The following is a 72,089-nucleotide window of genomic DNA, read 5'->3' as shown; positions in this document are numbered from 1 at the left end:
CATCACCACCCTTGATGCAGTGAACCTGAGAGGAAAGCAGATTCTGGTCACTGAGGAGGCCATAAAGGACATTCTCCGGCTCCCAGCCAAGTCCGATCAGCCTGATGGTTATCAAAAGGCTGAGGAGGACATGCGCCTGATCCAGTTTGATTGGGATGCTGTGAAGGCACGGATAGCTCTCGACCCGACTGTTCCTTGGGAGATGGGTCAGGACACCACCATGCCTAGAGGGATCAAGAGGGCATACTTAAATGATAAGGCTCGGTTATGGCACCAGATCTTGAGCAACTATGTGATGCCGAGTACTCATGAGACGGAGATCCCAGCTGCTATGATCACCCTCCTATGGTGTGTGATGGAAGGTAAGGACCTTTATCTGCCACGCTTTATCCGGCATTATATGGCCAGGGTCCACGTCCGAGGCACCCTCCCTTTTTCGTATCTGGTTATACAGTTAGGCCGTCAAGCTGACGTGCCATGGGAGGATGCCGATGAGAGACCACCAGCGGCGGACTGCAGGAAGATCATTCCTCACAGTAGGAACTTCCTAGCTTTGGGCTCCAGACCACCACCCTTCACTGCTACTGATGAGACAGCCCCACCGTCTGCTGGACCCTCTTCATCCACGGCTGCCCCTGCTGCCCCTGCTGCCACCACTGCACCTCCACCTGCCTCTGAGCCCGTATACCGCCTCGTGCACCGCCTATTCCGACAGCTTGATCAGATAGAGCGCCGTAACCGGCGCCGGTATGAGAGATTGGAGCGTCGCAACCAGCGACGCTATTCACATCTGAAGCTGATGATCCGACAGGGTGGTGACATCCCCTCTGAGCCCGACACACCATCAGAGCCATCAGAGGAGGAGGAGGAGGATGAGCCCCAGGGGGAGACCTATCCACAGGCAGGCACAGAGCAGGCTGCACCACATCAGGAGGTTACGCATCAGATCGAGGCTGCAGATCCGGAGATCCCGATCCAGTCAGCACCGCCTCTACAGCAGCCAGACGCTCAGCCTACCACCACCACAGATCCTCCAACTACCATCCCTACCAGTGATGACACCCCTTCATACCCGGCTTGACTGAGCATCAGGGACGATGCTTCATTTTAAGTGTGGGGAGGTCGCCATCTCTAGCGTTTTATTTTGGTGAACCACTACATCTCTTTTTTCTTTTATTTTGGATATTTTTCTGTATTTTTTTTTTACTGTTATTTTCTGAGTACTTATACATTGCTACTTTTATGTATTTTTACTCTATTTCTGCATTTTGCATTTTTAGTTCATATTTTCAGTTATTTAGTTTAGTTTGCAATTCTGACTTATTAGTGGATTAATTAGTATAGTTTACCCTTTTTAGCATAAGATAGCATAGTTAAATTGAAAAATATAAAAGGAAAGTAAGCTAGGAAATTGAACATAACAGATTTAAATCCATAAACCTTGTATATATAGTATTACATCATATAGTTAAGTTGACAACATTTCATCAAGGAGGAACATTAAAACTTTAAAGGCCACCCTGAATAATTTTTTTTTATGAGAATAATGGGAATTTTTAACTAAACCTGCATAACATATATGAATGATATGTGATGCTTGAGTTAGAGAACACACAGCCTGTGAGTCTTGAGCTTAATTGTATGGTTGCATTCAAACCATAATTTCATTCCTGTGTGTTTAGCTTCTTTTTATTCTGATGTTCTTTACTTTGCTTTAATCTATATGTCCAATTATAGAATATAGAATATAGAATATAGATACATACCAAAAGAATGATTGAGGCCATCATTTGATTTTAGCTCACTTACCCCAAAATAACCTACCTTTCACATCACCCTTGTTAGCCCCCTTGAGCCTTTAAAATCCCTTTTATTCTATTTAACCACACTACTAGCCTTAAGCAGAAAAACAAAATAAAATCCCAAGTTGAATCCTTGGTTAGCTTAAGATAAAAAATTATGAATAGATTAAAATGTGGGAAACCTATTGGGAACATGGATGATAGAAACAAAAATAGAATAAAATTTGGGAAGCATGCTCATGAGAAATCAAAGTGATTCAATTACCATGTGCATTAAAAAAAAGTTATTTTTCAGCATTTAATAAAAGGGGATACAAAAGAATTTCCCAATAAAAGCAATGCACATGGGATAAAAATAAAATTGAAACATGAGCATGTAACAACAAGTGGGATAATATGGGAAAATTGGTAAAGAAGCATGTTCTACTAAATATGTATGTTAGGTGAGATCTTAGTCTAATCAAGGATTCACTTATTAGCTCACTTAGCCTTATACATATATCCTTACCTTTACCTTGGCCCCATTACAACCTTAATTAAAGACCTCATGATTTTTGGTATGACTGTACTCTATAATTGTTGATTGGTTAGATGAAGAACAAAGTTATAGAAAGTAAGAATAAAAAGAAAAGTAGAGTGAATAAAATCAATAAACACTGAGTGACTAGAGGGTAAACACAAAATCCAGTGAGGGTTCAATAACTCATCAACATATATCTGTGCTTAATTTACTAATTGTTTTGCAAGTTTGTACAATATTTTTTATTTCCTATCTCATTTGCAAAAATGCTTTATCATTTAAGGGTTGGCTATATATATATATGACTCCTTGAGAATGTGAATTAAATTGACTATGTGTAAGCTTTATATATGAGTGAATAAATTGAAATTGCATGACTCATTTAGGTAGATGCATTTAGAATAGGTTGCATTGCATAACATTCCACCACTTTAACCTTACCTTATTCTTTACCTTGGATTTAGCATGAGGACATGCTATTGTTTAAGTGTGGGGAGGTTGATAAACCCATATTTCATGAGTTATTTTGTGCTTAGTTTGAGTGATTTATTCACTCCTTCACCCACTTATTCATATTAATTGCATGGTTTTACTTTCCCTTCCTTATTATGTGATGTATGTGAAAAACATGTTTCCTAAGCTTTAAAATTAATTATTTTAATTACCTTTACTTCCATTCGATGCCGTGATTAGTGTGTTGAGTAGTTTAAGATTTTCTAAGGCAGAATGACTTAAAGGATGGAAAAGGAAACGTACAAAAATGGAAGGAAAGTGCGAACCGGAGTTTTGAAGAAACTGGCATCCACGCGATCGCATGGACGACGCGATCGCGTGCTAGGAGCGAAAAAGCAGCGACGCGACCGCATGACTGACGCGGCCGTGCAACTTGAGCATAGAGCATTCGATGCGGACGCGTGACCAACGCGACCGCACTACAAGGAAAACTCCAGATGACGCGACCGCGTGACCCACGCGGACGCATGACAGAGGCCACGTATCAGAATTTACAGAATACGCCCCCAGCAATTTCTGAAGCCCTTTTGGCCCAGATCCAGGTGCAGAACACACAGACTAGAGGCTATAAAGTGGGGGAATGCATCCATTCAAAGGGGAGCTCGCATTTTTACTACTTTCCATGATTTAGATTTAGTTTGAGAGAGGTTCTCTCCTCTCTCTCTTAGGATTAGGATTTAGGACTTCTCTTAGTTTGTAAGAGTGACTCTCGATCCAGGTTTTATGTTTCTTTGTTTTAAGCTTCCCTTTTCACTTTTATTTATTTATTCCAGCACTTGAGTTGATTATTTACTCTTATAATTTAATTTATGAATTATTCCATGTTACAGATTGTTATTTGAATTAATGATATTTGATGTATTTCAGTTCATTATTGTTCTCTTTAAATTAAGTTATCATTGTTTCCGATCTGAAGATATTTTATTCCAGCAATTTACTTTTTCCCCCTTTTGGTCTTGGTTAAGAAATCAGTAACTCAACAGTTATCAACCTCAGCACAATTGATAATTGTTATCTTGCTAATTAAACTGAACTTCAATAATCCCAACTTTTTCTTAGGAAATAAATAGAATTCGAAGGTCAAACTAATTAGTCCCTTGACTTTCCTTTGCTTTAGTAAGGGTTAACTAAGTGGAGTTTAGATTCAACTTTCATTATTGTTGAGAGAGATAACTAAGTTGGACTTCTAATTTCTCTTACCTTGCCAAAAGTTGCTTTACAGTATTTATTTATTTTAATTGCCATTTACTTTACTTGTCATTCAAATCACTTGCTTCTCACCTTCTAAACCCCGATTACAACCTTCATAGCCAATAATAAGAACATACTTCCTTGCAGTTCCTTGAGAAGACGACCCGAGGTTTAAATACTCGGTTATCAATTTTAAAAGGGGTTTGTTACTTGTGACAACTAAAACGTTTGTATGAAAGGACTTTTGAAGGTTTAGAAACTATACTTGCAAAGAGGATTTATCCGCAAATTTCTAGACCACGCAAAAGTCCTCTCATCAGTATACTCATGAACTTCATGCTAAACATATCAATCAGATATCCTAAAGAGCACAGGAACCATTTAGAGTATGCATTAAAGCATAAATAGTCGATCCCTCAGGCTTACAAAGACAAACTGCTCAGATACCATAATACAATACCCTAATATTCAAATCCTTATACTCGAGTCCTAAGTCAATAATAATAAGGTGGTACGACTCTCAAGGTGGATTTTATAATACATACATACATACATACATACATACATACATACATACATACATACATATATATATATATATATATATATATATATATATATATATAGTTGAAAGAAAGTATTAGACGAGAAGCCTAAAAAGGAGTAAAATAAAATCGCGAATCGAAAATACTCATGCATCGATAAAAGAAAGATAAGGCGCATTTGAAAATGATATAAAGTAAAGCATTAAGGAATAACAAAATAAGAACAGGATATATACACATAAGCATAAGTAAATAGGCCACTAGTCGCAACCTACGAAGTTTAGGCCGGCTAGGGTTACAGAATTAAAAATCAGTTTGACAACAGTGTTTTTCTATCTCTCCAAAAATAACATAAGGCCTCTATAGGCAAGTTCTCAAAATGAATAAATATATACATATATGTTTTTCAAAATATGTGCAAAGAGAATCTAAACAAAATATAAACAGAGTCCAATGATCTTCGCCATCTGTCAGGTATATCATAGCTCATTACTGAGCACCTGGACCTGTATCTGAAAAACAAGAGATATATGAAGAATGAGAACTCCCAACCCATGGTTTCCTAGTACGGTAAAAGTGCCAATAGATACTATATAAAACAACACGAACTCACTAAGCAATCTTAATTCTACACATCATTTTATACATCTTAAATTCTCTCTAATGCATAACTTGACAACTATCATAAGGGATTCTAAGTCTAAGTCAAAAATTCTCACATTTCCTTAACTCTCCAATCAAAATAGAAACATAACCAGAACCAGCACCAGCCGTCAGAGTTCTCGCAAATACTCACCGCAAAAGTGGTGCAGAATTGAAGAGAACAACGAGGTAGTCATGTAACCATAAACGGATCCTCGACCGGAGCTACGGTTTGTGAGATATGTGGATTTGAAGGAAGGGATGAATAATGTTAGGGCAAAGGGTTTCTCTCTTCCCTTCTCTTTCTCATGGCTTTCTCTTTCTCTAAGGGTGGAATGAATTAAAATTGTGAATAGGTCATGATGACAAGTCATCTTAGCCTAGTTTTACTAGCCTTTTTCTTTATTTTTATTTGGTTTTATGCACTTTCTTACATTCTAAGTAAGTAATTTGCAATGGAAATGCATGACTTCTTTAAATCAAACAACCACCATTTAATTGATGCTAAATCATGAGGTTTAAGCTAAATTTCATTGATTTTTTATGATTTATAAACCTTGTGAATTTGGTGATACTTTGATTGGTTGTTTTGATTAATTGTAGGTGAAGAAAAGAAGAAAAGAAGAAAGCGTGGCCTAAGAAGCGTGGCCCAAGGAAGAAAAAGTGTGGCCAAGGAAGGAAGAAGTGTGGCGCAACAATGAAGGAAAACCATGAAGCTCACTCCAAGAGCACCATGCTCACCAAGGGAGCGCTACATTTTCTCTCAAGGAACCAAGGCACAATGCTCTGCTCACTTTGTGAGCTGAACACAATATGAGGCCAAGAAACAAGGAAAGGAAAGACCAAGCCCAGCTCACCAAGTGAGCATTATCGGGCATGCATCCAAATAAATTCAAGGAAATTGTTTGACAAGTACATTCTCCAAGATTTGAACCCATGACCAAAGGGGGTTGGGGGAGCGCTAATCACAAGAGGAAATAAGTCAAAAATGGCCAAATGCATCATCCAGGATTTGAACTCAGCACCTAGAGGAAGCAAGGAGCAAGGCACCACAAGAAAACCAAGGAAAAGCTCCAGCGCATGCACTCATCAAGTTTCAAACCAAGGACCCCTCCTTGTGAGCACCAAGGCTCAGCAAACTTGGAGAGCTGAGCGCTACCCTTGGTGCATCTCACAAGCACTTTGACACGGGCCAGGGGGAGTGGAGCGCGCATCTTGACACGGTCCAGGGAGGGCAGCGCGCAACAATTTTTCACCAAGGCACCAAGGCAACAATTTTTCAACAATTTGTGAGCTGAGCATTCCCCTGATGCTTCCCCCAACAATTGCACGCTACAAAGGGTCCTCACACTAAGCATCAATGCTCAGCTCCCCACTTGAGCTGAGCATCCCCCTGGAAGCAAATTCTTCATGGGCTGAAAAATCAATCAAAAATCCAATTAAATTCAAATCTTCACCAAATTAAAAGCCCATCCAAATTCCAAAATCCAAGAATAGAAAGTGTATAAATAGGAGCTAGTTTGATGTAATTAGGACATTTTTACCTTTTTTTTTTACCTTTTCACCTCTAGACTTTACTTTGAATTTTCCTTTTAATTTTCATTTTCATTTGGAGCTTTTACTTTTTGAATTTAGATCTTAGAGAATTGGGAAGGAGAATTGATCTCTCTTCTTCCTTGTTCTTGCTTGAGCACTCTTTACTTTTCTTGCTTTGGATCTTGGGTGAAGAATTGAAGAACTTCTGTTTCAATCTCACCTTGAGATCTCTTGTTTACTTTCTCTGCATAATTGAATTTCCATTTCTGTTTACTTTACTGCTTCATCTTCTCTTTAATTCTGCAATTTACTTTTCTTTACTTCTTTTGCAATTGTTCTTGTTGGATCAAGGAAGGATTTGAGATCTAGACTTGTTATCTAGTCTCTTCCACTCCTGAGATCTTCAACCTCTTTTACATTGCTACAAATTAAGCACAAGTCATTTTCTGTTTACTTTTCAAAGCATTTTACCCTTCTGTTTGAGATCAACTTTAATCCAAATCATCTTCTACTCTTTTGTTTAATGCAATTTATTTGTTCTTGTTTAAATTCTACAATCCCAATTCCCAATTCCTTTTATGATTCAAGCAAATTTACATTTCTTGCACTTTAAATTTCAGCCATTTACATTTCTTGCAATCTAAGTTTCTGCAATTTACTTTACTTGTTCTTTAAGATTCAGCACTTTTACTTTCCTGTTCTTTAAAATTCTGCAATTCTCCCCTCTCCCTTTATATTTAAGCAATTTAGTTTCTGCAAATTACAACCAACTCAACCAATACTTGATTCGCTTGACTAAATCAACCACTAAACTAAAATTACTCAATCCTTCAATCCCTGTAGGATCGACCTCACTCATGTGAGTTATTATTACTTGATGCGACCCGGTACACTTGCCGGTGAGTTTTGTGTTGGATCGTTTTCCACACATCAAGTTTTTGGCACCGTTGCCAGGGAATTGAATTAGATTGACAATGATTAAGTGTAGTGAAGATCTAGATCAAGCATTTCTTTCCTTACTGTTTCTTTATTTTTCGTTCTTAACCCGCTAACTGTTTGAATTTTTGCTTAAGCTAACTAAAACCTCATTCTATAAATAGATTGAAGTGTCACTGGTTTTGTGTGTTTCTTGTGTTTTGTTTGTATGTCAGGTACAAGAAGAGCCATACCCACCTTTCAGGAACAAGACGAACGAACTCTCAGGAGATTAAGAAGAGCTGAAAGAGGGAAAGGCATTGTTGGAGAAGAAGAGTTTCAAGACATAAAGGAATATTCAACCAATCCACCAAATCCACCAGAAGGAGCAGCCAATAACAACAACAATCCACTACAGAGGAGAGTTTTGGCTTCCTATACTTTTGCAAATCCTAGGCATTGTGGAAGCAGCATCTTAACCCCAAATGTTAATGCAAATAATTTTGAACTAAAGCCACAACTCATCACTTTAGTTCAAAATAATTGCTCTTATGGAGGAGGACCACTTGAAGACCCCAACCAACACTTATCCACTTTCTTGAGGATCTGTGACACGGCCAAAACCAATGGAGTGCATCCTGACATCTACAAACTGCTATTATTTCCATTTTCTCTCAGAGACAAAGCTACTCAATGGTTAGAATCTTTCCCAAGGGACAGCATAGACAACTGGGATGATCTGGTAACCAAGTTCCTTGCCAAATTCTACCCACCTCAGAGGGTTATTAGATTGAAGACTGAAGTACAAACATTCACACAAATGGATGCTGAGCCTTTGTATGAAGCATGGAAACGATACAAGGCTTTATTCAGGAAATGTCCTCCTGGAATATTCACTGAGTGGGATAGATTGCAAAATTTTTATGAAGGCTTGACACTGAAATCTCAAGAGGCCTTAGATCATTCAGCTGGAGGTTCTTTGCAACTCATGAAAACTACAGAGGAAGCCCAAAATCTCATTGACATGGTGGCCAACAATCAGTACTTCTTTGCTCACCAAAGACAACGCCAACCATCACAGAGGAAAGGAGTGATAGAGTTGGAAGGAGTGGACTCAATCTTGGCTCAAAACAAAATGATGCAGCAGCAAATTCAACAACAATTTGAGCAAATGGCCAAGAGGATTGATAATCTCCAAGTTGCAGCAGTTAACACAAGCCAACCATCAACCATATGGGGCAAAATGAAGAAACTCAAGAGGAGCAACAGCAAGAACAAGTCCAGTACATGCACAACCAAAATTCTGGGCCAAATGAAGTCTATGGTGATACTTACAACCCTTCATGGAAGAACCATCCCAACCTCAGATGGGGAGACAACCACAATCAAACTCAGTAGCCATGGCAGAGAAACTCAAACCAAAACAGTTGGAAAAATACAAACCAAAACAACCAATAGAATAATAGCCAAGCCACATACAGAAAACCACAAAACACCTACCCCAATTCTAACCATCATCCATCCAATAACCAAGCCTCAAATCAAAACACTTATCCTCAACCCTCAACACCCCACAATCAACCAATCTCACAAGACTCTCAGAGGATTAATAACTTGGAGCTCTTAATGGAAAAGATGATGAAGCACCAAGAGATAACATTGAGGAACCAGGAAGCCTCCATGAAAAATATAGAAAGGCAAATTGGACAACTCTCCAAACAGATCACCATTGAAAGGCCATCAAGCTCACTACCAAGTGACACTATTACTAATCCAAAAGAGGAGTGCAAGGCAATACAACTAAGGAGTGAAAAGATCCTGGTGAAAACCGAAGAAGCAACTAAGAAGCCAAAAGAAAGTGACAAGAAACAAGCTGAAGAAGAGGCAACCAATGACAAGGAGGAGACAGCAAGCAAGCAAACCTCAGAGGAGCTCAAAGAAAAGGATAAGCAACCACAAAATTTGAGAAAAGGGAAGCAGAACATGGGAGAGCTGGCTCCAGGACAGCAGCAAGTGGAGAAGAGCTTTACACCTCCATTACCATACCCCCAAAGGTTCAACAAGGAGACTAAAGACCAACAATTCCCTAAGTTTCTTGAAATCTTCAAGAAATTAGAGATAAACATTCCACTGGCTGAAGCTTTGGAACAAATGCCCTTGTATGCAAAGTTTTTGAAGGAGCTTATCAACAAGAAGAGGAGTTGGCAAGAGAAGGAAACTATACTTCTCACTGAAGAATGTAGTGCTGTGATTCAAGGATGTATCCTACCAAAGCTCAAAGATCCTGGGAGCTTTGTAGTTTCATGTACCATAGGCAAAATGACCTTAGACAAAGCTCTCTGTGACCTTGGTGCTAGCATTAATCTGATGCCGCTATCAATGATGAGGAAGCTTGCCATAGAAGAACTCAAACCTACCCAGATGTCTTTGGTGATGGCTGATAGATCAATCAAGACACCCAATGGCATTGTGGAAAACCTGTTAGTGAAGGTTGGAGAGTTTATCTTCCCTGCAGACTTTGTAATTTTAGATACCGAGGAAGAAGGAAACAACTCAATCATCTTGGAAAGACCATTTTTAGCCACAGCCAGAGCCATTATTGATGTAGAAAAGGGAGAGATGATCTTTAGGGTGCATAATGAGCAAATGGTCATTAATGTCTTCAAATCAATGCAACACCCCCCTGAACAAGAGAACTACATGAAGGTGGATATGATAGAAAGTCTGGTGGAGGAAATATTAGAAGCCACTTGTCATGAGCAACAAGAAGAAGAAGTGGTAGAAATCTCTAGTAAAGATAATGAGAAAGAGAAGCCAAAACAGGAATTGAAACCTCTTCCCCCTCACCTCAAATATGTGTTCCTGGGAGAAGAAGAGACCCTACCAGTGATCATTAACTCTTCATTGAATATGGAAGAAGAAACAAGACTGATTGAAGTGTTGAAAGCTCACAAAGCAGCCTTGGGTTGGACAATTGACGATATCAAAGGCATTAGCCCAGCCATTTGTATGCATAAAATTTTGCTGGAAGAAGAATCAAAGCCTGTGGTTCAACCCCAAAGAAGGCTTAACCCAGCCATGAAGGAGGTAGTTCAAAAAGAAGTCATGAAGCTATGGAATGTTGGAATAATTTTTCCAATTTCTAACAGCTCATGGGTGAGTCTGGTTCAGGTTATACCAAAGAAAGGAGGAATGACGGTTATCACCAATGAGAAGAATGAGCTGATCCCCACTAGAACAGTGACTGGGTGGAGGATGTGCATAGATTATAGAAGGTTGAATGATGCCACAAGGAAAGATCATTTTCCTCTCCCATTCATTGATCAGTTGCTGGAAAGATTGGCCGGCCATGCCTATTATTGCTTCTTGGATGGGTATTCTGGCTACAATCAAATCATGGTAGACCCCAAGGACCAGGAGAAGACTGCCTTCACATGTCCGTTTGGAGTTTTTGCATACAGGAGGATGCCCTTTGGGCTATGCAACGCCCCAGCCACATTTTAGAGGTGTATGCTTTCCATTTTCTCTGATATGGTTGAAAAATTTTTAGAAGTCTTCATGGATGATTTTTCTGTCTTTGGATATTCATTCAATACTTGTTTGCATCATTTAACTCTTGTTTTGAAAAGATGCCAAGAAACTAACTTGGTCTTGAACTGGGAAAAATGCCATTTCATGGTTCCTGAAGGGATAGTTCTTGGGCATAAAGTGTCATGCAAAGGTATAGAAGTTGACAAAGCTAAAATAGAAATTATTGAAAAAATTTCTATACCCGTTAATGTGAAAGCAGTAAGGAGTTTTCTTGGGCATGCTGGTTTCTACAGAAGGTTCATCAAAAATTTTTCAAAAATAGCAAAGCCATTGAGCAATTTGCTAGTGGTTGACAACCCTTTCATCTTTGATGGCGATTGTAAGCATGCCTTTGAAACCTTAAAGAAAAAACTCATCACAGAACCAATCATCACACCCTCTGATTGGAACCTACCTTTTGAACTTATGTGTGATGCAAGTGACCTTGCTATTGGCGCTGTGCTAGGACAAAAGAAAGATAAGTTGCACCATGTCATATATTATGCCAGCAAAGTGTTAAATGAAACACAGAAAAATTATACAACCACTGAGAAAGAACTTTTGGCAATTGTTTATGCATTTGATAAGTTTAGACAATACTTGATTAGCTTAAAAGTTATAGTGTACACTGACCATGCTGCTCTCAAGTATTTAATGTCTAAACAGGATTCAAAGCCAAGGCTTATTAGGTGGGTGTTGCTACCACAAGAGTTTGACATTGAAGTAAAAGATAGGAAGGGAAGTGAAAATCAAGTGGCAGATCATTTATCAAGAGTACCACAAGAAGCCTATCAAGATAGACGACAGCAAGTAAATGAGAATTTCCCTGATGAGCACTTGTTCCAAGTTCAACAAGCACCTTGGTTTGCTGACATAGCAAATTACAAAGTAGGAAGGAAGATACCTCAAGAATTCTCCAAGCAACAAGTGAAAAAGCTACTCAATGAAGCAAGGAAGTTCTTGTGGGACGAACCCTTCTTATTCAAGAGGTGCTCTGATGGAATGATTAGGAGGTGTGTCCCTGAAAATGAAGTAAAGGATATATTGTGGTATTGTCATGGATCAGCATACGGTGGGCACTTTGGACCAGAGAGAATAGCTGCAAAGGTACTACAAAGTGGCTTCTATTGGCCAACTATCTTCAAGGATGCCAGAGAGTTTGTTCACCAATGCAATGAATGCCAAAGAGCTGGAGGATTGACAAAAAAGAATGAGATGCCTCAAAATTTCATCTTGGAAGTAGAGCTATTTGACCTATGGGGCATTGATTTCATGGGACCTTTTCCCCCTTCTTACTCTTTCAGATACATCTTGGTGGCAGTGGAATATGTCTCCAAGTGGGTGAAGCCATAGCCACAACCACTTGTGATGCACAGATTGTTCTTCAGTTCCTCAAAAAACAGATTTTCACTAGATATGGAGTGCCCAAGGGTCTTGTCAGCGATGGTGGTGGTCACTTCTGCAACAAGAAAATGGAGAAACTCTTCCACAAATATGGAGTAATCCATAAAATAGCCACACCATACCATCCTCAGACCAATGGCCAGGCTGAATTAGCAAATAGAGAATTGAAGAAAATCTTAGAGAAAACAGTGGGAAGCACAATGAAAGATTGGGCCAGGAAGCTAGAAGATACACTCTGGGCATACAGGACAGCTTTTAAAACTCCCATTGGAAAATCCCCATTTCAGCTATTATATGGAAAATCTTGTCACCTCCCGGTAGAGCTTGAACATAAAGCTTTTTGGGCCACTAAACTCCTCAACCTTGACTCTCAAGCAGCAGGAGAAAAGAGGCTGCTACAACTAAATGAGTTGGATGAGTTTAGACTAAAAGCTTATGAGAGTGCCAAGATATACAAGGAAAGAGCTAAGAGGTGGCATGACAAGAAGATCTCAAAGAAAGAGTTCAAGCAAGGTCAGCAAGTGCTCCTGTATAACTCAAGGCTCAAGATCTTCCCTGGCAAGCTCAAGTCCAAGTGGACGGGTCCGTATCTAGTAACAAAAGTCTTTCCCTATGGAAGTCTTGAGTTGCTAGATGAAGCTACACAGAACCACTTCACAGCAAATGGGCACAGAGCAAAGCCTTACTTAGGAGGACAATGGGACAAGGAAAAAGAAGTTCAGAATCTTACTTGAACAAGCATAGAGGATGTCAAGCTAGTGACAATAAAAGAGCGCTTGTTGGGAGGCAACCTAAGTTTGGTTGCATGAGAAAGGAAAAAAGATTTTACATATAAATTGTTGCATGAGAAACAGTGGCAAGGAACTAAGTTTGGTGTTCACACACCAAAGTAAGTTCAAGAGCCCACACATAAGCTTTGCAGATTTACCAATACCTAAAAGGGTTGAACAGCAAGCAACATTTGAGAAGCAGGCAGGAAAATAGCCAACAAATTAAAGAACACTTGCATTACAACTCAAAAGAAACAAACAGAAGGAAGAATGAAAAGCTGCAACCCAACAGGTTGTATTTATACTTGATCCTTGTTGTTGTGTAATGATTGAATTCAGAGAGCCCTTTATGTCTGGCTAAAATGATTATTTAGTTGCAAGTGGAAGTACATGATGAAAAAGAAAGCTATCTGCATAATTTTTGCTTGAAAGTTATCTGCATAATAATTGTCATCATTCATCAACTTGAATGCTTTGTTTTGTTTTCCCTTGCTGTTTGAATAAAAGAGAGATGTTTGGTTTAAAAAAGTAATTGTTCAATGTTGCAAAAGTTAGAATAAAAGTTAGTGGTGGTATATGTGTTTGATTTAATTGATAGCTCATAGAATAACTGCTGCAAAATGACTTGTTACTTGAAGCCTAAGCTAGTTTGCTGCTATTATTTCTCAATTATTGAAGGTCCCTTGAAAATAAACCAAAACAGAAAGAAAAAGAAGAAGAAAAGCCAAAAGTTGGCAAAGAAACAAACAATAAGGCTAGACACCAAGAGCTTGGACTCTAGGACATATGCCTGTGGTGTTTATGTACTAGGATATGCTTGGACAAGTAAGTTCTAAGGAGTATCTCAAAACTTGGCAACTTAGATCAACTGATTTGGGATTGCCAACTGAAAGTCCACAATAAAGAGCAACCTAGCTACAAAACATTTAGTGATCCAAAGAGATGCTGGGCATCAATGATCCTAGGAAGAAAAAGGTGAGCCATGTGTCTGTGGTGAAGAAATGTTGAGTGAAATTAAGCCAAAGGCCACTGCAACATTTGCCACCAAGCCTTCAATAAGTAATAAGCTCTTTATGCAAAAGAGAAAAAGGAAAAACTAACAAGGGAAATGAGCAAAAAGTGAGGAGTTATAGCAGCAACTTTGGTGAACCCTTAAAGAAACATTGTTTGTTTTGACAGCAAGCAATAAATGAGCAACTTTTGATCTGCATAAAACCCCATAGACCAAATTCAACTATCTGCTGAATAAGAACATATAGCCTTATCTATTTCATTCTATCTTCTCTTATGTTTGATGCTTGCTTGGGGACAAGCAAGTTTTAAGTTTGGTGTTGTGATGACAAGTCATCTTAGCCTAGTTTTACTAGCCTTTTTCTTTATTTTTTTTTGGTTTTATGCACTTTCTTACATTCTAAGTAAGTAATTTAGAATGGAAATGCATGACTTCTTTAAATCAAACAACCACCATTTAATTGATGCTAAATCATGAGGTTTAAGCTAAATTTCATTGATTTTTTTATGATTTATAAACCTTGTGAATTTGGTGATACCTTGATTGGTTGTTTTGATTAATTGTAGGTGAAGAAAAGAAGAAAAGAAGAAAACGTGGCCTAAGAAGCGTGGCCCAAGGAAGAAAAAGTGTGGCCAAGGAAGGAAGAAGTGTGGCGCAACAATGAAGGAAAACCATGAAGCTCACTCCAAGAGCACCATGCTCACCAAGAGAGCGCTACATTTTCTCTCAAGGAACCAAGGCACAATGCTCTGCTCACTTTGTGAGCTGAGCACAATATGAGGCCATGAAACAAGGAAAGGAAAGACCAAGCTCAGCTCACCAAGTGAGCATTATCGGGCATGCATCCAAATAAATTCAAGGAAATTGTTTGACAAGTGCATTCTCCAAGATTTGAACCGATGACCAAAGGGGGTTGGGGGAGCGCTAATCACAAGAGGAAATAAGCCAAAAATGGCCAAATGCATCATCCAGGATTCGAACTCAGCACCTAGAGGAAGCAAGGAGTAAGGAACCACAAGAAAACCAAGGAAAAGCTCCAGCGCATGCACTCATCAAGTTTCGAACCAAGGACCCCTCCTTGTGAGCACCAAGGCTCAACTCACTTGGAGAGCTGAGCGCTACCCTTGGTGCATCTCACAAGCACTTTGACACGGGCCAGGGGGAGTGGAGCGCGCATCTTGACACGGTCCAGGGAGGGCAGCGTGCAATAATTTTTCACCAAGGCACCAAGGCAACAATTTTTCAACAATTTGTGAGCTGAGCATTCCCCTGATGCTTCCCCCAACAATTGCACGCTACAAAGGGTCCTCACACTAAGCATCAATGCTCAGCTCCCCACTTGAGCTGAGCATCCCCCTGGAAGCAAATTCTTCATGGGCTGAAAAATCAATCAAAAATCCAATTAAATTCAAATCTTCACCAAATTAAAAGCCCATCCAAATTTCAAAATCCAAGAATAGAAAGTGTATAAATAGGAGCTAATTTGATGTAATTAGGACCTTTTTACCTTTTTTTTTACCTTTTCACCTCTAGACTTTACTTTGAATTTTTCCTTTTAATTTTCATTTTCATTTGGAGCTTTTACTTTTTGAATTTAGATCTTAGAGAATTGGGAAGGAGAATTGATCTCTCTTCTTCCTTGTTCTTGCTTGAGCACTCTTTACTTTTCTTGCTTTGGATCTTGGGTGAAGAATTGAAGAACTTCTGTTTCAATCTTACCTTGAGATCTCTTGTTTACTTTCTCTGCATAATTGAATTTCCATTTCTGTTTACTTTACTGCTTCATCTTCTCTTTAATTCTGCAATTTATTTTTCTTTACTTCTTTTGCAATTTTTCTTGTTGGATCAAGGAAGGATTTGAGATCTAGACTTGTTATCTAGTCTCTTCCACTCCTGAGATCTTCAACCTCTTTTACATTGCTGCAAATTAAGCACAAGTCATTTTCTGTTTACTTTTCAAAGCATTTTACCCTTCTGTTTGAGATCAACTTTAATCCAAATCATCTTCTACTCTTTTGTTTAATGCAATTTATTTGTTCTTGTTTAAATTCTGCAATCCCAATTCCCAATTTCTTTTATAATTCAAGCAAATTTACATTTCTTGCACTTTAAGTTTTAGCCATTTACATTTCTTGCAATCTAAGTTTTTGCAATTTACTTTACTTGTTCTTTAAGATTCAGCACTTTTACTTTCCTGTTCTTTAAAATACTGCAATTCTCCCCTCTCCCTTTACATTTAAGCAATTTAGTTTCTGCAAATTACAACCAACTCAACCAATACTTGATTCGCTTGACTAAATCAACCACTAAACTAAAATTGCTCAATCCTTCAATCCCTGTGGGATCGACCTCACTCATGTGAGTTATTATTACTTGATGCGACCCGGTACACTTGCCGGTGAGTTTTGTGTTGGATCGTTTTCCACACATCAGGTCATACATATATACATAGGGGCAATTTTGTAATGTTTGCCCATTGGCCCTACCTAGGGACAAAATTTTTAAGATAAGTATTTTGGTTCATATCATAAATATTTTTCTAGTCAATCCTATATTTTTATTTTTCTCATATGCAGTACCAGATGATGCATGAGCATCCTTAGTTATTTTGTTTAGTATTTCTTTCAATAAAGTTAATGAATTATTTGTTATAATTGAGATTTTCAATTCTTTAATCAATATTTCTTGAAGTTGCTTTGAGTTTTGGTATATGTAGGTAAGTGTTGAAAATAAGCAAGAATAAAGATGAAAAGAAGCAAGCAAAAGAAGCACTAGAAGCAAAGAGGAAGAGAGGCTAGGAACCAAGACACTAAGAGACAGAGGAAGAAAGAACCAAACAGAGAGCTTTCTGAACCAAAGATGCAACAAAGAAAGCCCCTGGAATGTCCAAGCAAGGCCATGCATTATACAGAAGGAGTGGTTCATATAACGCATTAAATTTCACACCTCTAGTGGTCAAGAAGAATACCATGCATTATATGCATGGAATGGTGTGTATAATGCACCAAAATACCCCCTCCAGTAGCAAAAAAAAGCCCATGTGTTATACACATGGCATTTGGCATATAACATGAGAATTTCTGCGTATAACGCACAGACTAAACCCCTCTGACTTTTTTATACTCCAATGAGTATAACTTGAGCTATAGAGGTCTAAATAAAGTGGTTAGTGGCATTAGAAAGCTAACATCTAGAGCTTTCCAATGATATATAATAGTTTATAGTGAACATGTATCTAGCACAACCTCCTCCTTGCATGAATTCTTGCGTTATACTTGGGAATTCCCGCGTTATACATGAGAATTCTTGCGTATAATGCCTAATCCAAACAGAGGCCAAGAATCCCAAATTGAAGGCCTTGCGTATAACTCAAGAAGCATGCGCATAACGCATGGTATTGGCCCAACTCTCAAAGCTTTGGATCCTTCACTAATCCTTCCTAATCCTACACTAATATCTCTGATGAGCGGATAATTTATACGCTTTTTGGCATTATTTTTAGGTAGTTTTTAGTAGGATCTAGCTATTTTTTAGTATATTTTTATTAGTTTTTGTGCAAAATTCACATTTCTGGACTTTACTATGACTTTGTGTGTTTTTCTGTGATTTCAGGTATTTTCTGGCTGAAATTGAGGGACCTGAGCAAAAATCTGATTCAGAGGCTGAAAAAGGACTGCAGATGCTGTTGGATTCTGACCTCCATGCACTCGAAATGGATTTTTTTGAGCTACAGAATCCCAATTGGTGCGCTCTCAATTGCGTTGGAAAGTAGACATCCTGGGATTTTCAGAAATATATAATAGTCCATACTTTGCCCGAGTTTTGATGACGCAAACTAGCGTTTAAACGCCAACTTCCTGCCCTATTCTGGCGTTAAACGCCAAAATTGAGTTACAAGCTGGAGTTAAACGCCCAAACTGGCACCAAAGCTGGCGTTTAACTCTAAGAAGAGTCTCTACACGTGAAAGCTTCAATGCTCAGCCCAAGCACACACCAAGTGGGCCCCGAAAGTGGATTTCTACACTATCTGCACTTAGTTACTTATTTTCTGTAACCCTAGCTACTAGTTTAGTATAAAAACTACTTTTAGTGATTTATTTTACGTCATCTTTTGACCATCCTTGATCAGTTTTATGCTATCATAGACTATTGTACACGTTTAGGGGGCTAGCTTCACGACCATGCCTGGACCTTCACTACTTATGTATTTTCAACGGTGGAGTTTCTACACCTCATAGATTAAGGTGTGGACCTCTGCTATTCCTCATGAATTAATGCAAAGTACTATTATTTTTCTATTCAATTCAAGCTAATTCTTATTCTAAGATATCCATTCACACCCAAGATCATGATGAATGTGATGATTATGTGACACTCATCACCATTCTCACCTATAAATCCGTGCCTGACAACCACTTCCGTTCTACATGAAAAAGAGCTTGAATGCATATCTCTTAGCCTCCTGGTTCACGATCAGAGTCTTCGTGGTATAAGCTAGAATCAATTGGCAGCATTCTTGAGATCCGGAAAGTCTAAACCTTGTCTATGGTATTCCGAGTAGGATCTGGGATGGGATGACTGTGACGAGCTTCAAACTCGCGAGTGTTGGGCGTAGTGACAGACGCAAAAGGATCAATGGATCCTATTCCAACATGAGTGAGAACCAAAAGATGATTAGCCGTGCGGTGACAGCACATTTGGACCATTTTCACTGAGAGGACAGACGGTAGCCATTGACAACGGTGATCCCACAACATACAGCTTGCCATGGAAAGGAGTATGAATGATTGAATGAAGACAGTAGGAAAGCAGAGATTCAGAAGGAACAAAGCACAACCCTCTGGAGAGGACCTGACAGAAATTTTTGAAAAAGAAAGAGACATGGCCGAACCCAATAACAATGGTGGAGATGCAAGGAAGATGCTTGGTGACTTTATTGCACCCTCTTCTAATTTCTATGGAAGAAGCATCTCAATTCCTACCATTGGAGCAAACAACTTTGAGCTTAAGCCTCAATTAGTTTCTCTAATGCAACAGAATTGCAAGTTTCATGGACTTTCAATGGAAGATTCTCATCAATTCTTAGCTGAATTCTTGCAAATCTGTGACACTGTCAAGACCAATGGAGTTGATCCCGAGGTCTACAGGCTTATGCTTTTCCCTTTTGCTGTAAGAGACAGAGCTAGAACATGGTTGGATTCACAACCTAAGGAAAGCCTGAACTCTTGGGAAAAGCTAGTCATTGCTTTCCTGACCAAATTCTTTCCACCTCAAAAGATGAGCAAGCTTAGAGTGGAAATCCAAACCTTCAGACAGAAGGAAGGTGAGTCCCTCTATGAAGCTTGGGAAAGATATAAGCAATTGATCAAAAGGTGTCCTACTGACATGCTTCCAGAATGGAGCATCATATGTATATTCTATGATGGTTTATCTGAGTTGTCAAAAATGTCATTGGACCATTCTGCAGGAGGATCTCTTCATCAGAAAATCCCTGTAGAAGCTCAGGAACTCATTGAAATGGTTGCAAATAACCAGTTAATGTATACCTCTGAGAGGAGTCCTGTGAACAATGGGATGCCTCAGAAGAAGGGAGTTCTTGAAATTTATACTCTGAATGCCATATTAGCTCAGAACAAAATATTGACTCAGCAAGTCAATATGATTTTTCAGAGTCTGAATGAATTGCAAGCTGCATCCAACAGTACTAAAGAAGCATATTCTGAAGAAGAAGCTTATGATCCTGAGAACCCTGCAATGGTAGAGGTGAATTACATGGGAGAACCCTATGGAAACACCTATAATCCTTCATGAAGAAATCATCCAAATTTCTCATGAAAGGACCAACAGAAGCCTCAACAAGGCTTCAATAATAATGGTGGAAAAAATAGGTTTAGCAATAGCAAGTCTTTTCCATCATCTTCTCAGCAACAGATAGAGAAATCTGAACAGAGCCATTTTGGCCTGGCAACCATAGTCTCTGATCTATCCAAGATAACACTAAGTTTCATGAATGAAACAAGGTCCTCCATTAGAAATTTGGAGGCACAGGTGGGTCAGCTGAGTAAGAAGATTACTAAAACTCCTCCTAGTACTCTCCCAACCAATACAGAAGAAAATCCCAAGAGAGAGTGCAAGGTCATAACCATAACCAACATGGCCGAACCTGGAGAGAGTGAGGAGGATGTGAGTCCCAATGAGAAAAGCCTCATGGGACATCCTCTGGACAGAAAGGAGTTTCCCTTTAAGGAACCAAAGGAATCTGAGGCTCATACAGAGACCATAGAGATTCCATTGAACTTCCTTCTGCCATTCATGAGCTCTGATGAATATTCTTCCTCTGACGAGGATGAAGACATCACTGAAGAGCAAGTTGCTAAGTATCTAGGAGCAATCATGAAGCTGAATGTCAAGTTATTTGGTAATGAGACTTGGGAGGATGAACCCCCCTTGTTCACCAATGAACTGAATCCATTAATGAGGCAGACATTACCACAGAAGAAACTGGATCCTGGAAAATTCTTCATACCTTGTACCATAGGCACCATGACCTTTGAGAAGGCTCTATGTGACCTGGGAACAAGGATAAACATCATGCCACTCTCTGTAATGGAGAAACTGGGAATCTTTGAGGTACAAACTGCAAGAATCTCACTAGAGATGGCAGACAAATCAATGAAACAGGCTTATGAACTAGTAGAGGATGTGCTAGTGAAGGTTGAAGGCCTTTACATCCCTGCTGACTTCATAATCCTAGACACTGGGAAGGATGAGGATGAATCCATCATCCTTGGCAGACCCTTCCTAGCCACAGCAAAAGCTGTGATTGATGTTGACAGAGGAAAGTTGGTCCTTCAGTTGAATGAGGACTACCTTGTATTCAAGACTCAAGGTTCTCTTTCTGTAACCATGGAGAGGAAGCATGAAAAGCTTCTCTCAATACAGAGTCAAACAAAACCCCTACATTTAAACTCTAAGTTTGGTGTTGGGAGGCCACAACCAAACTCTAAGTTTGGTGTTGAGAGGCCCCAACCCTGCTCTGATTATCTGTGAGGCTCCATGAGAGCTCACTGTCAAACTATTGACATTAAAGAAGTGCTTATTGGGAGGCAACCCAATGTTAATTAATTATATATATTTATTTTCCATTTTTATTTTATGTTTTCTTTAGGTTGATGATCATGTGAAGTCATAAAAACAACTGAAAAATCAAAAACAGAATGAAAAACAGCAATAAAAACAGCTCACCCTGGAGGAAGAGCTTACTGGCGTTTAAACGGCAGTAAGAAGCATCAGACTGGCGTTTAACGCCAGAAAGAAGTATCAAGCTGGCATTAAACGCCAAAAACAGGCTACAGCTTGGCGTTTAACGCCAGAAACAAGCAGCAGTCTGGCGTTAAACACCAGGATTGCACTCTATGGGCGTTTACACGCCTAAATAGAGTAGGGATGATAAGTCCTTGACCCCTCAGGATCTATGGACCCCACAGGATCCCCACCTACCCCACCTCTCTCTCTCTCTCTCTCTCCCACCTTTTAATAACACTCTTCCCCAAATACCCTTCACCAATCACCTCCATATCTCTTTCCCAAATACCCTTCACCAATCACCTCCATATCTCTTCCCAAATACCCTTCACCAATCACCTCATTCACTTTTCTCCAAAAACCCCACCTACCTCTAAATTCAAAATTCTTTCCCTACCAAACCCAACCCTAATACACGAAACCTAACCCTCCCCCCACCCCTATATAAACCCCTCACCACTCCTTCATTTTCACACATTACAACCACTACTTCTATCCCTTGGCCGAACCACATATCTCCCTCTATCTCCTCCATTTTCTTCATTTTTACTACTTTCTTTCTTCTTTTGCTCAAGGACGAGCAAACCTTTTAAGTTTGGTGTAGTAAAAGCATTGCTTTTTGTTTTTCCATAACATTAATGGCACCTAAGGCTAGGGAAACCTCAAGAAAGAGGAAAGGAAAGGCAATTGCTTCCACCTCTGAGTCATGGGATATGGAAAGATTCATCTCAAAGGTCTATCAAGACCACTTCTATGAAGTTGTGGCCAATAAAAAGGTGATCCCTGAGGTCCCTTTTAAGCTCAAAAAGGGCGAATATCCGGAGATCCGACAAGAGATTAGAAGAAGAGGATGGGAAGTTCTCTCCAATCCTATTCAACAAGTCAGAATCTTAATGGTTCAAGAGTTCTATGCAAACGCATGGATCACTAGGAACCATGATCAAAGTATGAACCCGAACCCAAAGAATTGGCTTACAATGGTTCGGGGGAAATACTTAGATTTCAGTCCGAAAAATGTAAGGTTGGCGTTCAACTTGCCAATGATGCAAGAAAACGCACGCCCCTACACTAGAAGGGTCAACTTTGATCAAAGGTTGGACTAAGTCCTCATGGACATATGTGTGGAAGGAGCTCAATGGAAAATTGACTTAAGAGGCAAGCCGGTTCAATTGAGAAGGCATGACCTTAAGCCTGTGGCTAGAGGATGGTTGGAGTTCATCCAACGCTCTATCATTCCTACTAGTAACTGATCTGAAGTAACTGTGGATCGGGCCATCATGATCCATAGTATCATGATTGGGGAGGAAGTGGAAGTTCATGAGATTATACCTCAAGAACTCTACAAGGTGGCTGACAAGTCCTCCACTTTGGCAAGGTTAGCCTTTCCTCACCTCATTTGTCACCTCTGCAATTCGGCTGGAATTGTCATAGAGGGAGACATCCTCATTGAAGAGGACAAGCCCATCACTAAAAAGAGGATGGAGCAAACAAGAGAGCCCACTCATGGACCTCAACAAGAGCATGAGGAAATTCCTCATCATGAAATCCCTGAGATGCCTCAAGGGATACACTTTCCTCCACAAAACTATTGGGAGCAAATTAATACCTCCCTAGGAGAATTAAGTTCCAACATGGGACAACTAAAGGTGGAGCACCAAGAGCATTCCATCCTCCTCCATGAAATTAGAGAAGATCAAAGAGCTATGAGGGAGGAGTAACAAAGGCAAGGAAGAGACATAGAGGAGCTCAAGAGCACCATTGGTTCTTCAAGAGGAAGAAGATGCCACCCTCACTAAGGTGGACCCGTTCCTTAATCTCCTTGTCTATTTATTTTTTTCTGTTTTCGTTCTCTATGCTTTATGTTTATCTATGTTTGTGTCTTTATTACATGATCATTAGTGTTTAAGTGTCTATGCCTTAAAGCTATGAATGTCCTATGAATCCATCACCTTTCTTAAATGAAAAATATTTTAACCACAAAAGAACAAGAAGTACATGATTTCGAATTCATCCTTGAAATTAATTTAATTATTTTGATGTGGTGACAATACTTTTTGTTTTATGAATGAATGCTTGAACAGTGCATATGTCTTTTGAATTTGTTGTTTATGAATGTTAAAATTGTTGGCTCTTGAAAGAATAATGAAAAAGGAAAAATGTTATTGATAATCTGAAAAATCATAAAATTGATTCTTGAAGCAAGAAAAAGCAGTGAAGAACAAGGCTTGTGAAAAAAAATGGCAAAAATAAAAGAAAAAAAAAGAATAAGAAAGAAAAAGAAAAAGCAAGCAGAAAAAGCCAAGAGCTCTTTAAACCAAAAGGCAAGAGCAAAAAGCCAGTAACCCTTTAAACTAAAAGGCAAGGGTAAAAAGGATCCAAGGCTTTGAGGATTAATGGATAGGAGGGCCCAAAGGAATAAAATTCTGGCCTAAGCAGCTAAATCAAGCTGTCCCTAACCATGTGTTTGTGGCGTGAAGATGTCAAGTCAAAAGCTTGAGACTGAGCGGTTAAAGTCGTGATCCAAAGCAAAAAGAGTGTGCTTAAGAACCCTGGACACCTCTAATTGGGGACTCTAGCAAAGCTGAGTCACAATCTGAAAAGGTTCACCTAGTTAGGTGTCTGTGGCATTTATGTATCCGGTGGTAATACTGGAAAACAAAGTGCTTAGGGCCACGACCAAGACTCATAAAGTAGCTGTGTTCAAGAATCAACATACTGAACTAGGAGAATCAATAACACTATCTAAATTCTGAGTTCCTATAGATGCCAATCATTCTGAACTTCAAAGGATAAAGTGAGATGCCAAAACTGTTCAGAGGCAAAAAGCTACTAGTCCCGCTCATCTAATTTGAGCTAAGTTTCATTGATATTTTGGAATTTATAGTATATTCTCTTTTTTTTATCCTATTTGATTTTCAGTTGCTTGGAGACAAGCAACAATTTAAGTTTGGTGTTGTGATGAGCGGATAATTTAGGTAGTTTTTATTAGGATCTAGCTACTTTTTAGTATATTTTAATTAGTTTTTATGAAAAATTCACATTTCTGGACTTTACTATGAGTTTTTGTATTTTTTTGTAATTTCAGGTATTTTCTGGCTGAAATTGAGGCGCTTGAGCAAAAATCTGATTCAGAGGCTGAAAAAGGACTGCAGATGCTGCTGGATTCTGACCTCCCTGCACTCGAAATGGATTTTTTGGAGCTACAGAAGCCCAATTGGCGCGCTCTCAATTGCGTTGGAAAGTAGACATCCTGGGCTTTCCAGAAATATATAATAGTTCATACTTTGTTCGAGTTTTGACGATGCAAACTGGCGTTCAAACGCTAACTTCCTGCCCTATTCTGGCGTTAAACGCCAGAACTGAGTTACAAGCTGGAGTTAAATGCCCAAACTGGCACCAAAGCTAACGTTTAACTCCAAGAAGAGTCTCTACACGTGAAAGCTTCAATGCTCAGCCCAAGCACACACCAAGTGGGTCCCGGAAGTGGATTTCTGCACTATCTACACTTAGTTACTTATTTTCTGTAACCCTAGCTACTAGTTTAGTATAAAAACTACTTTTAGTAATTTATTTTCTGTCATCTTTTGACCATTCTTGATCAGTTTTATGCTATCATAGACTATTGTACACGTTTAGGGGGCTAGCCTCACGGCCATGCTGGACCTTCACTACTTATGTATTTTCAACGGTGGAGTTTCTACACCTCATAGATTAAGGTGTGGAGCTCTGCTGTTCCTCATGAATTAATGCAAAGTACTATTATTTTTCTATTCAATTCAAGCTTATTCTTATTCTAAGATATCCATTCGCACCCAAGAACATGATGAATGTGATGATTATGTGACACTCATCACCATTCTCATCTATGAATGTGTGCCTGACAACCACTTCCATTCTACATGAAAAAAAAGCTTGAATGCATATCTCTTAGCCTCCTGGTTTACGATCAGAGTCTTCGTGGTATAAGCTAGAATCAATTGGCAGCATTCTTGAGATCCGAAAAGTCTAAACCTTGTCTGTGGTATTCCGAATAGGATCTGGGATGGGATGACTGTGACGAGCTTCAAACTCGCGAGTGTTGGGCGTAGTGACAGACGCAAAAGGATCAATGGATCCTATTCCAACATGAGTGAGAACCGACAGATGATTAGTCGTGCGGTGACAGCGCATTTGGACCATTTTCACTGAGAGGACGGACGGTAGCCATTGACAACGGTAATCCCCCAACATACAGCTTGCCATGGAAAGGAGTATGAATGATTGAATGAAGATAGTAGGAAAGCAGAGATTCAGAAAGAACAAAGCATCTCCATACGCTTATCTGAATTCCCACCAATGAATTACATAAGTATTTCTATCTTTATTTTATATTTTATTTATATTTTAATTATCAAAACCTCATTACCATTTGAATCTTCCTGACTGAGATTTACAAGATGACCATAGCTTGCTTCAAGCCGACAATCTCCGTGGGATCGACCCTTACTCACGTAAGGTTTATTACTTGCACGACCTAGTGCACTTGCTGGTTAGTTGTGCGGAGTTGTGAAAAGGAGTTGAGATTACAATCATGCGTACCAAGTTTTTGGCGCCGTTGAGATCACAATTTCGTGCACCACTCTCCAATTTCAAGTGTTTTGTTGGCCCAAGATTGAAGTTTCAAGCCCATGATTTCAACTAAGCAAGGCACCAACTTTTGAATTTTAATTACAAGGAAGATCATTAGCTAATTAAGAGTCATTAATACTTAATTAATTAGATTGAATTGGATTTAGTTTCTTTTTGAATTAGTTTGAATTCTGAATCAGTTTTTTTAGGGTTAGTATAAAAAGGAAAGAGACACACATGTGCTTCTCTGCCTTCAGTCATTTTCAATTCATTGTCTTTGATTTTCAAAGACACTATGAGTCACTAATCTCCTCGGTTAAGGTTAGGAACTCTGCTAATTCTAATAGATTAATGTTATAGCTTTTCCACTTTTGATTAATGCATTGATGTTTTCTTAAGAAAGAGTTTTCGTTCTTCATCACAAGGGTTTGAATGTATTGGAAAACAATTCTAATATGACTTGAATTCTCTTAACATCTTAGAAAAGTTGATTATTACAATTAAGCTTGAAAACTTATTCTCATGATTATTTAAGTTCTAAAATTGGGCTTGATAAGTGACATCGAATCAACTTGGTTTAGCTCTTAAGAATTGTGTGATGTTAAATCAGTGAACGTACCTCACCTCTTATCATAATCAATTGATCAAGGAATTGACGGTTTATTAAGAAAAGAGAAATTGAATTACTAAGGGATTGGAATTTGGTTATTTATGATTTGCCATAGATACACCTTGTATGATCAAAGTAAAGAGTGAAAAGCATTCTTCCTGAAGTTTTAACATCTTTGGAACCTTAACTCTTTTAATCATATCACCTCTTCAATCATTTACAACTTGCTTCTATTTAAATTCACTGTTTTATGATGATTGTCTCTGAAACTCTAGTTTTTTTATTGTCTAATTAGAATAATCAATTAATCATTGTTTCTTAGTCCTTTAATCCTCGGGGGAACAATAACTCACTTACCATGATATTACTTGATACGATTCGGTGCACTTGCCGAGTTATGATTTTGCAAATTTTGCATCACCGGATAGACTTAAGTCTGTACAATTAATTATAATGCCGGTACGTGTTTTTTCACAAATAATTATATTTTGGCACTCCAATTAATTTTTCAAGTTAGATTTTCAAAGTAATTTTTCAAACTATAAATTTTAAATTTCTAACCCTCTTAGTTCACTTTTAATTAATTAATTTTCTATTATTTATTTTTTTCCGGGTCTTACAGTAGAGATGTATGTTAATTTGCTAAAAATAAGTTGCAAAAGGAGCAAGAAAATAACAGTAGCAATGAAAAAACTACTACAATATACATGCATGATAAGTCTGGAGAGAAAAAGTCTTCTAAAGTAGAACAAGAGCAAGTTAAACAAGGACCAGCTAAAGCTCACATAACAATATGTGAAATAAGAAGACCATCATGGAATACTGACTATGTCATAACTTTCCATGATGCATATTGTTTTGTGACCGAAGATAAAGAATCATCAACTTTTCAAGAGGCTATAAAAAGTTCGGATTTTTTTATGGATGACACCATGCAAGGAGAAATGAAAGTACTATGCAAAAATAAGATGTGAGAGCTTGTCCCACTCCCAAATGGAAGAAAAGTCATTGGTAACAAATGGGTCTATAAAATAAAGAGTGACAGTCATGACCAAATAGAATGTTACCGTGCAAGATGGGTAGTGAAGAGATTTGCTCAGAAAGAAAGTATTAATTTCAATGAAATATTTTTTTTCTATAGTCAAAATTTCTAAAATTAGAGTAGTTTTTGATATACGTGTTGTGTATGATTTACATCTAGAGAAACTAGATGTGGAGACTGTCTTTTTTCACGATGAACTTGATGAAGAAATATATATGCTCCTACTAGAAGGCTTTAAAGAACCAGAAAAAGAAAACTTAATTTGCAAGTTAATCAAATATTTGTACAGTTTAAAGCAGGTACTGAGATGTTGTCACAAGAGATTTGATTCTTTCATTATTAGCCTTAATTACCACAGACTTCATTCAAACTATTGTACTTATTACAAAAGGTCTAATAATGATGATTTTATCTTTCTGCTATTGTACGTGGATGACATGGTGGTAATAAGTCCAACAAATATTGTGTCGAGGAACTAAACGCTCAGTTAGCTAGGGAATTTGATGTGAAAGATTTGAGATTAGCAGACAAGATTTTAGTGATGCAGATTTGTTGAGACAAAAAAGATAGAAAGATTTAGATATCCCAAGAAAATTATTTGAGAAAGGTTTTGCGGTTCTTCAACATGAAACTATGCAAGAATGTAAGTCAATATCTACCCCACTTCCTATCAATTTTAAATGATATTCTGAGATGTATCTTAGTAATAAAGTAGAGAAGATAAAAATGTCTCAAGTACCGTATGCATCTGCCGTGGAAATCTTTGTGTACGTCATGATTTGCACTAGACCAGATATTACTAAATTAGTTGGGATGGTTAGCAAAGAAACCTCTAATGTTACTTTATGTTTTAGAAGATCTGAATATATCGTCAAATGATATGTTGACTCGAATTTTGTAGTAATCTGGACAAAAAAAAATCTACTATAAACTATGTGTTCACACTTACAGGAGGTGCAATCTGGTTATCAAAAGTGCAAGTTATTGTAGCATTATCAACTATAGAAGCTGAATATGTGGCAGCTACACAATCTTGTAAGAAAGCAATTTAGTTGCAAAGGTTAATAGAGGAACTTGGACACAATTAGGGTATGATTTCAATAGTTTGTGATAGTTAGAGTGTCTTGCACATTACAAGGAATCCAGCCTTTCACTCAAGAATGAAACACATAGGCATTCAATATCATTTTGTTCGTGAAATAGTATAGGAATGAAAATTGCATATATGCAGAAAATTCACACCAACGATAATCTTGCAGATATCATGACATAGCTAATCAATACAGATAAATTTGATTGGTGCAAATCTTTTCTTGGCTTATTGAAAATATGAGCAACATGAATACACCAAAAGAATAATTTGAGTATGAGATTGTGAAAAGAAGAAGCAATATTTTTCTTTTTAGTTTGAAGTCAATAAAAATGGCTAGAAGTTACAAGCGGAACAAGTTGGAGTTTGAAGAAAACTAAAGAATATTATAAAACTTTAACTAGAGTCTAAGTATAATGCTACAACTTGATCAACTTGAAGATAATACACATACATAGCATATGGAAGTCTAGAATATCCAGTAGTAGTTTTTTACCAAAGTTAAAATTGGATAAGATATCTTAGTTGTAATCTTTGACTTAGTCAAAGAATGAGTTGTTACATAATCATGTGTTAAGAACAAGTTTTAAATGATGTTAAGATTAAGTTGATCAACTTGATATCATGATAATTTAAACAAGTAGTGATTTATTTGTTTTTTTATCACTACTTCTATAAAACTATATATAGATGCTTAAAACATTTGCTAATGTATGTTGTGTTGCATGCATAGAATTAGCGAGTAAAAATTAAAAAAAAATAGTAAAATTTCTCGTATATGTAATTTTTTTGCATGAGTTTTCATAATATATAAAAGAATATTATAAATTTTTTATATATTTTGAGAGATTATAATTTTACCACTTTATCATATTATTTCTACTATTGTCTAAATTCTTATTAATTCTATTCATTTCTCGTCTTACAAATTTTAATTGTGTTATTTTGTCTCTATTAACTCTGACATCTAACACTAACATCATCCTAAAGACAAACAACTTCCACCGAAGATGGTATTTTTTTGTGTAGTTCCAAAGCACGTTTTTGGATTGATTCACGATCCGAACTTGTGGAATGCTCTCCTATTGGTCTCAATTTTGGTTTTGTTGGAAACCTTGTATCAATAATGATCTTCTGGAGCCGAACTGCATTCTCAAGCACGTACATGATTAGTTCAACTTCACATGTTGCCCCACAAAATCCAACCAATTCCAACTCCTTAAGACTGTATTCACATTCCTTTGAGAATGTGGTTGCCCTTCTAAAAATAGGATTGATATTTAACATCTGCAACATGTAAAAAAAAAAAAAAAAAAAAGCCACATTTAGACTCAATTATTCTTAGTGATGCTTTTGTTTGCTTAATGATTTTTTAGTATTTAGTATGCACTTTTCATTAGATAATGCATAGAGTTTTTCAATTAGTACGTACTTAGACCAAAAAGTTTAGTAGTTTACCCCTTAAAAATTGAAAGAGTAATATCCAAATCAGTTCTTAAAAAATTTAGTCAGATATTTTAGTTTTTAACAAATTTTAATTATTAAATTAATTCTTAAACTTTTATTTTATTAGACAAATCAGTACTCATTTTATTTCATTCTTTTTTTATAGAAAAATTTTAAAAATTTTAGGAATTATTATATCTTTTATTAAATAGTGATGGATACTGATTTGTCTATTTTTTTTAATCAAAATCTGATTATTAGAATTTGTTAAAAATTAAATTGTTCAACTACAAATTTTTTAAGAACCGATTAGGATATTACTCAAAATGAAAAGTCCTATAGTCTTGAGAATTGAAAAAGTAAAAGAAAAACTATGTATCAAAATGAGTTCATCAAACGTACATTTATGTCTTAAAAATTTATTGTTTGATTCACATTTATCTTAAATATTGTGCATTTTCTAAAATGAATTCGTCTGCTGATGTCAATTTGTGGGCATAAATCATAAGGAAATGCTTATAGTACTTGTTTTTCTAATTTGCATCTAAAATTATGATCAATCATCATCTAACATAACCAAAGTTCCTATTCTTGAATTAACGAGAAAATAAATAGGAAGGGCCTATTCTTGAGCATTTTTTAGCAAGAGATGCGAACATATTCACCTTAAGTGTGAACCTCCACAATGAAGGAGATGCCTTTAATAGCAAAGCACAAGTACTAAGTGTGATGCCATCTTCCATACATGTAACCAACTCCAAGTGCTTGAGGTTTTTTAACTCAGGAAGTTGACATAACCAATAAACCTGGAAATTATTTAGACACTACAAAATATCTCATTGTTGTCGGGGTTGTTTGTAAATTTTGATTTTGGAAAAAAAAAAGAGTAAAGTATGTTTCTTATCTCTAACATTAGTGATTTTTTTTAAATATTTCTTAATATTTAATTTTATTTAATTTTATATTTAATATTTTGAATTTTTTTAATTTTGTCCTAGCATCTTTGGTTTTTTTCAAAGCTATTTCTAGACATTTTTAATTTTGTCTCTAACATTTTAGATGAAATTAATGTTTATGAATAATTTTGAAACAAATCGAAAGCATTAGAAACGAAATTGAATGAAATTAAATATTAGAAATATTTTTTAAAAAGTCACAAATTAAAGACAAAAAATATACTTTATCCAAAAAAAAAAGAAAACCAAGGAATAAAAGAAATAGAACTGACCACTTGAGGTACATTTTGTGTAATATCCAATTTAAGCACTTTTATTTGAGAGAGAAAGCTCTCTCTAGTGAACTCCACATAGGATCCTCCGAATTCTGCTTCCACAAGTCTTGGAACACTTCTGAATTCTGTGTCCAAATGGGGTCCACAGTATTTGAATGACACCAAATTCTCAGCACAAATTTCCAGGTTCCTCAGCTCCCAACACCTCACCAACTCTAAACATTTCAGCTTCAATGATGAACCTGAAGAAGAAGAAATGTTCATAGAATTTGGAACTCCTGAACTATTTAAACTCAAAGTTTCAAGTGAAGGGCAGCAACAAAGTAAATATTCTAGCATCTCACTGGTCAAGTTAACGAATTTCAACCTCAAAACACATAAGGAGTCAAAATTTTCCACTTTGAACAAATGCAATGGAAGAACATATTCAAATGAGTGCCCAAAATATAGCTCTAGCTTATGAACCTTCTTCTGAATTGCATATTGAAGCCACTTTTCAACATCATAGTCAGTGGCAACATGGAACCAAAATCTCAATCCTTCAAGTGTTGGACTTTTAAGTGAACTCAACAACTCATTGATCCAATTTGTGTATGTTTTCCTTTCTGCATCAAACATGATCTCCATTGCCATTTGTAATTGTCTCCCTGAAGCCTTATTAATATCCTTTTTCATGTCTTTCATCACTGGTGAACCATCAAACTCTAAGGCTCCAGAGAAGAATTTCCATAGGTGCCTCCATTTTCTTGAGAGGATGCTGGTCCTAGCTGCTTCATTTATTGCCAATTTTGATAAAATTGTTACAGGGATTCCATCTGGCAATTGGTTTATGATGGGATCCTCTTCTTTATTGTGAAATTTTGCTCTCTTCTGTTTATAATCTTCTGATGATTGCTGCATCTTACATGATCCTATGAAATAATAATAGTGGAAAAAGGAAATTAAAAGCGAAGGAAAATTGAGGGGCAAATGGAACAAAATAATTTATTAAGTTATGAAATAAAAAATGTGGAGATCCTATGTTAAAAACAATGATGTTTGCAAATGTAGTAGTAATAATAATAAGGCTTTTCAAACTTTTGTTGTTGAAATTTGGAAATTAGATTAATATATCTAAATCACTGAAAGGCCTTTTCGACTTACTAATATATATACGATATCTACTTTCTGAGATTTGTGAATGAGACAGAAATTAATATCGATATTATGATGATTAAGATATATTTGATAATGGTACTTTGATGCCACTTTTGCAAAATGATCTTAGAAACTAGAACCTGGTTTGGAGAACTTGTTTGTGAATTGTGATGCACATAGATTCAACCTGTAATAAAAGATCCGAAGTATGTTCCGTTGGTGATGGGCATCAACTCAAATTACTAAAATAATTTTTTGTTGGTACTTACGAATAAGAAAATAAGAAAATAATTTTCTAACATCCGGAATCGAAGTCAGTATGAAAGTTTTGGTTACCATATTTAGATTTTAATGTGATCTTGTTATAAAATCCAAACTTGATAAGTCAACAAGATATCTACCTATAAGTACAAAAATGGGCACGGATTTGGTGAGCAGTTCCTGTTTGTGTCACCAAAAGGCCCAAAAGTTATTTTGCTCACTGGTAAGTTAAATAGACTAAAATAAAATATTTTATTTTAATAAGGTCTTTTCTTTTATAATTTTTAAGAGGGGTTTTCATATTTTTTTTATTGGAAAAACTACCATTTGTACCCATAAATTTTGCGAACGCTGACAAAAGTACCCATCAAACAAGAAAACTAACGTTGTACCCATGAAAGATAGGTTCCGTGTGTCAATAGTACCCAAACCGTGATTTTTCGTTGACTTTTTAATAAAATTCCCAAATTACCCCTTTTATCTTCTTCCCCAAATTCCAAATTTCACAACTCTCATCCTTCGTCTTCCTCTGCCACCGCCAGTCACCTGATGTCTTCCTCCAACCTTTATCCTCAACCTCCATCTCTCTTTATTCCAATTCAAATTTGTTCTCCAAATCTAAATCCAAATCAACTTTAACATCATTACCCTTATTATTTCTTTCTTCTTCGGATGCAACAACAACACTAAGAAAGCACACCCTTGTCAAACTCTTCAACCTCTTTAACCTGAATATTGTTGTTCTTCTTATTCCAAATCAATAAGTAGTAGAATTCAGCAACCAGAGCCAACAAGAGGTCGATGGCCACGTTCTCTTTCCAACGGTGACTCCAAACACTGCTCAGCGCCGTCGATCTGTAGAAAAAGGGGATGCTGTTAGAGTATCTTCATGCCATTTGGTAGACTGATATTCACATTGCAGCCACCGCCGCTGCTTAGGCTAGGCTTCCGATGCCACCGCAGAACCCTCTAGAAGGCTGTGGTGGTAGTAATGTTATTGTTGAAGGATCTTGTTTCACTTTGAGTACTCGAGAACAAGGAGGGATGATGGTGGCGGGGTACATTGATAAGGATGAGCTTCTGAACATGCCGAGTATGATCGAAGACATGGCCAGGGGAATGCAGGGTGAAAAAGGACCCACACTCCCAAGCCAACCTTCGACGACGACATCATCAGCAAGTGCTGCTCCTCCAGTGAGTTCCCAGCGAAGCTTCTCCTCTGCAACAAATGCGACCAAGGCTATCACATCTTCTATCTCCGACCTATCCTTCCTTCCGTTCCCAAAGGCTCTTGGTTCTGCGCCTCTTGTTCCCATAGTGAGACCAAGAGACTAAAATGTATGTATTTTTTGTTAATTTCAAACTTCTTTTTATTTTTCTACACCAGATCTACAAATCCATAATATTTGAACAATAATCTCAGATAATTAATAATCCACAGTTCTTAATCTTTTTAATTTAACAATTTTTAATCTTTTTAATTTTTTGGTGGCTGGCAGCAGCAGAAGAAGACGAAGGATGAGTGTTGTGAAATTTGGAATTTGGAGAAGAAGATAGAAAGGATAATTTAGAAATTTTATTAAAAAGTCAACGAAAAATCACGGTTTGGATACTATTGTCACACGGAACCCATCTTTCATGGGTACAACATTAGATTTCTTGTTTGATGGGTACTTTTGTCAGCGTTCGCAAAATTCATGGGTACAAATGGTAGTTTTTCCTTTTATATTTTTTTATTTTATTTACTTTTTCATTGATAATTAGTTAATTATAGACTTCAATTCCATTATTAATTCTCAAAGCTTCTTTTCCGTTGCCATGTCCTCCCTCTAACTCCTCCTACGATTGTTTTCTATATTAAGACTTTTAGAAACTAACACCGAATCTCCCCTCACTACTACCACCACCGCTGCCACCTCCCTCCTCTTCTTCCGTCGTCACAAGCCCACCGTCCCTTCCATTATTTCCACCTTCAGCAACAACTCCAAACCTTCCCATCGCCTCTTCTACTCACTCCTTCATTGCGCCACCAACTCTTCCTCTCTACTCAGCCATGGGGACTTTGACACTGTCTTTTTTGGCATTCTCCCTCCTCCAGCAAGAACCTTATCGCCTGCGGTGGCGCGTGTGTACTTAAGGGTGAAGATTGCGGAATTGATCTCCGCCATGAGAACTCCGATAGATGTGGCGGCAATGATCCTGACGCCATCAAAGACAATCTAATAAACCTTATTGGATTTTTCGAAACCCGAATCCATGACAATTTTTTTCTTTTCTTTCTAATTTGTTTGCGAAATTTAAATCAATGAATCGCAGAATTGGGATTCTTATTGCAAAGTGATGAATGGGTTGTGTTCTATTGTCCGAATTATTACAACACACATTATTTGAATATATACAACACAATCACATATTCAAATATACAAAACAAATAAGAGAACTATAAGTCACCAAAAAAAAAAAGAGAACTATAAAAAATTTGAAGTGTATAAAGTAGATTAAAATATTCTGATTGAAAAATGATGAGATAAAATATTCTTTTATGATAGTAATAAAATAAAAATTTTAAAATATATAAATTAAATTAAAATTCATTTTTTTTATTTTTAAAATACATTACCATCTTCACAAAGCACAATTATATTTTTTCATAAATAAATCGTTCTTAGTTTTGCAATCAAATTCACTATAAACTTTACTTTTGATGAGAAAACATTAATTCATTTCACTTTTCTTTTTTTCTTAGTTTTTTTGTTCTAATAAATTAAATAAAATATAAATATTTTTTAAATTAAAAATAGCCAAAGTAATTTTATAAATTTTATTCATAGTTAAACATAATGTTTAACGAACTAAGTATACTTTTTGGGCGTTTTGGTGCAATATGAGTCTTTTTCGTACTTCCTTTTTTTTCGTACATATATAATTAATCAAGTTATTCTAAAAATTACTAATTTAAGATTGAGGGTTTATGAGGTCTTAATTTGTGTAATGTGAGTCTTCTTTTACCTATTATCTTTTTGAATTTCTCTTTGTGTATTCTCTATACTCTCTATGTGTGAATCAACACTTGATTGTGTAGGTGATCGAAATCTTTGGCGAAAAACTTTTTGTTTTCTTCTTCTTATACTTGATATAGGTTTATCATTTCATTTAAATCTTAGAATCGGTTATTGCTTTCACTATATATTTTTTTCATTTTCGATTAATTCCCCAAGTAAGCGACATCTATCAAATTAATAAAATTAATTTAAAAAATATTAATTTTTTATAACATCTTATTATAATTAATACTCTAAATAATTAATAATTTTCTATAATATATTACTATAATTAATAAAATTAATCTAACATAATTATTTATTTCTCATATTATATTACTATAATTAACAAAATTACTGAAAAATAACTAATTTTCTAAATCATATTACTATAACCTATAAAGTTACACTAAAAAATTACTAATTTCACATCATATCTTATGATGATTAATAAAATTATTCTCCATATTATTTAACTCTATAATTAATAAAATTAATGTAATAAAAGCACTAATTTTCGTGTATGTATATATTACTATAATTAATCAAGTTACTCTCAAAATTACTAATTTAAAGTTTATGATTTAGAGTTTAAGATTTAGGGTTTAGGATTTAAGTTTTAGGCTTTATGAGACACTTGTTTTCTATACTTATATACATCCATTCTTTCATTTAAATCTTAGAATCGGTTATTGTTTCAACAGCAACACTTATCAAATTAATAAAATTAATATAAAAAATACTAATTTTTATAGCATCTTACTATAATTAATAAAATAATTTAATAAAATTATTAATTTCTCATACCATATTAATATAATTAATAAAATTACTTTAAAAATTTACTAATTTCTCAAATCATATTACTATAATTAATAAAATTATTAAAAAATTATTAATTTCTGAAATCATATTACTATAACCTATAAAATTAATCTAAAAAATTAGTAATTTCACATAACATCTTACTATAATTAATAAAATTAATATAATAAAAGAATTAATTTTTAATATATATATATTACTATAATTAATCAAGTTATTCTAAAAAGTACTAATTTAGAGTTTAAAGTTTAGGGTTTAGGCTTTATGAGGCCTTTGTTTTTTATACTTGATATACGTTCATCTTTTCATTTGAACCGTAGAAACGATTATTGCTTTTACTACATATATTTTTTTTTCCCAAATCAATGGTAACACCAATTAAATTAATAAAATTAATCTAAAAAATATTAATTTCTATAGCATCTTACTGTAATTATACTCTATATAACTAATAATTTTTTATGACATATTACTATAATTAATAAACTTAATTTAACATAATTATTAATTTCTCATATCATATTAATATAATTAATAATATTACTAAAAAAATAACTAATTTTCTGAATCATATTATTATAACCTATAAATTTACTTTAAAAAATTACTAATTTCACATAACATCTTACTAAAATTAATAAAATTATTCTCTATATAATTTAACTATAATTAATAAATTATTGTAATAAAATTACTGATTTCCAATATATATTACTATAATTAATCAATTAAGTTACTCTCAATATTACTAATTTTTTAAAATATCTTATTATAATTAATGAAAAAAGATTAAATCAAATTATTTAGCCCATAATAATTGGTTTAGAATATAAAATTGGTTTATAATGTAAAATTTATTTATTGTTCATTTTAATTTTCATAAAATGTTCCATTTTTTCTCAAAACTCCAAAGAATAGTGACTAGTAGATAAATCTAACCAACCACAGTGTTTTCATTTTTTGTTTAACCAAAAATCCAAAATTGTCATAATCCAGAAAATGGAACACAACCCATTCATCAGAGTTCCAATTGATTCATTGATTTCAATTTCGCAAACGAATTAGAAAGAAGATGTTGTTGTAAAACTCACACTCTTCTTACTGCGAGGTTGTTGTGGGGTTTAGAGCTTTACTGCGACATAGTTCACGCCGGAGGAGGGAGGATGCCAGAGAAGACGGTGCCGAAGTCGCCATGACCGAGTGGAGAGGAGAAGGAGTTGGTGGCACGACAAAAGAGTGAGTAGGAGAGACGGTGGGGAGGTTCGGAGTCGTCACCGGCGATGGAGATAGTGGAAGGGGCGGTGCACTTGCAACGGCAGAGGAAGAAGAGGAAGAGGACGACGAAGAGGAGGGAGGCATCTGCTCAATCGTACACGCGACAGCATCTCCTTCCTAATCTCATCCCTACCACACCTAATCCTCCTCGTCGAGGCATCTGCTCCATGGTTGCTGTCGAGGCGTTGCTGCATACCTGAAGTACCGTCGTCTGCCGACATGGTCACGGGCATTGGGGATGCCGTCATTGGAGGTGAAGGAATGTGCTAATGAGGAGAGGTCATGCATGTTGGCGACAAGGATATTGCCCAAGAAGCCATCCTGCCCCAGCAGCATTACATGCCGTGCTAGTTTCGCTGTTGTTCCTATCCCACTCTGGCCTGACGCCCACACTCCAGTGTTCACCAATTTCCGCTTGCATATCTGTTGCCTATGCAAAATAATACAAAAAATATCTTACCCAAAAAAATCCATCAATTTTAAATTAATTTGAACATCTGAGTTTCTAATTTTTTGATATAATACCACAAAACATTTTAAATCTAACAACAAGAACCATCCTAAAACTAATATTTGTAAAATTATCCCACTAACACAAAAGCTGCATAAAGTATTAACTAGCCAATCACATGAAACTAAATTCAGAAAGATCTTTATCGTTGGATTAAAAGCATACATAATCCAATGGCTCCTCATTAAAAATACTCACCAGTCAGCCAAATAACTTTTTAGTGTTTTAGTACTACAAACATCAACCGCTCACCGAATCCATACCTTACAAGGATTCACTGGCTTATTGGCATCTCAAAAATAAGTTATACTTAAAATCTATTAAAACCTAATTTGGCGAAAATAGAAGAACCTTGGTTTTACAACTTTTTTTCTCTTTTACATTCACTATAATCCTAATTAGGTTTCCTATCCAAAGCAACACCAAACCTTAGCCTTGTTAAAATTCACTTTTTGAATTCATAACGTTTGCCCTTAAAGATCAAATTTGGAATATAAACGATTCAAGTAACTTGCATAATTAAACTAGCAACTTGCATCGTAAAAACGTGAATTAGATGACATTTTAGACCTAACACATTCGTTGTTTTTTTTTTTATTAACAACGGGCCTTAAAGCCTAAAGAAAAATAAACTAAAAGACAACCGTTCTTGAAAATGAAATGTTGATAGAATCCGCATGAAGATAAAGAGAGATACAAAAAGGTAAATTAAAGAACACTATGACCATAATTAACCATTCTATCTGCACAAAAATTTGCTTCTCAGAACTGATGTTATATTCTCCCGTTGATTAGTCTGCTGCACATTTTCCTAATTATAAAAATAAGGGCTCGAAAAGAATGCAAATCTATATCATAATGAAGAACAAGCCTTACTATAGCAACTGAGTCCACCTCTACTACCACCATAATTATACCCCAGGTTTACAGTAAAGTTCATACCCAGTAAAATTTTCTAGAGCTCTACCGAAGTGACCGAGGTAAAAGCTAAGTTTGCATTAAAACCAACTAGAAACTTTCCATTTATGCCTCTAATAATTCTTCCGCAACCTGCTTTTTCATTATGTAGAACTAAACCGTCTGTATTTAGTTTAACAAAAGGAGGTTCTGGGGGTGCCATTTAATCTGCCTCTTAACATAATTGCCAACTACCTTCCTAACTCGACTCACTTCAACCTTAGCATGCAGAAAGTCCTTTACTAGATAGACAGCAAGGGAAGCAACCTTCTCCTCCTCAATGATATCATCAACATCAAAAACAAATTTATTCTGTCGATACCATAAAGAATTCATCGTAGTAACAAAAAGAAGGAACCAAGATTGCTTTTGGTAGGGAGATTTGGTAGATAAATTCTCTAATAACCAAGCCAAGAGAGGAGAGTTAAAGAAGTTACCCGAAACCAAACTATTATCAATACTCATCCGCGTGCCTCTTGCCACCCTGCAGTCACAGAGTATATAGAGCAAAAATTCAAAGAATACACCACAAATGGCACAATTGTCTTCCTCCGTCATATGTCTTCTGACGCGTTCTGCATTAGTCAAAAGGGCCTGATGTGCTACGAGTCAGCAGAAAGACCATAGCTGTTGCGGAGCTTCCGGCTTTCATATTTTCGAGAATACGGAAGCACTTGAGTCATCCGCGTGTCCTAAAAAGATTACACAAGCCGACTTTATCGAGAAGACACTACTCAATACCGAAAGCGAAGCCAAGCTATCGACTCTTAACTCAGGCTCAGGAGGTTTAATAAAAGCAAAAATAGAATACCAATTATTTCCCTGTATAGTACCAATTCGGTCATAGTTCTAATGACCATTAATAACAAACTCGCAAATTCTCTCTTCCAGCATCTCTTCGGTAACTTCTAGTTGAGCAAAGTTCACAAGTTTATGAATACCTGGAATTTATTGGTCAGTCCAAAAATTAATTTTAATATTGGATCCGACCCTTCATATGAGATTATTCTAAAAATCCTTCCAAATCATTTAGATATCTTGCCAAGCATTTGAAACTATTTTGATCATTTTAACAACAGGAAAAGTAGCCTCATCGCATCTATATTTACTTTAAAGAACTTTAACCCAAAGATTTCTTTTATTATGGACAAGTTTTTAAATTAATTTCATCAAATTTACATTATTAAAAATTTGCGTAAGTCGAAAGTCGACCTCCTTATGCTTTAGACGAACAAAAAATTTCCCACTTAAAAAAATTAGACTTTCTAACAAAATCAACTCCCTCAAACAAAATTATAACATATGCTATCATAACTTGAACTATACCTCATCTAGTGTTCCAGTTAACTAATTAGCCCAAACAGGAGGGAATAATGCAAATGCAATGTTATATTATTATTAATGGATTTGTATAGTCCACCTATCCAGGTGATGAGTCACTTGTATCTTTATCAAAACAAATAAAAATAAAAGGCAAAGCTAATTGGCCCAAAAAATGGACTAGGTGTCTAGTACCTAACCCATAATTATTTAAAAAAAAAAAATTTATTGGAGATGGGTTTGATGCCGCATCCTTTGACAAAGTTACAAAACAAAATAAATAAAACAAAATTGCTACTTCTTCTTTAAATATGATCTTTCACTCGGTCTTCAAATCTAACATTTTATTATTTTATTTTTTAATTAATTATGTTTTTTATTTTTTTAAAAATTACTACCATTTTTATTTAATTTAAATTTTATAATTATTATACTTGATACTGTAAAAATGATAATCATCTCCAATGTACTGATTTTTTTCACAAAATTACAGTAATTTTCGTAACAAACTTTAATTTTATTTGTTTCTTAGTTTGCAACAAACTTCAATTTTGTTTCTTAATTTTACAACAATGAAATTAAATATACTGACAATTAGCATGATTGTTATACTATCCGTTGTGATATACCTATTACATAACATGAAATTGACTATATATAAGGATATGATGAATTAAGAATTTAAGATTATTGTTGGGAAACAGTGAGGGAAGTCTGTATAGAAGTGCAGATGAGATAAGAATAACTGTCGCCCTCAAGAAGAAGCTCTTCAACAAGTTTCTGCTATTTCAATTTTTTCCCCTTAGTTTCCAAAAGAATGTGTCCAAAGCACTATTTTGGTGAGTCTCTTTTAATAATTTTATTAATTATTTGTTATGAAAAGTTATAGGTTTAATTATTCATCGATTCTTATAGTTCTAATGAATTTTCAATTAGATTATTATAATTAAGTTCCTATATCATATCAGATTTGTAATTAAATTTCTGTTGTGACAAAAACGTTGAAATTAATGGAATATTTTGTTAAAAAAATGAATATGCCTAACACTTAAATAAATATTCTATATAGTTTAACAAAATAAGGACTGATAAAATAATTAAACCAAAATTATATTATGTTTGAATATTATTTTTTCTTTTTCTCATGTGGTTATTTTGTCAGTATTTTTTAATTATTTTACATATATTTATAATACATTTAAAATAATAAAATAAAAATATTTTTGGTATACATTTAAAATTTATTTAAATTTGTGCTTATATTTTTCTTAATATAAATAATTTTTAACACATTTAAAATTGTCTAAATCCGTGCTTATATTTTTTTAACATAAATAATTTTTTAACACATTCAAAAAAATAAGATAACATATAAAATATTTTTGGTACATATTCAAAATTCGTTCAAATTGTGCTTATATTTTTCTTAACATAAATGATTTTTAACACATCTAAAATTATAAGGTTGCTTACTAAATAATTTCTTAACACATCTAAAATTTATCCAAAAATAATTGTATTCATTACTCTAGTTAAATAATTATTGATTGGTGATTGATGAATGAAAAGTATACTTTGAAAGTCATAATAATAAATTTTGACATGACGTGCATATGCCGTATGTATTCTTAAATTGAATGGATCAACAAAATGAAGGAGAAAAAAATGGATGGAAAAATTAATTTTTCATTTTTGAATCAACAAAAAAATTGAATGAAAAATGCAAAAGTATATGTGGAGTCCATGCTAAAATTTTCTCTTCAAACTTGCAAAGAAAATTGAGATTAAAGTGTAACCATAGGTAAAAGTACAGATTTGTCCTTTCAGTTACAGAAATCAAAATCCCTAATTCAATCTCTTTGGAAAAAGAAAACAAGTCTCTTCTCTTCTCCCGTTTTGCTGTCATCTTCAACAGCGGCAATGTAGCTTTTCGTCATCGTCCACATCGCTACAGCAGATTCGTCATCGTCGTGACAGGTCTGCCACATCTTCATCCGTGCATCTTCAAGACGAAAGCGAGTCCTTTTTTCGTTGTATTTGTAGTTTCTCCCAAAATGAAATGGGTCATTACAGCATATAGTTTGTATTCATCTTTTGTTTTTCAAGTGAGATATTGCTTTGATTTTACATTCCATGGATGATGCTTATCTTTGTAGTGAAAAAATAACCCATTCTTCCTTCTCTGTTTTCAAATGGATCCTTCATTCTAATTCAAAAATTCAACCATATTCGACTTTATATTTCACTGCCATTTCATGTTTGGTCCAAAAAGGAGGAATTTTTAACTCATTTGGTCTTGAAATGATTTACCCTTCTTTTCAAATTATGAGATTTTTTTCAAAGCTGAATAAATATATATGACATTATGCCCCCTTTTTCTTTATGGGGTGGTCCAAATATGAACGAAAAGAATTCAGAAGTGACCATAAAATCTACGTACATTATGATTAATGAGACTATGAAAAGTGTGTGTGTGAGAGACAAGTAGAAAATGCCAAAAGCTTTACTTCTTAAGTCTTGACCTATGTATAACTAACCACCAAAAAATCAGGCACTTGTATTAAGGAAAGTCTACTCAATGATTAAGAAAGAAGATATAGATTGTGATTTGTGAAAGCAACATATTAGAATTAAGATTATAAAAAAAGATTAAGCTCATAATGTATATAATGTAATTCTAAACCAATCTACTAATTAAACTTGGAGTCTTGACCAGATCAAATCATTCAACCAATTTGAACATGCATTTTAAATACAATTCTTTGTAGGCTAACAGGAAGCAAGTTTTTGAAGACACAAGCCAGCTTTTTCTGTCGCCTTTTACCTTATTTTCATGTGAATGGCATCAACGATAGCTATCTGATATGTCATTCATAAAAGGAGAGATTCCACAACCTCTTCTTTGATTCATGCATCATTTGCTTAGTCTACTAAGTACTTGCTCTACAGATGATTCTTTTTATAGAATTAAAAAAAATTTGGATAAATCCCCCGTTGCACATATTTAGAAAATTAACATGAATCAAAATTAAATTAGTTTCAAATATTGGTGGTGGATAAACCATGACAATTACAATTATTTTAGATAGTAGATATTAAATTGGAGATATCATAAAAATTAACTCTTTATAATTTGTCTGTCTGTTATATATGTCATAGAATATGTACACATGCATATCAATTATCACAATGTTTTTACATGTTTGATTTCTTAATTTTCTTTTTTAATTTTTTTCCTTTTTTTTATTGATTTGATTTGTTAATTATATGCTTCAATTACAACTAACTGTAGTGGTCAACTGAATCAATACCATGGGTATAGTTTATTCAAAAGTCCAACGCTTCCTAAATGGCTCTATCTGGTTAGATTTTATCTATAGGTGATGTGTGATGCATGTGCCTAATTGTTACAATCATCAATGGGACAACTTATTCCTTTTTTTCTTGTTTCTTTTATTTTTAGTATGAAAGTGAATGAATGGACATAAAGCATGGGATATAGATGCAGCTATTACTATAGAATAATTTATTTTTGAGGTCTCTTCCAATTTTTACTCGCAACTTATGTTTTTATGTATGCGATGATGTGAATTTTAGTTGATCCCTCTTTTTATAATGAAATTCAAATTATATAAAAGTTCTTCAAAACTACCATAATCATTATAACACTGAATTAGATGGCTTATCTTAATTGTTTCTGGCTAAAATTTGTTATTGAATTTTCATGGTTTAGTTGTTACTAATGTCTAAATAGCTAAGAAAAACATCGTGTTTGTTTTATTGGTGCACTTAGAAAGCATTTGTTCAATGCATCTTCAACCCATTTCTTTTGCAAACTATACTAAGTACTGCTTTGGTTAAATTACTTTATGACCGTCTAAATTATAAAGTTCTTTTAGTAGCTAAGCCCACTAAATTTTGGTGATAAACCAATGCATTTATTAATATATCATGTCATTTATAGTTTATGTTTATTATTTATGGTAGTCAGCTTTGGAATCGACTTTGGCATTTAGGAGTTCAAGATAAGTGCCTCATAACACGATATTGTTCATATGTTTATAAGGTGCACCATAGTTTTATATAAAACTTTAGTTTCAATTTTTTTTTTATATTTCGACAAATGAATTGTTATAATGTAACAACATATGTAACTTTCTAGTTACTTTCTTTATGGATATGTACACTCTAAACATTATATTTTCATAGATAGATAACGAAAATATCAAAGATATGAATCTTGAAGATAGAACGAACGTCATACACGATTCAGAATTTCAAGTAAATCAAATCACTTCTACTGGTCTATATCATCCTGAACCAATATAGATACTAACTCGTGTCATGGAAGAGTTAAGAAATAGACAACATATCTATGTCACATCTCTTTCATGTGTTACAGTGCATCAGTTGTATGTTTTGGAATTATTATCACAATATAGGCCTAGGAAAATTAATGACACCAACTTGGAAAGAGAACTTAGGCGTACTCAATTAATGACACAGTTACTGAAGTCTGAAAAATACTGAGATGTCATACGTATGGGTCCTGAAGCATTTAGGCAGTTATGTCAGAAGTTAAGAGAAACTGGTATAGTAAAGGATTCAACTCGTTCTACAATTGAAGAGCAAATCACGAAATTCCTACATATTATAGGGTATAATGTGAAAACTAGAACTATGTCTTTCTTCTTCCACTGTTCAGGGGAGACAATCAGTCGTCACTTTCACAATGTCCTACATGTTATTCTATTGTGAGAGGGAGACTTCTTCAAGCAACCATCTGGTGAGGATGTTCCTTATGAAATACTTAATAATAGTCGATTCTATCTATTTTTTAAGGAACTAACTCTTTTAATTTACTTAATGACATTTATGTAATTATCAATGAAATAACTATAAAACTGTTTGTGTTAATAAGTCAATATATTTTCCAAAAAAGGATTGTATTGGAGCCATAGACGAAACTCGTAGTCATGTGAAGGTACCAATGGTGGAAGCCCCTCGTTTTCGCGGAAGAAAAAATCACTCGACACAAAATATTTTAGCGGCATGTGGGTTTGATATGAAATTCACTTATGTGTTGCCCGGTTAGGAAGGAACTGCCTCTACTCAAGAACTTTGAAAGATGATTTAAGTAGGGAATATCCACTTTGAATTTCCGAAGGTCTGTGATAGTGTAATTTATGAAATCGTCAACATAAAGTTAAATTTATAGTCACAGTATGTTATACTTTAATTTGTGTATACAACTGTTGTAGAAAATTTTTATTTAGGCGACATTGGATTCAGGTCGAAGCCTGGAATACTTACACCATATAGAGGTGTTCGGTATCACTTGAAAGAGTATTCAGTATGTGAGCCACAAAATCCTAAAGAACTATTATACAACCGGCATTCTTCATTAAAAAATGTGATTGAAAGATGGTTTGGAGTTCTAAAAAAAAGATTCCCAATTATAACTGGCGACACTGAACCTTATTATTCATTTAAAACTATGAGAGACATTTTTTTGGCATGAATCAAAGACATGAATCAAAGACATTATTGCGCTAAAGCTAGGTCGTTGCCCTGAAGCAACGCGCCGTATGACTCGAGTACGGTGTCAAAGCAAGAGCTGCTGCATCGGTGCCCGGATGTAGTGTTAAATGAGCAAGGGTTCTCGCGTTTTCGTGAACGGACGAGGGTAAATAAGCTAGTTCACAAAGTAAAAGGTAAAGGTCGAAGCGACAGAAGGTTGAGATTTGGGACATAGAACATAGGCTCTAACAGGAAAGTCCATGGAGGTGGTGGACACCATGACAAGGAGGAAGATTAACATTATGTGCCTACAAGAAACGAAATGGGTTGGTGCAAAGGCTAAGGAGTTGGATACTTCTGGTTTCAAACTTTGGTATACAGGAAAGGTGAAGAATAGGAATGGGGTTGGAATAATTGTGGATAAGCAGTGGAAGAAAGACGTAGTGGATGTCAAGAGGGTGGGAGATCGGATCATCTCTATCAAACTTGTGGTGGAGGGAGGTGCTTTCCATGTGATTAGCTCCTATGCACCGCAAGTGGGTTCGGACGAACAACACAAGATAAGGTTTTGGGAGGATCTAGAGAGTTTGATTCAAGGCATACCTTTGGGAGATAAGATTTTCTTAGGAGGAGATTTAAATGGCCATGTTGGGAGAGAAGTGACTGGATATGGGAGTATTCATGGAGGCCATGGTTTCAGGGTGATCAATGCCGAGGGTAAAACTATTTTGGACTTTTCCTCAACCTTTGATCTTCTCATCGCAAATACATGTTTTAAAAAGAGAGACGAGCATCTTATAACCTATAAGAGTGGCATGACAAGCTCTTAAATCGACTTCTTCTTGTTGAGGAGAGTCGACCGGAAATTTTGCATTAACTGTAAAATTATCCCGGGAGAGAGTTTGACAACACAACATAGGGTGCTCGTCATGGATTTTCGCATCGAGCAAAAGTTGAGGAAAAGACATCATACGAAGAACCCAAGGACGAGGTGGTGGCGGATGAAAGGTGAGGAACAAAGAAGCTTCCTAAGACGGGTAGGAGAAGAGGCAAAGTGGGATGGAAATGGAAGCGCGGAAGAGATGTGGAGGGAGATGACAGAAGTTATTAGAAGAACAGCAAAAGAAAGTTTTGGTGAATCTAAAGAAATAGGACCAAGAGACAAGGAGTCCTGGTGGTGGAATGCGAGCATACAAGAAAAGATAAAGATAAAAAGGGAATGCTTTAAAGAGTGGTCTTTATGCCGCAATGCAGATAACTGGGAAAAATATAAGGCGGCTAAGAAAGAGACAAAAGTGGCTGTAAGTGAAGCAAGAACAAGAGCATATGAGGGTCTCTACCAGTCTTTGGGCACGAAAGAAGGAGAAAAAGGTATATATAGAATCGCAAAGAGCCGGGAAAGAAGAACGAGAGATTTGGATCAGGTTAAGTGCATAAAGGATAAAGATGGAGAGGTGTTGGCTCAAGAGGAGAAGATTAATGAAAGGTGGAAGAGTTACTTCTACGAGTTATTTAATGAGGGACAGAAGACTCTTCCGAGCCTTGGTCGATTATGCACAAGAGAAGAAGATCAAAACTTTGACTACTATCGAAGGATTCGAGACTTCGAGGTAAAAGAGGCTCTAAAGCAGATGAAAATTGGCAGGGTAGTAGGACCTAATAATATCCCGATTGAGGTTTGGAAGGGTCTTGGAGAAAAAGGCATCAACTGGTTAACCATGCTTTTTAATGAGATTTTAAGGTCAAAGAAGATGCCTGATGAGTGGAGAAAGAGCACCTTGGTACCTATCTACAAGAATAAGGGGGATATACAAAATTGTGGAAACTATAGAGGGATTAAGCTTATGAGTCATACTATGAAGTTGTGGGAAAGGGTGATAGAACGGAGGTTGAGAAAAGAGACACAAGTAACAGAGCACCAATTTGGATTTATGCCAGGCAGATCTACCACTGAAGCGATATACCTATTAAAAAGGATGATGGAGAGGTATCGTAGTAATAAAAGGGATCTACATATGGTGTTTATTGATTTGGAAAAAGCGTATGATAGGGTACTAAGGGAGGTCTTATGGAAGGTTTTAGAAAAAAAGGAGACTAAGGATCGCATATATTCGGGCAATTAAAGACATGTATGATGGGGCCACAACTAGTGTGAAGACTCAAGGTGGTGTGACAGAGGAATTCCATATTGGTATAGGATTACACCAGGGATCATCCTTAAGTCCATACCTTTTCACATTAGTCTTGGAAGTACTCACAGAGCACATCCAAGAGCCTCTGCCATGGTGCATGCTTTTTGCCGATGATATCGTCCTTATGGGAGAGTCAAGGGAAGACCTAAATAAGAAGTTAGAGTTATGGAGAGAAGCTCTAGAAGTGTATGGTCTGCGCATAAGTTGTAGCAAGACGGAATATATGGAATGTATGTTCAGTCTGAGAAGGGAAAACCCCAATATAGAGGTGAAGATTGGAGAAAACACCCTACGAAAAGTTAAAAGTTTTAAGTATCTTGGGTGCATTATACAGGACAATGGAGAGATTGAACAGGATGTAAATCATAGGATCCAAGCAGGTTGGTCAAAATGGCGGAGTGCATCTGGTTTTATATGCGACAAAAAAGTGCCTTTAAAACTTAAAGGTAAATTCTATCGCACCGCATTAAGACCGGCTATGCTGTATGGTACGGAGTGTTGGGCGGCTAAAGGGGAGCACGAACATAAGCTGAGTGTGGCAGAGATGAAGATGTTGAGATGGATGAGTGGTCATACGTGATTGGATAAAATAAGGAATGAAGATATAAGGGAGAGAGTTGGAGTAGCACCCATTGTGGAAAAAATGGTTGAATCGCGTCTCAAGTGGTTTGGACATGTAAGAAGAAGACCGATAGAACATCCAGTCAGGAGGGTGGATGAGATGGAAGATGGACAAAGGGCGAAAGGCAGAGGAGACCTAAGAAGACTATCCATGAGGTGGTCAAACGAGACCTACATGTAAACGGTCTCTCTGTAGACATGATACATGACAGAGCATAATGGCGTCGTTTGATTCATGTAACCGACCCCACTTAGTGGGACAAGGCTTTGTTGTTGTTGTATACTGCATAATTTTTTTATAGGTGTCGATATTGATCAATCTATCATTGATACGGTTGACCAAGAATTGTTACAAGAATGCAATATAGATAGATCACAATCAAATCAACATGATGAGGAATATAGACATGCAGCATTTTTACGAGATGACATTGCAGCTAAAATATGGAATGTGCATCAAACATTATGAGTGATTATACGTTTGATATATATGAATATGTATATATATGTGTAGTTTACATTCAGAATTGTTTAATTGGATTTTTTAAAGGAATGTTACAGGTTAAATAATTCCAAATAAAGAAAATAAAATAACAGAAGCTACTCAACCTTCTAAAGACAATTTAAGATGGTCTGATGATATAGATGAAGTTCTGCTGAATGTGTTAGCAAAAGAAGCATTGAAATGTAATAGACACGATGGCTCGTGGACAACTGAAGCATATGCCAATGTTGTGAAGACTTTGAGCATAGCAATAGGCCCGCACATACCCTTACATTTTCTGCTAATTTAGATTCACCAAGTGCTCCTCATAGTCAGCCAAATCAATTAGGAGGGACTTCAACTTCAAGAAGTACAAAGCATAAGTCTCCTATGAATGATTTTTTGGAGGCGCAATATGAGACAGTTGCGTTGGAATTACTGCCATGGCCAATGCTGGAAAAGAGGGTAGTTATTTGTCTAGCAAGCTACATGACGTGTCTTAGAGGTAGGTTGAATCAATTGAGAGACAAGCTTCTGTGGCTGAGAGGTAAGTTTTGGTTGCCGAAAAATAAGTCTCATTAATTGAAAGACAAGTTGCAATTGCTGAAAAAGGGTTAGCTATTATGAAACAAAGTAGGCCTCGCCTTCACAGCGAATCAGATGTGTGTGATATGTTGACTGAATTGGGTCTGGTAGGTTCATATTAGATGCAATGTTATTAAGTTTTATGTAAAAATAAGCAAAAAAAGTGCCAATTTTTTGGTATCCCACCTGAAATATGACTGGATGCTCTTTTTCATTTCATGACTGCTGCTGGTGTTCGCTTAGGAGATATGGTACTACCAGAAAATATTTACCATTATAGGTATAATTTTTATACGTACTTAATTTCTAGTTAATTTGAGGTTATTCTTTTTAACAATTGATTATGTGTTTGTTATTATCGTAAAGTATGAGTATATCTTCATGTATTTGAACAAGATATCATTTTCTGCTTTATTTATATTAACACATGGTTGGAAATCACTTTTTGTTGATACTTTAAGATTAATTGGTTGTTTGAATAGAAAGATATGACAAAATAGTTTATTATGATCAACTCTGATCTTTGTGTTAATTTATATTTGTTGTATATGCTTGTGTAGGAATCATAATACTTGAAAATGTTTGGGAACAACGAGTACACTGTTTAGTACAAGTAGAAATCGATCATGTGTAAATATCTTTAACTAAGGAAAACTTTCTTTTTGAAGTAGATATGTACAGATGACTCAAATTATGTAGAATTGATTTTTTAGAAGTAGGCTAATGACTTGCATCGTCTACCTCTTTCTCTTATCCAAAAGGACCATAAAAAGAGCATAATCTCATTCAATCAATGCAATTTCATGAAGTAAATGGTGAATATTATGGTACATTGCTTTGAAATGAGTTTTTGTTAAATTTCAGGTGAAAAGAGCAATAATAGAAGAAGAAAACAAGAAAAGGATGCTGGGCGTGTGAACTGGGCGTGTCACTTGGTGCAAACGCCCACACTTTGAATTGGCGTGGCACGCCAGCCAAGAGGCGGCACGCCAATTGACAATTCCAGAAGGCAAAGTGAAAGACTTCTAAGGGGCGTGCCACTTGACATCGAAGGTGTGGCACGCCAGTATCATTTTCCAGAAAAGAGGTCCATGGAGCTCACTATGGGCATGGCACGCCAAGGCCAGGCCTAGCACGCCAGGGAGATGAAGCACAATGGGCGTGGCACGCCAAGGCCAGGCGTGGCACGCCAGTTACATAATCCAGAGAAGAGACAAAGAGCTTCTACATGGGCGTGGCACGCTAGGACTAAGCGTGGCACGCCAACTATATTTTCCAGAGAGCAAGTTTGAAGACCACAAAGGGGGCGTGGCACGCTAGGCTGGGCATGGCACGTCAACCCCCTAGTCAACACTGGGTGTGCCACTTGAATGCTAGGCGTGGCACGCCAGTTCATTGGTATAGAAAGGGGACTTGAAGGTTCAACACTGGGCGTGCCACTTGATGTTGAAGGCGTGGCACACCAACTCTACTCATGTCTTGGGCGTGCCACTTGGGTTCTAGGCATGGCACGCCAAGCTTGAAGACGTTCATACCAACAAGGGCGTGCCAGTTGAACTCGAAGCTGTGGCACGCCAATACGTTTGACCAGAGAAGCATGGAGGAAATACCAATGCTGGGTGTGCCACTTGGGTCCTAGGCGTGGCACGCCAATGCTTGCAGAGCTTAAATGCCAACACTGGGCATGCCACTTAATGTCGAAGGCGTGGCACACCAACTCTAGCACCCAAGGAAGAAGAAGACTGGGCGTGCCACTTCAGACTTCAAGCGTGGCACACCAAGACAAGATAGCTATGGGCGTGCCACTTGAATGCTGGGCGTGGCACACTAGCTACTGGACCAAGGGAACTCTTTCATGCCTTATAATGGGCGTGGCACGCCACCTACTGGGTGTGGCATGCCATTGTTGTTTTCCAGAGAAGAATGAGGAAGCTTTACTATGGGTGTGGCACGCCACCTACTGGGCGTGGCACGCCAGTGTTGAGTTTCAGAAGAGCAAAATGAAGTGTTTATAATGGGAGTGGCACGCCACCTACTGGGCATGGCACGCCAGTTTGGTTTTCCATAAGGGAAGGAGGAAGTGCTTATTATGGGCGTGGCACGCCAGACCTGGGTGTGCCACGGTAGTTCAAGTTTCCAATGAAGAAGAGCAAAGGGAAGATCCTGGGCATGCCACTTGAGGTCGAAGGCGTGGCACGCCAGGCTAACTAAGCAAAGAAGACACCTTGTGCGTGCCACTTGGGCGCGAAGACGTGGCACGCCAGGTTAGTTAATGAAGAAGGTGTGCCAATTGGGGAGCCAGGCGTGGTGTGCCAAGCCAAGCTGAGAAGCTAGGCGTGGCGCGCCATTCAAACGCCAATCACACGCCAAGCACATGGTTCATTTTATGGGTCTTCCTTTTTCCTTTTAGTTGTAATTTTGTTTTCTCTTTTGTATTTTCTTAATTCTAGTAATAGGAGTAGTATAAATAACCCCTAGAAGTACTGAAAAGGGGCTTGGCAAGTGGGTTAGATAGCTTTACTTTTAGCTTTACTTTTACACTTCATCTTCTCCATCTCTTGTACTTTTCTCTAAGGTATGAGTAGCTAAACTCCCTCTCATTAGGAGAGGGAGCTCTGATGTACTTGATGGATTAATGATAGTGAATTTCTTCTTCTCTTCATCTTCTCTTCGATTTGCTAGAAGGAATTTTGTTCTTCATGCTAGTGTTCAATCATCTTGGGAAAGAGGTTGAATGCAAAATGGATTTCATGGGAACTTTGGAAAAGGAAACATGAAAACATGCTTGAAATCCCTTCTCACACTTGAGTAGATCTAGGTTTTGGGATTGGATATGGTGACATATAATCTACCCATTATTTAGATCTATGAGGATGTGTGGTATAATTAGGGACCAAGCATATCTCTCTTCATGAGCAATTAGACCAAGGAATTGGCTGATTATCAAGATTTGAGAGATTGAATCACCAAGGGATTGGGGTTCAATCAATCATGATTGCCAAGAGGTAAATGAGTTGCATGATTGAAGATGAGATAATCTATATTTAATCCAAAGAGAGCAACATCTCCTAATCCCAATGAATTTCCCCTATTCTTATCTTCCCTATTCTTTATAGCTTTTCTTAATTTCTACTATTCCCCATTCCCATTTACAATTCAGTTATTTATGTTCCAGCACTTTACATTCTTACCATTTACTTTTCTGCACTCTATTGCTTTTTTCTACTTATAAGTCATTTATATTTCTGCTCATTTAGAATTCGGCACGCACAATCTCTATTGTTTAGCTTGACTAATTCACTCATTGATTAAAATTGCTCAAATCTACCAATCTCTGTGGGATTCGACCCCACTCCTAGTGGGTTATTACTTGACGATATTTGGTGCGCTTGCCAAAGAATGGATTCATTATATAGGGAGTGAATTCCAGTCATCAAGTTTTATGGCGCCGTTACCGGGGATTGGTTTAAATTTGACAATGACTAAATTGATGGGTATTTAGATTAAGCATTTTTATTTACCTTATTAATTCTTTTAACTCCAGTCTTGCTTTTGTTTTTTTTAGCAATTGAGTTTCAATTGATTCACTGTATATTTCCATTTTAGCATACTAATCCACTAACTGTTTGATCAATTGCACCAACCAAACTAACCATAAATCTTAACAAAAGTGACTCCTTCACTTGTCTTCTGCTTGGTGTTTGTTGAATGTATGACAGGTAGGAGAGGAAAAACTTCATCCTCTTTTGATAGTGAATCTGAGAGGACCTTCCTTAGACTAAGGAAGGAAGCAAGAGGCAAAGGAGTAGTTGGAGAGGAAGTAGTGGAGGAAGATCTGGACATTACTATGGAGGATGAAATGCAGAATCATGTCGGGAAAGGTGCTGGTAACCATGTGGGGCAGGAGAGAAGAGTTCTAGGCTCTACATCAACCCAAACCCAGGAAATTGTGAAAGCAGCATTCTAAAACCAACCATCCATGCTAACAATTTTGAGTTAAAACCCCAACTCATCACCCTTCTTCAAAACAATTGCTCATTTAGAGGAAGTGTGATAGCGAAAATTGTTGTCAGTAAGGAATTTCACAAAATATGTACGTTGCAAGTATAGCTCCAAACTAACAAACAATTCTCACATCAAATTAAATTTTGGTTTTGTCACAAGTACAAACCCCAATGAAAATTAACCGAAATATTTGAACTTCGGGTCGTCTCACAAGGAATTGCAATGAAATGATCAATTATTGGCTATGAAGAACAAGGGGGGTTTGATTTTATAGTTTGACAAGAAAAGTAAATGACAAGAAGGTAAAATGACAAGAACTAATAAAATAAAGAAAAAGAACTCTTGGCTAGACATAGGTAATTGAGATCACCATCCTTGTCTACAAACCATATATTGATAATTATGAGAGGCCAACCTATTAAGTCTACTTCCAAAAGCTTTCAGTACGTAATATCTACTCCTAAGCTTGAAGTACGTCAAATAGGCTTTGATCACATCAACCCATAAGTCCCAACCTACCTACTAATTAGATTAGTAGTGGGTTGGCATCAATGAGTATCAAATTGATCACCAAGGGTTCTCAAATCACCAATTCAATGAGACCCAATGACTCAAGGTCACTCAATTCCCTTAGCCTAGGCCAAGAGTCAAGAAAACTACTCAAAAACTAAAGGAAATATTTTAACAAACACCTAGAGTGCAAGAAAAATAAACATCACAAAATGCAAGAATTAAAGGAAACACATAACTATCATAAGCAAGAAATCAATAATAGCAAGCAAGAACAACATAAAAGAGCATGGAAACATAAAATTGCATTAAAGAAAATTAAGATCCAACAATGGTTCATCAACATAAAAGAGAAGAAAATATGAATTTAACAAGAGAAACTAAGAAGATTGAGACAATAGAACACTAAAATATAATAAGAACTAGAATCAAAACAAGAATTGAAGGAGAAATTTGAGAGTGATTAACCTAACTTTACCCTAATTGCTATCCTAAATCTAGAGAGAGGAGAGAGCCTCTCTCTCTAGAATTCTACTCTAAAACATGATAAAAACTAAACTATGACTACTTGGTTCATTTCGCCCTCAATCCTTGGGTTCAATAGCATCAGAAATGAGTTGGATTGGGCCCAAAATGAGCTTGAAATTGCCCCAACGAAGTGCAAAAAGTGGACCCACGCAGCTCCATCGGCGCATACGTGTACATGGCGCGTGCGCGCCCCTGAACGCAAAGCAACATATGGCAAATTTTATATCATTTCGTAGCCCCAGATGTTAGCTTTCCAATGCAACTAGAACTGCCTCATTTGGATCTTTGTAGCTCATGTTATGGTCGATTTAGTGCAAAGAGGTCGGGCTTGACAGCTTTACGGTTCCTTCATTTCTTCATGAGTTCTCCCACTTTGCATGCTTTTCTCTTCACTTCTTCCATCCAATACTTGCCTTATGAACATGAAATCACTCAACAAACATATCAAGACATTGAATGGAATTAAAGTGAGTTAAATTTATCTATTTTAAGGCCTAAAAAGCATGTTTTCACATTTAAGCACAAATCAAAGGAGAATTGCAAAACCATGCTATTTCATTGAATAAATGAGAAATGTTGATAAAATCTCCCAAATTAAGCACAAGATAAACCACAAAATTGGGGTTTATCAAAGTGCCCAAGAAGACCCTAACCAACATCTAACCACATTCTTGAAGATTTGTGACACTGTAAAGTCAAATGGTGTACACCCTGACACCTACAAACTACTTTTGTTTCTCTTTTCTCTCAGAGATAAGGCATCAAAGTGGCTGAAATCATTTCCTAAGGAGAGCTTGACAACTTGGAAGGATGTGGTAAACAAGTTTTTAGCAAGATTCTACCCTCCATAAAGTGTTAATAGATTGAGAGCTGAAGTGCAAACTTTTAGACAACAAGATGGTGAAACACTCACGAAGCATGGGAGAGATACAAGGACTTGACAAGAAAGTACCCTCCAGACATGTTCAAGGAATGGGTACATCTGCATATCTTTTATGAAAGGCTGTCATATGAATCAAAGAAAGTTTTAGACCACTCCTCTAGAGGCTCTCTCAACAAGAAGAAGACAATCGAAGAGGCCATAGACATCATAGAAACTGTGGCCAACAATGAGTATTTCTATGCTTCTGAGAGAAACCCAAGAAGAGGAGTGATGGAGCTCACTTCTATGGATGCGTTGTTAGCTCAAAACAAGGTGATCACTGCTCAAATGGCAGCTCTAACCAAGCAAATGGAGAAGAATAAAGTCTTAGCTGTCCAAGCTCAAGCACCTCCACAAGAAGAAGATACCCCAGAAGTTAAAAGTGAATGGGAGCAAGCTAACTATGTGAACAATTCTTCCAGACCACCATATGACCCCAATGCCAAAACATACAGCCCAAGTTGGAAGAACCACCCAAATTTTGGGTAGGAAAACTAACAAAACCACAACCAAGATCACAAACCATACCACTCTAACCAATACAACCACAATTCCAACCACCAATCAAGCAACAATAGACCATAACACAACACACAAAATGCACCCTACCACTCCACCAAACAACCATACAACAACCACTCACATGATGTAGCATCCTCAACCCTACAACCATGTGATATCAGTAACAATTTTGCAAGATTGGAGGCTGCTATGGCACAATTGACAGGGAGTATTGCCACTGTTGTAGAGAGGAAATTGCAAGCTGAGAAGAAGATAGATTCAATCCAAGAGGAGGCTAGATCCAACATGAGGAACCAAGGGGTAGTAATCTCAAAACTGGAAGCATAAGTAGGAAGCTTATCCAAGCAGATACCAATGCCCACACATATATTTTCTAGTGATACCATGGCCAACCCAAGAGGGGAATGCAAGGCCATCACACTAAGGAGTGGGAAGGTTGTGGAGGAGGCTTCCTCAAACCACAAATTGCAAGGAGAAGAAGCTACAATTGATCCAGAAACTAAGAAGGAAGAAGAGACATCTACCCCAGCTCCACCCAAGCAAGTCTTGAAGCCATATGTACTAAAAGCACCCTACCCATAAAGGCTGCAAAAGGATGGGAAGGATAGCTAGTTTTCTAGATTCTTGGAGATCTTTAAGAAGCTTCAAATCAACATACCTTTCGCTAAGGTATTAGAGCAAATGCCACTCTATGCCAAGTTTTTAAAGGAGCTCATGACAAGGAAAAGAAACTGGGGAGAGAAAGAAATCGTAGTACTCACAGAGGAATGTAGTGCCATCATACAAAAGAAGCTTTCCCAAAAGATGAAAGATCGTGAGAGCTTCCGAATTCCCTGCATCATAGGGGATATAAGTATTGAGAAGGCATTGTGTGATCTGGGAGCTAGCATTAACCTCATGTCCTTGGCCATGATGAAAAGAATGAGAATTGAAGAGGCCAAACCAACAAGAATGGCACTCCAATTGGCTGATAGAACATTCAAATTCCCCCATGGTGTGGTGGAAGATTTGTTGGTGAAAGTGGAAGAATTCATATTCCTCGTGGACTTTGTTGTGCTTGATATGGAGGAAGAGTCCAATGCATAAATCATGTTGGGAAGGCCATTCTTAGCTACAGCTGGGGCTATAATTGATGTACAAAAGGGAGAGTTAGTCTTGAGACTACATGAAGAGAAGATGGTATTCAATGTCTTCAAGGCAATAAGTTACCCAAAGAAATCTATTGGTTAATGCATGATGGTGGACACAATGGAGAAGTTAGTTCAAGGAGTCCTAGAAGAAGAACAATGTGAAGAAATCATGGAGCAAGATCAACAAGCATGTGGTGAACTACCATAAGAAATCATACAAAGCTCAATCATGTTGGGCAAGACAAGCAAGAAGGAAGTGGAAGCACCAAAATTGGAGTTAAAGACCCTGCCTCCAAGCTTGAAGTATGCCTTCTTGGGTGACAACAACACATATCCAGTTATCATCAACTCAAGCTTGAGTAAAGAGCAAGAAGATGAGCTTATCAATGTGTTGAGACAACACAAAGATGTCATAGGATGGACACTTTTAGTTCTGAAAGGGATTAGTCCTTCAATGTGAATGCATAAAATCCTTCTTGAGGAAGGTGCTAAGCCTTCAAGACAGCCACAAAGAAGACTAAATCCAACAATGAATGAAGTGGTACAAAAAGAGGTGCTGAAGTTGTGGCAAGTAGGGGTGATCTACCCAATCTCAAACAGCCCTTGGGTAAGCCCAATGCAATTAGTTCCTAAAAAGGGAGGAGTTACTGTTGTGCCAAATGAAATAAATGAATTAATACCAACAAGAACAGTGACTGGATGGCGCGTGTGCATAGATTACAGGAAGCTCAACGAAGCCACAAGGAAAGATCATTTTCCTCTACCTTTCATGGATCAAATATTGGAAAGGCTAGCTGGACATGAATACTACTGTTTCTTGGATGGATACTCAGGCTACAATTAGATTGTAGTAGACCCTAAAGATCAAGAGAAGACTTCCTTTACTTGTCCTTATGGTGTCTTTGCATATAGGAGAATGTCCTTTGGATTGTGCAATGCACCTGCCACATTCCAAAGGTGTATGCTCTCCATATTCTCTGACATGATTGAAAGGTTTATTGAGGTTTTCATGGATGATTTCTCTGTATTTGGTGATTCATTTTCTAAGTGCTTACACCATCTTGCCTTGGTGCTAAGGAGATGTCAAGAAACCAACCTAGTTTTGAATTGGGAAAAGTACCATTTTATGGTCACTCAAGGGGTGGTTCTTGGTCACAAAATCTCTAAAAGAGGCATAGAGGTGGAAAAAGCTAAGGTGGAAGTAATTAAAAAATTACCCACACCTTGCAATGTCAAAGCAATTAGAAGTTTCTTGGGGCATGCTGGGTTTCATAGAAGGTTCATTAAAGACTTTTCAAAGATTGCCAAACCTTTAAGTAACTTGCTTGTCTCTAATGTACCCTTTATCTTAAAAGTAGGCTCTCCTCTGTACCTATTATAGCACCACCTAGTTGGGATTTACCTTTTAAACTAATGTGTGATGCATCAGATTTTGCTATTGGTGCTGTTCTAGGATAAAGGAGAGACAAGCTAGTACATGTCATCTATTATGCTAGCAAGGTTCTTAATGAGAATCAAAGGAACTACACGACCACAGAGAAGGAACTTCTTACTATATAGTTTCTGCATTTGATAAGTTTAGATCATATCTTATTGGTTTTAAAGTCATTGTGTTTACTGATCATGCAGCTCTTAAGTACTTGTTAACCAAGCAAGAATCTAAGCCTAGACTAATAAGATGGGTCTTGCTACTCCAAGAGTTTAATATTGAGATTAAGGATAGAAGTGGAGCAGAGAACAAAGTGGCTGACCACCTATCAAGGATCCCAAATGAGGAAGATGAAGCACACAACCTTGCAGTGAATGAGAGCTTTCTGGATGAACAGCTGATGATGATCCAAGAAGCTCCCTGGTTTGCGGATATAGCCAATTTCAAGGCTATTGGAGAGCTAATATCCAACATCAACAAGCATATGAGAAGAAACCTCATCAATGATATATTTGGTATGAGCCTTATCTTTTCAAGAAGTGTGCTGATGGGATTTTAAGAAGATGCATTTCTGAAGAACTAAAGATTGATGGTTTAGAAGTTATAGTAAACTCTCGTTGCAAGTATAGTTACTAAATCAAGCAATCAATCTTTCTTACAAAAGTTTTTGGTTGTCACAAGTAACAAACCCCTTTAAAATTGATAACCGAAGTATTTAAATCTCGGGTCGTCTTCTCAAGGAATTGCAGGGAGGTGTTCTTATTATTGGTTATGAGTCTTGTAAATTTGGGGTTTTGAAAGTAAGGAAGAAGTATATTAAATGATAAGAAAAATAAAATAGTAATAATAAAATAAACTCTTGGCAAGGTATTAGAACTGAAAGTCCTATCCTTATCAATTGTGATGAGAATTGGATTTTAATCCCACTTTGTTAACCTCTAACTATGAAGGTAAATCAAGTGGATTAATTAGCTTAATCCTCAGGTCCTAGTCAATTCCTATGGAAAGTCTAGAGTTATTGGAGCAACTCCCAATTTCAACCACTGCTTTATTTGACAGCTCAAGCATTACCAATTACTTAACCCAAGCCAAAAGGGAGAAAATATCTAAATTAAATTAAAAGCATCAATGTAAATAAAGCAAAGCAATCTTAAATCTGAAATACCTCAAATAATATTAATTAAGAAAATCATAACATGAATGTAGCATAAGCCAAATTGAAAAGATAAATAATAATTAAAAGTATATAATAAAAGTAGAAAATAAATAAGAGGAACATTGAACCTGTGATGAAAAAGAAATAATCCTAAATCCTAAAACTAAATCCTAAGAGAGAGGAGAGAGCCTCTCTCTCTAAAAACTACATCTAAAACTAAAATTATGAATTATGAGCTGATGATTATGAATAGATGGATTTCTCCACTTTATAGCCTCTAATCTGTGTTTTCTGGGCCGCAAACTGGGTCGAAAACAGCCCAAAAATCGCTGGAGAAGAAATCTACCACGCTGATTTTAGGCACTGCGATGCGTCCGCATAGAGCGCGCGTTCGCATCACCTAGCGTCAGAGCAACTATGACATATTATATATCAAATCGAAGCTCCGGACGTTAGCTTTCCAACGCAACTAGAACCGTGTCATTTGGACCTCTGTAGCTAAAGTTATAGCCGTTTGAGTGCAAAGAGCTCAGGCTGGACAGCTTAGCAATTTCTCTAACTTCTTGTATTCCTTCCACTTTTGCATGCTTCCTTTCCATCCTCTGAGCCATTCCTGTCCTGTAATCTATGAAATCATTTAACACACATATCAAGGCATATAATGGTAATAAGAGTGGATTAAACATAGGAACTTAAGGCCAAAGAAGCATGTTTTCAATCAAAGCACATAATTAGGAAGGCAAATGTAAAACCATGCAAATAGTATGAATAAGTGGGTAAAGAGTTGATAAAAACCACTCAATTGAGCACAAGATAAACCATGAAATAGTAGTTTATCAACCTCCCCACACTTAAACATTAGCATGTCCTCATGCTAAGCTCAAGTGAAGCTATAAGAGAGTGAAGAGGAATGGTAGAATGTATGAAATGCAACCTATATATGTGAATGCAACTATATGCAAAATGTTTCTACCTACTTGGTTAAAAGTAAATAAATTCTCCAAGACAATTATAAATCAGATTTCACTAATTCAAATTATACAATAAAAGACAAGTAAACTTGTAAGAAGATAGCTCATGAAAGCAGGAAACATAGAATCAAGCATTGAACCCTCACTGGTAGTGTATATGCACTCTAATCTCTCAAGTGTATAGGGTAATTCACTCTACTCTTCTCTAATTATGCTTTGTAAACCTTGTTCTTCATCTAACCAATCAACAAGTATTTAATGTACCAATGCAAACATCATGAGGTCTTTTCAAGGTTATAATGGGGCCAAGGTAAGGGTGAGAGTATATATATGGCTAAGTGAGTTATAAATTGAATCCTTGACTAACCTAAGCTCTCACCTATATACACACTCTATATATTTTTAAATTCATGCTTAGCTACCCAAAATTTCCACTTTTGTATAGTTCCCATACTCATGTACCAAATCCTCTTTAATTTTTATCACATGTGCATTGATCTTTTATTAAACTTAATATTGGGGTAATTTTGTCCCCTTATTTATTTATTTATTCATTGAATACTTTTGGGTTTTTTTTTAACTGAAACAAACATGACTTATCAATGCACATGGATTTTTAATTTTTCTGGTTTTACATGAGTAGGTTCCCAAATTCCCAACATTCAAATAAATTAGAAACATGATACATTCCCTTATTAACCCATGTTCCCATGTTTCCCCACACTTAGTTGATGCATAATCTCTATCTTAAGCTAACCAAAGATTCAATTTGGGATTTTTACTTTTGTTTTTCTGCTTAAGGCTAGTGATGTGGTTATAGAATAGAAGGAGATAAAAAGGCTCAAGGTGGCTAACAAAAGTGATGTAAAGGGTAGGCTTATTTGGGATAAGTGAGCTAAAATCAAATAATGGCCTCAATCATATGCAAACATGTAAATACACTAAATATTAGACATATAGAATGGAACAAAGCAAAGATTGCAATCATATTGAAGAAAACACACAAGAATAAAAATTTATGGTTAAATAATGTAACCATATAAATAAGCTCAAAAATCTCACAGGTTGTGTGTTCTTTTGGCTCAAAAACCATGTTCCAAATACAACTTCAAACAAGTTTTAACATAAAAAATTTTTCAATTTAAATTAGTGAAATTTTTCAAAAATAGAGTCCTAAAAAGAAATTTATTACTTTAACCAAGTAGTAACTAAATGCATAAAATCAAACAAACATGCAATTAAACATGCAGATGCAACAACTAATTTAACAAAAAAAATTTAAACATTGGTGTTGAGACAGGAAGGTACTAACCCACGAAGATCGGTATCGACCTCCCCACACTTAAAGATTGCACCGTCCTCGGTGCATGCTAAGATGTACAAGTGGACGGGTCTCTCCAACTGATGCTTTTCTCCAAGGATTGTGCTGATGGACTTGTTTGTCTCCCCATTTAGAAGCTTTCCCTTTCCCTTCCTCGGTGGCCATCCTGAAAGAAAAAGGGAAGAAAAGTAACCCAGAAATAAAGATAAAAAAATAAATGAAGTATGGGTGGGTTAATGCCAATTGATAAGGGTCTCATTTACATGGAAGCTTCAACATGTATGTGAGAAAATAGTAGAAGCATATGGCATCTCAATGGTGTAAGAATTGCAACAATGGGGAAGAGGGTGTGGGTAATGCAAAATAGTGTAGGTGCATATCAATGCAAAAGGAATATCAGTATTATAATAATTAGCATTGGCTTATGAATAATAATACCCAACAGTGTAAAACAAGTCACTGAGCACCAAAATAATATCAGAAAAGACACAACAGTTGAATATGAACAAGTGACACCAATGGAAAAAAATAAATAAATTTAGAAAAGAAAAGAAAAATATGCACAAAATTAAAATATAATGAATGAAATATGCAAATAAATTAAGTAAAATAGAATGAAGGTGAAAAAGAATGAGAAGTGAAAGAAATAAAGTAAGAAAGAAAGAAGAAAAAAAAAAGAAAAGATAGAAGAGATTAGGATTAGAAAAGAAAAGACAAGATAATTGGCGCTGATCTGGATAAGTTGTGCGACGCAGGCGACGCAGACGCGTGGTGCGCGATAAGGTCAGGTGACGCGGACACGTGGGTCACGCGATCGCGTGACCTGATTTGTGCGATTGGCGCGAGTGCAGCCTCGCGTTCGAACAACTCTCTATTTCAAACTCATTTTGCCAAAAATCTGGGTGACGCGATCGCGTGGTTGACGCGATCGCGTGGATGGCCATATTTGCAAAATGACGCGGACGCGTGGGGTACGCGTTCGCGTGGTAAGGCTTGTGCTTCTATCACCGTTCCAGCCCCATTCCAGCCTAACCAGCTGCCATACACCCATTTACGTCGATTTCACAAGGACACGCATTCGCGTGGGTGACGCGAACGCGTGGAGAAGCTATTTTTCAAATGACGCGGCTGCGTCGGCGATGTGGTCACGTGGATCAATTTGTGCCAAAGGCACACCTCCAGCCACACTTTCGCGTGACTCTCTGTTCAATTTTCTTTTCCTCCGAATGCACTAGTGACGCGGACACGTCAGCGACGCTGCCGCGTCGCATGGGTGTTTTTTTTTTTTAATAATGCAGTATGCAGAATGAATGCTAATATGAATGTTATGCAAAACTCCAGGTTCAATACAATAAAATAAAATAAAACTCGAAAACAAATAAAACTAAAAAATGAAAAAGGAACGATCATACCATGGTGGGTTGTCTCCCACCTAGCACTTTTAGTTAAAGTCCTTAAGTTGGACATTTGGTGAGCTCCCTGTTATGGTGGCTTATGCTTGTATTCATCCAGGAATCTCCACCAATGTTTGGAATGCTAATAGTCTCCGGGATCCCAAATTAGGCGCAGAAAGCCTTCAAGTAAGTTAAAGCAAGTGACAAGGCCCCAAGAGTGTTGATTGCCAAAATGAATTCCGGGGTCCCAAATCTTACTTTTGCACCCGTCTTCTTGTTGATCATTATGATTCCATCCGGGTAGCAAGCAATCTGAATTCTCACTAAAGCGGCCAAACAACTTCCTAGACCCATTCAGTTGAGCTTTACACCAACCCTTGCATTTAAACTTTGAGTATGCAACCATATTGAACCTTGCTTGACAACTCCAACCACTAACCATCTTCCTCTTACTCTTAATGCCACAAAGAGCTCTAAGTTGACCATCCGTCTCCAGTAGCCCATATTCAAGTGGAATTAGAAAGCTAAGGGATATGAATTTTACCCACTTGAATGTTGTGAAGGATGATGGTGACTTAGGTGGAGGTATTTCTAACGAATTTGCAGGCTCCACTTCCTTGTGCTCTTCTCTGACAACTTTCACCTCTTTGCAAGTTTCTTCAATATCAACCTCTTTCTCTTGGTAGCTTTCTTCCAGTTCAATCTCTTCTTCATTGCTCACCAAGGGCATGGGAGGTTGTGCTTCTTTTTCTTGAATCTCCAACTCTTGATCGACCTCTTCCAAGTCCTTAACCATGACATGCCTTGGAGGTTGTACACCCTCCTCAACATCAAATGCAACCGTCTTGGAAGGAGGCTTTATGTCTTGACTTTCCGATGGAGGTACAGCATCTCTTAAGTCTACAACCACTTCTTCCTTCTTAATAATTGCTGCTTTGTCCAGTTGTTTAAGTATAAAATCGTACTCATCGTCGATGATTTTCTTTCCATGAAAACTCCTTTCAACTACTCTTTCATCTTTAAGGGTCTCTCCTACCTTTACCCGTAGGGCCTCCTCTAGCTCTTTATGAAGTATGGATTCGCGAAGATGATTCCTTCTTTCCTGTTCTATATCAATAGCATAATTGGGATCATCTTGCTCTTGGATTGATGGATGTGGGTGCTCTTCCATGGAGGGTGGTGATGGGATGAAAAGATCATTATGTGGTTGAAAAGGAAGTGCACTAGAGCTTGAGGGTTGAATTTTGGAGGTAGAGGGTTGGTTCATGCGGGATATAAGATTTTGGAGTGTAGAGGTGAGACCAATGATATTAGAGATGAGTGTATTGTTATCCAATGGAGGTTGTGGTGGATCTATGTATGGCTCATTCGGTTCATAGGGTGGTTGGTATGGTGGATGTGGGTTAGGGTCATATGGAGGTAAATGGTGTAAAGGGGCTTGTGCGTTTGGTGGTTCAAATGTATGTTAGGGAGGTGGTTCATAAGCACAGGGTGGGGCTTGTTGGTAATTACAAGGGGGTCCACCATATCTATCAGCTTGGTATGCATTGTAGAGTGGTCCTTGCCCATGATATCTTGGAGCGTGTTGTTGCCTAAAGGGTTGATCCGATCCTCTTGGCTCCATCCATCTTTGATTGCTTAGACCTTGATGCATATTTCTATTATAGCTTCCACTCCTTTCAACAGATTTAGAACCAAACTCAAAGTGAGAGGGGTGAGAATTCATGGTAGCTAATAAAAATTAAAAACGAAAATAAAAACAAATTTAAATTAAAAGGCTATTGAAATTTAAATTTTGAATTTGAAAATTAAAATTTGAAATTTGAAAATTAAATTTTGAAATTTGAAATTTGAAATTTTTAAAATTTTTGAAATTTGAATTTTGAAATTGGAGAATTGAATTTTGAAATTTAAATATTGAATTTTGAAATTTTGATTTTTGAAATAAGATAAGATAAGTTTTTGAAAAAGATGTGATTTTTGAAAAAGATTTGAAATTTGAAATTTGAATTTTAAATTTTTAAATTTGAATTTTGAAAATTAAAATTTTTTAAATTTTGAAATTTGAATTTTAAATTTTTTTATTTGAATTTTTGAAAATTGAAATTTGAAATTCAAAATTTGAGTTTTAAATTTTAAATTTTTGAATTTAATGAGGAAAGAGAAAAACAATAAAATGACACCAAACTTAAAATTTTTAGATCAAAACGAAGAAAACAATTAAGAACAACTTGAAGGTCAAGATGAACACGAAGAACAACTTGAAGATCAAGATGAACACCAAGAACAAATTTTTGAAAAAAATTTTAATAACTAAATAAAAACCAATAACCTCTTAATTTACAAAAAAGTAAAAATAAAAACAAAAATAAAAACAAATAAACAAGTAAAAAGTAAATATTTACAATAACCAATAATAAGGCACACGTTTGCAATTCCCTGGCAACGGCGCCATTTTGAAGAACTGAAGATTGATGGTTTAGAAGTTATAGTAAACTCTCGTTGCAAGTATAGTTACTAAACCAAGCAATCAACCTTTCTTACAAAAGTTTTTGGTTGTCACAAGTAACAAACCCCTTTAAAATTGATAACCGAAGTATTTAAACCTCTGGTCGTCTTCTCAAGGAATTGCAGGGAGGTGTTCTTATTATTGGTTATGAGTCTTGTAAATTTGGGGTTTTGAAAGTAAGGAAGAAGTATGTTAAATGATGAGAAAAATAAAATAGTAATAATAAAATAAACTCTTGGCAAGGTATTAGAACTGGAAGTCCTATCCTTATCAATTGTGATGAGAATTGGATTTTAATCCCACTTTGTTAACCTCTAACTATGAAGGTAAATTAAGTGGATTAATTAGCTTAATCCTCAGGTCCTAGTCAATTCCTATGGAAAGACTAGAGTTATTGGAGCAACTCCCAATTTCAACCACTGCTTTATTTGACAGCTCAAGCGTTACCAATTACTTAACCCAAGCTAAAAGGGAGAAAATATCTAAATTAAATTAAAAGCATCAATGTAAATAAAGCAAAGCAATCTTAAATCTGAAATACCTCAAATAATATTAATTAAGAAAATCATAACATGAATGTAGCATAAGACAAATTGAAAAGATAAATAATAATTAAAAGTATATAATAAAAGTAGAAAATAAATAAGAGGAACATTAAACCTGTTATGAAAAAGAAATAATCCTAAATCCTAAAACTAAATCCTAAGAGAGAGGAGAGAGCCTCTCTCTCTAAAAACTACATCTAAAACTAAAATTATGAATTATGAGCTGATGATTATGAATAGATGGATTTTTCCACTTTATAGCCTCTAATCTGTGTTTTCTGGGTCGCAAACTGGGTCGAAAATAGCCCAGAAATCGCTGGAGAAAAAATCTGCCACGCTGATTTTAGGCACTGCGACGCGTCCGCGTGGAGTGCGCGTTCGCGTCGCCTAGCGTCAGAGCAACTATGACATATTATATATCAAATTGAAACCCCGGACGTTAGCTTTCCAACGCAACTGAAACCGCATCATTTGGTTCTCTGTAGCTAAAGTTATAGCCGTTTGAGTGCAAAGAGGTCAGGCTGGACAGCTTAGCAATTTCTCCAACTTCTTATATTCCTTCCACTTTTGCATGCTTCCTTTCCATCCTCTGAGCCATTCCTGCCCTGTAATCTCTGAAATCACTTAACACACATATTAAGGCATCTAATGGTAATAAGAGAGGATTAAATATAGGGAACTTAAGGCCAAAGAAGCATGTTTTCAATCAAAGCACATAATTAGGAAGGCAAATGTAAAACCATGCAAATAGTATGAATAAGTGGGTAAAGAGTTGATAAAAACCACTCAATTGAGCACAAAATAAACCATGAAATAGTGGTTTATCAATTTCTCATGAGGAAGGACAAGAGGTCCTTTGGCATTGCCATGGATCCATATATGGAGGATATTTTAGTGGAGAAAGGACTGCAGCCAAGGTGTTGCAATGTGGATTCTTTTGGCCAACAATATTCAAAGATGCAAAGGAGTTTGTGACAAGGTGCAATGAATGTCAAAGAGCTGGCAACCTACCCAAGAAAAATAAAATGCCACAGAGATTCATTATGGAGTTGGAGTTGTTTGATGTTTGGAGGATTGATTTCATGGGACCATTCCCACCCTCATACTCAAACAATTACATACTAGTGGCTGTGGATTATGTGTCAAAATGGGTAGAAGCTATAGCTACTCCAACAAATGACAACAAAGTGGTGATCAATTTCTTGAGGAAGAATATATTCAGCAGGTTTGGGGTTCCAAGAGCTCTTATAAGTGATGGGAGAACTCACTTTTGTAACAAGCAACTTGAGATACTCCTCCTAAAATATGGTGTCAAGCACAAAGTAGCAATCCCATACCATCCACAAACCAATGGTCAAGCTGAAATTTCGAATAGAGAGCTCAAGAGAATCATTGAGAAGACTGTTAAGAACTCAAGAAAGGATTGGTCCAAGAAGCTAGATGATGCACTGTGGGCCTATAGGATAGCTTTTAAGACACCCATTGGCATGTCTTCATATCAATTGGTGTTTGAAAAGGCTTGTCATCTACCAGTGGAGCTTGAACATAGAGCATTTTGGGTTCTAAAGATGTTGAACTTTGATAATCAAGCTATTGGGGAAAGAAGATTGCTGCAACTCAATGAGTTGGAAGAATTCAGAACTCAAGCTTATGAAAATGCCAAGATTTACAAGGAAAACAGAAAGAAGTGGCATGATCAAAAGCTAGCTAAAAGGGAGTTTGTAGAAGGACAAAAGGTGTTGTTATACAACTCAAGGCTCAAGTTCTTCCCAGGAAAGCTAAAGTCAAGATGGTCTGGACCCTTCACAATCCTTAAGGCTTCTCCCTATGGTCAGGTAGAGCTTTTGGAGGACAAAACACAGAGAACTTTCACTGTCAATGGCCACAGACTCAAGCATTATTTGGGGGACTCATTGGATGAGCAGAGAGTGAGCTAGAACCTTAGCTAAGGAGGAAGAATCGTCAAGCTAGTGATGTTAAAGAAGCGCTAGTTGGGAGGCACCCCAACACTTATATCCTTTCAATTTCATGCTTTCTAGAGTAGTTTATGTTTATGCACTTAGATTGTTTGATTTTCATTTTCAGTTATTAGTTAGAGTAGTTGATAGTTTATTTAATTAAGTTTCAAAAGTTTTCTAGTTTGCTGGAAGTGCAGTCTTGCATGCTTATATGAGGTTGATTAATTGTGCTGGAAAACTAGCTAAAAAGCTAAGTTTGGTGTGGCCACTAACCTACTTAATTTGAGCTTACATCAAAACAATTGAATTAATCCTGGGAGTAAGCCCAAAAATTAAGTTTGGTGTGGCCATCACCATAAGAAATTCCTACGCTATAGCCCAATTGGTTCATGTTTGAAAGCAATTAGTAAATTGGTGGGTGCATAAATAACCACTTTATTGTGTACATATGGATTGGAAGTGGAAGGGTGTAAAAGAATTAAATTCATTCCACCCATAATGTACTCATTAAAGACCAATCATGAAACCCAATTTACCATATGCAAATAATTTAAGTTTGGTGTCCCAAAAGACACCAATTAATTGCCTTTTAATTGGAGGAATAGGAAGCAATTTTTTTTATTATTGATGGGGGTTTTGAATTGTATTTTCAGGAAAGAAGTGGGGCCCACATGACATTGATAGCTCATTAAGTCAAGGAGTCAAAGTGTACTTACACTTTGGAACTCAAACACCTGAAGAAAGCAGAAAAGATAGGGGTTGGCGCCTCTCCCCACGCTAGGCGCCACTCCCAAGTGGGAAAACATTCAATTTTTTTCACTTCCCACCCTCCAGACCCTTCTTCCCACCCCTATAAAACCCACCCACCTTTCCATACTTTCCCACACTACACACCTCATCCCTCACAACCGAAACACTCCTCTGCCCTTCTTGTTTTCCTTCTTTCTTTCCCTATTCATTCTTGTTCTCTTGATTGGGACAATCAAGTCTTAAATTTGGTGACGGAGCAAACATTTTCTCTGCTCTCTTTCTTTGTTCCCTTCTTTAACCCTTTATTAACCCTTAAAATCCTCTCTTCTCATCTCAATGGCACCACCAAAAGCCTCATCATCAAAGAAACGAAGGACCAGGGAAACTAGCTCTGGATCATCAAACTTTTATGAGTACAAGTTCCTCTCCCTCTTAAACCAAAACTAATTCTATGGGTGGGTGAGTGAGAGGCAAATCATTCCCAAAGTTGGTTTCCAATTAGGGAGGAATGAGCACATAGAGATCAACATTGAGATCAACAACAAAGGATGGACACTCTTGTGCAACCCACCAAAGAAGATGGTGGAGAGGTTGGTAAGAGAATTCTATACCAATGCTGTACCTCAGCCTGGGCAACCTTATGATTATCTAAGCTATGTAAGGGGAAAGACTATTGATTATAGCCCCTCCAACATAGATAGAATGTTGATGGTGAAGCGCACAAATTCCACCCGAAGCTATGAAGAGAGGGTAAAGCAATAAGATCTTGGATTTGAAGAAATTTTGAATGAAATCTGTGTTTTGAATGTTCAATGGATCAATGACAAGGATGGGAGGCCAAACCAACTGAGGAGAAGAGACTTGAGCCCCCAAGCTAGAGGGTGGCTAGATTTTGTGAGGAGATCCCTGAACCCCACCTCCAATACTTCGGAGGTTACTTTGGAGAGAGCTGTGCTCATATACAGCATCATGAAGGGGGACAATGTCAATATAGGGGAGATGATTGCTAACAACATCCATAGGGTGCTGAAAAGCACCAAGGATAGCACCAGACTTGCATTTCCAAGCATAATTCAAAGGCTTTGTGATGAGGCTGGGGTGGAGAAAGTGATTGATGAAGTTTTGGTGGATCAAGATAAGCCACTAACTGCTAAGAAGATGGCTAAAGTGGTGGCCATCAATCCACTGCAGGAAAGAGCAAGAGAGCACAGGGCCCATGTGTAAGAGCCATAAGGGACATCACATCATGAGGAGGCCTTTGTTTAACCACCATATCTGCCGCTTCTACCACCAGTGCAACAATTTCCTGAAGGTTTTAACTGGGAGCAAATGCAAGGAGATATTCATCAAATGCAAGGAGACATACACCACTTGAGAGAAGATGTAAGCCAACTGAGGGAGCAACAAAAGCAATGGGACCAAATGCAAGAAAGCATTCAGCAATTCCAAGGAAGCATGGAGTATATAAAGGAGCAACAAGGCTAATTCCATTGGGAAGAAGTACAAGGTAGCCTCAACAAAATCATAGAGCAAAACCAATGGCAGCAGAGGAACCTTTCAGAATTTAGGAATATTTATGAGGCCATGACTACTTCAAGGAGGCTGTATGATATAAATACACAAGCGAAGCTGAATCACTTGTGCAATGCTATGGCCACCTTGAACCTTGGATATCCAACATTCATGCAAGGTATGGAGGAGTTGAGTGCAAGGCAAGAAGAAATATTATCCAAACACAAAGAAGATGAGAGGACTTACATGAGGAGGCTGGGCTTTTGGAAACCAAAAGACACCTCTACACAAGAAGGGGCATCCAAAAAGAAGGATGGTGCTGAGTCCTCCTCAAAGAAGAAAGACAAAGAAAAAGGGCCAATGAATTGAAGCTGCTTCAAGAATCAAAGGTTGTTGAGTCCCATGGTTGCATCTTATCTTTTCTGCTTAATAGCTTGTTTGATTAT

General features: G+C 36.6%; 2 protein-coding genes and 1 non-coding gene across 3 annotated transcripts; 1 reads left to right on the top strand and 2 right to left on the bottom strand.

Moving 5' to 3' along the window:
• Positions 1-19,703: 19,703 nt before the first annotated feature.
• LOC148577030 (small nucleolar RNA R71) lies at positions 19,704-19,811 on the bottom strand. The gene has a single exon (XR_015903437.1). It is a non-coding gene; the product is annotated as a small nucleolar RNA R71 (small nucleolar RNA).
• A 10,248-nt stretch (positions 19,812-30,059) lies between these two features.
• On the bottom strand, positions 30,060-32,652 carry LOC107608255 (F-box/FBD/LRR-repeat protein At5g53840-like). Its single transcript, XM_088503330.1, has 3 exons — positions 31,750-32,652; positions 31,187-31,327; positions 30,060-30,362 (listed from the first exon to the last, which is right to left on the bottom strand). The coding sequence occupies exons 1-3, from the start codon at positions 32,650-32,652 to the stop codon at positions 30,060-30,062; spliced, it is 1,347 nt and encodes a 448-aa protein (XP_088359456.1).
• Positions 32,653-57,649: 24,997 nt separating this feature from the next.
• LOC148577029 (uncharacterized) lies at positions 57,650-58,054 on the top strand. Its single transcript, XM_088502832.1, has one exon. It carries the CDS (start codon positions 57,650-57,652, stop codon positions 58,052-58,054), a length of 405 nt encoding a protein of 134 aa, XP_088358958.1.
• The last annotated feature ends 14,035 nt before the right edge of the window (positions 58,055-72,089 follow it).

This window comes from Arachis ipaensis, chromosome B1 (assembly GCF_059453495.1).
Source record: "Arachis ipaensis isolate K30076 ecotype BB chromosome B1, ASM5945349v1, whole genome shotgun sequence".
NCBI lineage: Eukaryota > Viridiplantae > Streptophyta > Magnoliopsida > Fabales > Fabaceae > Arachis > Arachis ipaensis.
The sequence above is the reverse complement of the archived record's forward strand: the minus strand, read 5'-3'. Positions and strand labels throughout refer to the sequence as shown.

What these genes read in the sequence shown, in the direction of transcription:
- LOC148577029 (XM_088502832.1), top strand. Translation starts at nt 57,650, where the DNA reads ATGCCACTCTATGCCAAGTTTTTAAAGGAGCTCATGACAAGGAAAAGA.
- LOC107608255 (XM_088503330.1), bottom strand. Translation starts at nt 32,652, where the DNA reads ATGCAGCAATCATCAGAAGATTATAAACAGAAGAGAGCAAAATTTCAC. An exon ending in CACAAAATGTACCTCAAGTG is followed by an intron (nt 31,328 to 31,749) that starts GTCAGTTCTATT and finishes AATAATTTCCAG; the next exon opens with GTTTATTGGTTATGTCAACT. An exon ending in TGTGGAGGTTCACACTTAAG is followed by an intron (nt 30,363 to 31,186) that starts GTGAATATGTTC and finishes TACATGTTGCAG; the next exon opens with ATGTTAAATATCAATCCTAT.